The 59,711-nt window shown below is 39.8% G+C and overlaps 1 protein-coding gene across 1 annotated transcript; it reads left to right on the top strand.

Moving 5' to 3' along the window:
* The first annotated feature begins 9,205 nt into the window (after nucleotides 1-9,205).
* FBLN5 (fibulin 5) lies at nucleotides 9,206-53,690 on the top strand. Its single transcript, XM_048948817.1, has 11 exons — nucleotides 9,206-9,760; nucleotides 11,862-11,916; nucleotides 13,597-13,648; nucleotides 14,772-15,014; nucleotides 37,359-37,481; nucleotides 41,293-41,409; nucleotides 42,293-42,412; nucleotides 45,044-45,166; nucleotides 45,705-45,831; nucleotides 48,438-48,633; nucleotides 50,301-53,690. The coding sequence occupies exons 1-11, from the start codon at nucleotides 9,744-9,746 to the stop codon at nucleotides 50,460-50,462; spliced, it is 1,335 nt and encodes a 444-aa protein (XP_048804774.1). The 5' UTR covers nucleotides 9,206-9,743; the 3' UTR covers nucleotides 50,463-53,690.
* The last annotated feature ends 6,021 nt before the right edge of the window (nucleotides 53,691-59,711 follow it).

Genomic DNA, 59,711 nt, shown 5'->3' with positions numbered 1-59,711 from the left:
ATACTTCAAATCTAAGGTTTTGTAAACTAGCATGTACTTAGCTTCGTGCTCCCTAAGGTTCTGAGAACTCGACCTTTGTATGTTGCCCAGAGAGTCAGTTCAGGGACCAATGCTGCAGAATCCAGCGTTAAACTTGCCAGATGCAACTGGACTAACTGACAACGAAATAAATGTAACCTGATTTTTACAGCTAGGTACCCTGAATCCACATGGCTCTTGAACAATATTACCAATGAAATTAATTTTAGCTTGAGCAACAAAGTGGCAACTGGGTATAATTAGTATAACAGCAAAAGAAAATAGAAGTTTTGAGTAGGTAAGTCCAGTTGGATAAGAATGTTGGTTCTTAAATGGAAATATCTAGAAAAGATTACATTTGTAGATATTATTTCTCAAGAGAGTTAGTAATGGAGTGATCCTGGACGTTTTCTGGTGCTTGTAGGAAGGGGAATGAAGGATTCAGCCTTCACTTAATCGTGAGAGGAATGAACCACGTGAAATACTGGTTGTAAAACTGACTTTTATTAGAAATATTTGATTGTCTCCGATAGCAGTTTTTATAAACTTCATAAGACATTAAAGTGCTGTATCTTGAGTCAGTCTTCAGTTTTGTAATCAGAGAGTGTTCCCAGAATCACAAGCAAATCAATGAGTTGTTTCTAATTCATCCGTATATTTAAGTTTACATGCCATACCACAGAACTAATGCTAATATGTACCAGAAGTAAATATATAGTAAAGAAAGTGGCTTGAGTGGTAGATTACAGCACTGAAAAATACCAAAACTGAAGCTTTTTCTGGAAATACAATTGGAAAATATTTAGACTGTGCTTCACTTTGTATGCTGCAGTAATATGTGCCAACAAAAACGTAGGCAAACAGAGGATTGCCTTATTTTTGACAACAGGAGCAGGAATAGATGTGTTTAGCAGTTTTCAGTTAACTTAGGGGAGGCTTATTATGAAACTAAAAAAAATTTGAGCACAGGATTCTAAATAAAATGGATGAGTCATAGCTAGGCTTGCCAGATCTGCCTGGACCCAAACCTAGACTCTGAATAGTACACTGTCTGCACAGTACTCAGGACCAAGGACCTACAAAGTGCCACTTGCAGGCAAAGATCTTGTAGGTGGTGCATCTGTCTTCAGTAGGTTGTGATAGAGCAGTGATTATGGTGTGCTGCCCCAGATCTGCTCCCTAAACTGGGGAATCAAGGCACTTTAGCTGTGATGTTTGTCTGAACTCAGTCAGTGGGCCCGATCAAATGCTTAGCAGCATCCTGATGCCTACACTGCCCTGGCTGAACTGACTGAATTGAGCCTGTAACTCCTAAGAAGAGTCTTACTTATACTCTGTTGTAGTGATGTTGTCTTCGTGCTTGGCCCACAGTTATACATTTGACTACTACTAAGTGCCAAAGAGAAGATGGATTTAGTGCTGAGAAGTTCCACTTCACTAAAACTTATCTCAGACCACAGAGTTTGAATTTTGAGTGGTCTTGTGTGGAGGCAGGAATTGGGCTTGATGATCCTCGTGGATACCTTTCAACTCAGATTCTGTAATTCCAGCTGTAAGGGATAATCTCCAGGCATAGCCATCTCACCAGAAACTATGGGTGGGCTATCCAGAACCAAGTATACTCCTCTGGTGAGGAGCTTCACTGACATATACTTGTTAATGAGCAGCAGATTAGAGATCAGGCCTACTCTACTGAAATCTTTTTGTTCTAATGGAATCAGAAGCACTAACAGTTTCAAGGTTGTTATTGTAGACAGCGTGTGTTTATGCGATACCACACTGCAGTTTAATTAGAAGGTTTCTTTAGCATCATCTGACAAGGAATTTTGGAATGTCCTTTGGAAATCTCAGTAAATTATTTTGCCTCACTCTCTCACCTGTTTACTCATCAACTGTTTCAGAAAGGTCCAGGGGATTTGTGACATGTGGCTTCCTGTTACAATTGTCACAATGACTTTTGCTCAGCTTACATAGGCTTGTGTTCAATATTTCTCTTTTTAATTATAATTTAGTACCAGTATGCCTGATGGATGCTGGTGGATTTACCATTCTGTATTTTATTAAGCACTTAATGGAAGTCTGTTGAATACAGTATTTTACTTGGTATCTTTTGTTCTTGTAGGATAGGGGAGCTTTTATGAGTGTTACACTTATGGCAGACAATTCACCGATTACGTACATACAGATCTGTTACAGCACTTAATTTCTAATGTCAAGTGAGCTCTGATGAATTGTTAGTCTACATTTTGTTGATTTGTTCTACAGTCTCTTCCACTGGCACTTCAATTTATGTAAGTTCTCCAAAATATCATCTCTTTTTCTTTCTCTCTCCCTTTTTCTTTATTCCACAGTGAGAACCTCCTGAGATTTCTTTAGCAAACGCAGATAAAGAAAAATTATTTAATTTTCTTCTGTGATTTTATCTTTCTGAGTGCTATTTTTATACCTTGTTCATTTGCTGGCTTTGCAAACTCTTTGGCAATTTTCCTGCTCTTGGTGTGTCTGAAAAATAATTTATTATTAGCTTTTATGTCTCTTACAGTTTGTTTCTCAATTTATTGGCCTGCTTTTCCATGCTTTTTACATTCAACCTGTCAGTGTTTTTGTTCCTTTCTATTTTCATGCGGCACAAATCCAGCTTCTTGATTTTTGCTCTAAAACAGTGAACAAAATGGGACTGATTGCTTTATCAGGATCCAGCAGTGGGGTCTGTTAGCCATGCAAGCACCTCAGTAAAGAGAAGAGTCTGGTTCCACCAGTTTTTTGCCTGGCTTCTTAAGGTTCTTAGCCTCAGCCGCACCAGGATGGAGTGGAGCTACTCAGAAAAGCTACATTGCTTCTGCAGGGAGAAATGCCAATCCTGCTGAGTAAGTTGTGCTGTGATAACCAGCACAAGTCAAAGCAAAAGACAATGGCAAAAGAGACAATCTGTACAGTAAATTGCATCCTTTTGCAAGATTTGGTGAGTATTGCAGCACATGCACAGCAGTGCTAGTAGAGTAGAAGCATCCCCTCCTCCGTGGGATTCCTTGCAGAAATGGCACCCACAGAACTCTACATTTCTTCAGTTTCAGAGTCCTCATTGCTGCATGGTGACAAATGAGTTTGAAAACAATTAGGTGTTCCCATTTTCATAGCCAGTTTATTTCCAAATGGTCTACTTAACTCATGAAACCCCAAACCAGCAGGTAAATTATGAAATGGTGTAATCCCTGCTTTGCGAATAGGTAAATTTAAAGAAAAAAAGATACAATTTGTAGTAATGGAGTAGAAAATCACTTTTAAGAAAAAAAAAAAACCAAAAACAACAACAACAACAAAAAAAACAAAAAAAAAAAACAAAAAAAAACCCAAACACTCTCTTTTATTATACATCTGACCTAGAAGACTACTTACTACAAAACAAAATCCAAAATGACTGACGAAAGTTTTAAAATGTCTTCTTAAATCATTGGGAAAGCAATTGAGTAAGTACAAAAGTGAATCAAAACTAGACCTTTCCTCACACAGAAATGTTCTGCCAGTTCTGTGTTTGTCTAAAGCAGTGATAGATAGTTATCTAACACATAACACCATTGGATAAGGAAAGGATCCAAAAAGTGTAGGCACCTTGTTGATTGTTTTATTGGAATTAATTGCTTATAGGTACATCTATAAGTGTGAAACATGTTCAAAAGGGGAATGTTTTCCACTGCCTGAAAAGAGACAAGCTCTGGAAGAGAGGTATGATGTCAAATATTTTTCTGCTCTGGGTTCATCAGCAGGGTTCTGCCAGGTGTCCTTACCAAAATAATGCACTTGAGAACACTCAAACACCCTCTCTGGGAGATGGCATTTCCACAGGCTCGTTTGGGTTTGCTCTGAACCTGAAGTGTTTTAATGGAAAATGCAGTAAGTGCTTATTGCCATAGAGGATAATGTCTTGCTGTGAATTAAAATGAATTGCTAAGCAAACTAAAAGAAATATCAAAGAAAAAGGAGAAAGGCTGCTCAGCTACATCTGGGGGAAAAATACCAAAAATGTTAATTTCATGTGATGGAAATAATGTAGCTGAGAGAGGAGGGAGCACAGGTGAAGCTGAAGCTTTACCAGCATACACGTCCCTGCAGGCAGGGAATGCTTCCAGGACTGTGGAATGCTGAGCTGCTGTCACAAGCTGGCTGTTCTGATGTGAAGCCTGATGCTGTTGGGAACAGACGTGCACCACAGCAAACATACTGGGCATAAGTTAGGAAAGAACTTGAGAAACTGCAAAAAACAGTGCAGCCTTAAGGCATTTAAAGATAAAACAAATTGGTCCTGAATATTTCTAAGGGAGACATAGTACATATTTCCAACTGTCTGATCATAATTGGAGACTAATGGCCAATGTATCACAGGCACTTGCAAGGATTGGATGTTGGCTTGCTCATATTGCAAAACAGACTTAAGTCCCAATCCAGAGGTATTAGCAGTTTTATGTTTTTATTTATGGGAGGTCATTCTCCGCTGAAATTGGTCATAAAGAATTCATGCTTCCTTCTAAAGGGGGCTGGTAAACATCACGAGATTAAAGAGCATTGTTTTCAGCCACACTGTCCAGAGCATTTGACAGAAATGCAGTGAAGACTACAGCCTAGATAATCTACATGCCAATCTTATAAAGAACAAACTGGAATGTCTGTCTAGTTTCAGGCAAAATGTGAACTGCAGTTTCTAGAGCTGTACTCAAACATGAGATTCTAAAGAAAAAAAATGGGCATATCCCAGTGGTGAAACATAGGCCTGAGCGTTGTAACCTCACATGCCAACATGTTATGGTGAAGCTGTCAGTTCTGAAGGAGATATTCTGTCCTTGTGTACAAGGTGATACTCTATGTGCTTTTAACAGTAATATAGTTTTAAAGGCATAAATGTAGGTCATATAAAGTTCAAAAAATGAAGAATAAAAGAATGAATGTTGTAAGCTGATAGAAATCAACAGTAACACTAAGGAACCTGCTGGGGGTTGTCACATGCACCAAAATTGCTATGAAAGAGCCTGTATTTTTCCTGGAAAAGTTATCAAAAGCTTTTTGTTTGCTTGTTTGCTTTACTTTTAGCTGGGGGGGAAAAAGAAACAAAAGGTAAGCATTTTTCCAAGGAGAAAGAAAAGACTATAGCTAAGCCAGTGAACATCAAACTTGGTCTCACTAAAGGAAGTATACCTGAGGTAGTTTTGTCTTACAGCTGATGTAGTTATTAGGGCATTCATTTAAGCTGTTTGGGTTTTGTTACATACCTGCTAGGTCCTACTATTCCTTATTTCAAGGGATGAATAATATGTTTATAGAGTAATTCAGTCAGAGCCCACATTTCATGTTACTACACTGCAGAATGGAGCCAGTGGTGCCTGAGTTTTCCATTGATTACTTTTTTATTTAAAATAAATGTGCTGTTAGAAACAAGCATCAGAGCAACCAAAGATCAGCAGATATACAAGAACTTAGATAAGGCAAAACTGAAACACCAGATTATGAGGTCTGATGGAGTTGTCAGAGAATATTTGCAGCAAACATTAAAATGGCACCACACTTATTGTTTCTGGGGAGAAGTGATAGCAGCAGCAGTACTGCATCATACAGTGCTGTCAGCCATAGAGAAAGCCTGCTTCAGACAAATAACACCCCCACAGAGGAGGGAAGGAAGGGATGCTGCACTGGCTCTTTTTTCTATGGGTATCTCACATAGATGGTAACTTTACTGTATAGAGACAACTGTACCCACAGAGATGGCAGTGTATCAGGAAATGTTATGTCATCTCCTTCCTAATGACAGCAGCGTAACCTGCAGATCAGTGCAACATGATGGGATATCTCAGAGACTCTATATGTTCTAGTTAGCACCAGCCATGTTTTTAAAGTTACGTATTAAGTTAATTTTCACTGTTAATTATAGCCTGTGTTGTATTTGGCTAGGGAAGGAAAATATGGCAGGGAAATATGTTTCTGAGCTTCTAGTCTGAGCCATCTGGATCAGGTTATTATGCTATTCGTGTTATGAGACAGCATTTATTTCAGACACTGGGTGAAGCTGACCTCAGCAGATAGCATGACATAATCTATCTTTGAAAAGGAGAGGGAAGACTCCCCAAACACCAAGAGTATTCAACTGCAATTCTGTAACGAGAGGTGGAAGAAACAAGCCTGATACTTTTCATGCAGAATTAGGGCTTGAGACCAAATTTCCCACATGCTCAGTGTTATTCAGGTGGCATTAGGGGGAGATGAGTGTATTTCAGATTGCTGCCTGTCACATGTTGTATTGATACATGACAACATCAGAAACTTTCTTATTTAGTTATCTCTGGGAATGCTTTAATCAACCTCCAAAGTCAGATTGATCCCAGCCTGTGAATCTCATTGATGCCTGGCTGATGTCTAAATGCAATTGTTTCTGCAAATGCCCAGCAGTCATACTTTAAGTGTTTTACCAGTTTTTCTGGTAGGAAATTTGGTCCCAGAAGATTTTGTAAAGAAACAAATGAATGTTTTAACCATCTAACATTTGGACATAGGCCCTTAAAGTGTCAGTTATTGGCAAAGTCCTGAATTCAGGTCTGCGGGACGGTAAAAGATGTCTATGACTTGTTATTTTCAGTATGTTTAGGCTTGCACACCTATCGCCACACGTATCTGCATAATTTGTCTGCTCTCACAGTTTGACAATGTCCTTGGGAATGTTCAGAGAGGGTGAACTTCTAAAAAAAAATTCACAAGAGCTAAGAAACATTTTTGGCTGATACAGTTCTAGAGAAGTAAATGTAATAGCAGAACTTGAAAAGGAGATGAAATGTAGTAAAGGTAGAATATGACTTGCATTTGTGAAGCAGACTTTTTTGTTCAGGAATGCTGAGTGTAATTAACTCTCACTGGGTACTGTGACCTAAATACAGCTTTTGTCTTTGCATTCAGAAGCTGTTTTGTCATATTCTCCAGTGTTGTGGATCACTGTTACTGCAGTGTTCTGCATTACCTACAGGAGCATGGCACAATTCATACATTCCACTTTCTCATCCAAGTAGGGTAGAGTTAAGGGGATACCACGTAACTTGTGTGCCCTTTATGTTCATATATTGCATGATTTTCAAAATGTATGTCTTAAACATAATTAGAGCTATGGTCTCAACTCTAGCTATGTGCAAAGCAAGTTTTCAAGACCATATTCCATTACTTAACAGAACCCCATTCTGTACTGTGAATTATTCTACACCTCCTCAAGAAGACAAAGTCACTGTAATCTGAACTAGTGGATTTTGGAACATGAGGAAACAGTTGACCATTGAAATAAGTGTGCTGCTCCACCTGAAGTCTCACCACCATCCTAAACATGGTGAGGATGTCAGCAGGTGGTGTTGAAAGGTACATTGAATAGTACCCACTTTTACAGGGTGAACAAAAGCATTTTTGTGTACCAAAAATGCTTTTCTTTATGCAACTCTTCTTATCAAAGACAGATATGAGTATGGTTTAGCTACAACTCATTATTTTATGGCAGGTAGTAGCTACCAAAAGGTACTGCAAAAAAATTCACTTAGCCATAACAAATCCTTTTATTTAGGAAAAAAAAAAATAATAAAATAAAAATCACTACGTTATGAACTAACCCAAGATGTGGTTTGGTACTCTTTTCATACTCTGGATTTTATCCACTCCAGCTGCCTTATTGAGAAAAGAAAAATCAAAACATTTGTACAGTATCCCTTCTTAGGGGAGCCGCTTAGCTGATTGAATCTGGATTTACCTCCCATTTCCAGTACTGGAGCACCTCTTCCAGATGGCTGATGAATCAGAGCTCTTCAGTCTGAGCCAGGAACAGACTTGTGCTGCACCCATGCCGAGATTCTGGCATGCATTAATGATTTTGCCATGGAAAGCGAGAAAACTTCCATGGATCAACAAATGAAGTATTAAGAAGTATATGAAACAAGTTCATCCACAAGTATGGATCATCAGAGCATCTGCTTTGCTGTAGAGATGTTTCTAATAGCTTCCGTGAATCTTCATGCACTTAGAATATAACAAGCATGGTGACTTGTAGGCTTGCTAGCTCTCCAGATCATTGAGCAACTCTGGTCTATGATGGAATGACGACACTTCTGACCGTTAACTTTTGCCTACATGAAAACTCACCCAGTTTTTGCTGGTTTTCTGATCCGTCAAAAAAACATGACCAGCTTTGCCAGAATTCTTGTGTGTTTTTTTCTTAAGCCCTGGAGAAATTTATTTAAAATAAATTAATTGGTTCTTGTTGGCCTGCAAATATATTGACACCCTAGGGGAGAGTTTACATTTCCATGCAATGCGAGTGATGTAAGCGAGTCACTGAGAGACAAGCTGTCAAAAGCAGCACTGAGTTTCTGGTGCTGTAATTTGTTTGTTTGTTTGTTTTTTAATCATTTGGACAATCACAACCAGCTGGCGAGATATGGAGGTCTTGTTCCATTAGCACCAATGACTTCTGGGTGCTCAGCAGCCCTGAAGCAGCTGAATCTTTGTTTCTTACGCTGTGTATCCACACTTTCAAGCCAGTTTTAGAAAAATCTGTTCTAACTGTTTCTCCATAATAATGGAGAGATGCGACAGAGATTTGATCTTGTCAGACTTTTTAGTTCCTTGGGAATGAAAGATTTTCCCAGATGGAAGCTCTACAGAAGTTCAAAGTATTCATTTTATGTTTACGTCTGCATTTAATTTCTGTGTTTGTCTTTGGGTCTAGGATAATCTTTGCAGCATCTGCTTGCTTACCTCTCGCATCTCACAAGTGTTCTGCTTGACCTACCAAAGTTGTGCCTGGGGCAAAGTTGCAAAACACCTGAAAAGGGACTGTATTTCCTTCCTCTTCACTCATAACTAGAGATCTGCAAGATATGTCTTTCCTGAGAAATTTCATTTCGAAACTGCCCCCTTAAGCATGGGGTCAGCCTAAAAAGGACCAGTGTTTGTAGACAAACCATTTGCTTTCCTTTGAACGTTTAATTTGTTTATTCCTGTTTTCAAATAATCCCTAAGGAATATAGTTCCTGTAGCTGTGATTGTCATGAATTCAAGTTATTCACCTCCCAGAGGGTCAGAACTTTCATCGCTATGCCATTGGCACGAAGCAGCGGGTGTTACATATTCATCGTTCGAGACACCAGCTAGAGGGCCTCAAAAAGTCTGACTTTTTTGTTCTCAGAACAAGGAAAACAATCCCTTCCCTTCTCCAGTCCCCTGATAAGAGTTTCTGTCCAATAACGGTGCTCTCTGCTCTGAGGCACATTTAACTGAGAAGTTTGCAGCGGGAGAGGCTTTCCTTCAAGCTGTTAGTGTTTTATCCTGGCAGGCTCCTCGAGATTGTTGTGAGGAGTCTAGCCAGTTGGTGAGCTTTGTAATCTAAACCAGCTGTCCCAGGCTGAGGCCCCCATTTGCATTGTTTAACATACTTAGAAAATGAAGTGTTCATTTTTAACATTCCTCCTCCAATTGGTTTAATGCTGAATTACAGAAGAGAACTAAGCAAAACCAGGTGCTTTCTCTGTATTCTCTCCAGAGTCTGAGGAGGTACAGACTGCTCCTGATCTTCTCCGTTACTTGCTCTTTCATTCTTTGGACTATAAATGACTGAGGAACTGAAGTACTAGCAGAGGGTAATGTTTGGAAACACTTTCTAGTTATTCATCAGCATAAGCTCTGTTTTTTTCCACCTTTCCCCAACGGTTTTGGACATGCAAGGATTAAAAAGGTAAGTGCTATGCATGAAACTTCTGTACTTACTGAAGGGAAACCTACGTGTGGAAAATATCTGTGGCAAGGATTCGGTACGCCAATCCACTTGCTAAAGCCATTTGCACGGAGAAGGGATCTCAATGGTCAGAGGAGGGGAAAGACAAACTGTTATTAAAGCTGCACTCTCTCTCTTTTCTTCTTGATGCGTGCTTATATTCTGCACTTTAAGAATCCCAGCATCTGTAGGAGTGCTGAATTACAACAGCAAATGGGTCCCCTGGCTGCAGTGATTAATTTGAAGCTAATAAGTTACCACTGCAGAAGTTAATTACTAGTTTAAAATACTCTGCCTACCAGACAAGCTACTGTGACCAGTTGAACGTAGCACTGACAGGGTGAGCTGCATGTCTGTTAATAACTCTTGAGGGGACATGAGAGCTCAGTAACGGGCAAATTGTGATGCAGACAGAACACGTATGAGGCAATAAGGTCACTCTTCACTCCAGGAGGGAAGTATATATTATCCTGTAACAGTGTCTAGACATCTAGAAAAAATACGAATTTTGTCTGACTGACTTTAAAGTGGGTTTTGTTAATTTGCGCTGCTCTGCAATAACGCAAAGTGCAGCCCCAGGTATGCGAGGCAGCTAGGTGTGTTAGTGTTCAGCTACAACCTGTTGTACTTCCTTGCCACATGCAAAGTGAGGGCACAGTCTTTGTATTCTGTGCTACTTTAAAATGACTTCAAAAAGGCTTAAAGAATCAAAAATGAAGTGCAAGTGCAGATGGATAATGTTGTACTTTAACTGTTTTGCGTCAAGGAAAAGTCTGTGTAGAATTTGCTTTTCCTCATCACTCAGAAGCTGCCAACAGGCACAGCGTTATCTCCACAGCACTATGAACAACCATTTTAGAGTTTGTGTTTACTTTTCAGAGCTTGTGTCTGTCTCCACGCTCGAAGCAAATGTGTTCAAATGTGTCAGTCTCTGTGCATGGTTTTGTCTGAGGCATTTGTAGCTCTTGTTCGGCAGCTCACTTTGCACTGGAAATTGGAGACAGCTCTAAAAGAGAAAGTTGGCAGCTCACTGAAGTAGCAGAACTAAGATTACCTAAAATATCTTGTGATTTCTGTGCTGGTTTGTGGGAAACATATACAATTGCCATTCAAAACTAGAATCCAAGCTATGCAAGATTTAGGTTTAACTGTATTGATAAGAAACGTTATATAAGGAGGACTGAAACAAACAGTACATAGAGAAAAATCAATTCTTGCTGTCCTTTCCTGATTTTCTGTCAGTGAATAAATACATAGGGGTGCAGGTTAGCTGACTGGAGAACTTCCATGCTCCAGGTGAAGAGTCTTGTGTATAGCCACAGAGCTGTTAGTGAGGGACTCTCCTCTGTCAGTTGCAGCAAAGAGACCCAGCAAGCTCCAGTAAGTGCCGAGGTGATACAGTGGGAGATCTTCACTAAGGATAGCAGCTTCCAGTATCTGATGACCTGGCACAGTGTATGTACTTGAAGAGCAACGTATCACTGAGGACTGGGGAGAAGGACAGAATCGGACCCTAAGAAAATAGATTAATCTCAAATATAGTCTCCAGGGGATGAAGTGTGGTTTAGCGGTTAATGCAACTGGCTTGGATTCAGGACCTCCTGCATGTCATCTGCGGCCCTGCCAGTGAGTTGCACGATGAGCTTAGCCATGGCCTGTGCTCTGGTTTACCCATCTGTAAAAAGCAAATAACGTGCATGAAAAACTTTTTATTGTCAAAAGAAAGGTGCCACAGAGGGAGCAACAATGCTCTATTGAATATTATGCACTTCCTCATCAAACAGCTTCTCCATGGAAATGTCATAAAAAACAGATTAGTTAGTTGACAAGTACAGTCTGATTTTAGTCACAGTTCTATAAAATTGTAGTAAAATTACTGACTGAGATCTGCATGTGGCTCACAGTTGCATTACTCCCTCTCCAGAGACCAAATACATATTAGCAAAAAACTCTGGAATGCACTGAAATGTCACTAGAGATTAGTTTGTCTGTGTGTAATTAATTCTGTGTAATGAGCCTGGTTATCAGAAGGTTTTCAGCCTATTTTCTGTGCACATTACAGGATACTGACTGCTTTCACACTGATCATCTGCATTTCGAATCCTGGAAAAGCACAGGTGAGAGGTGTACAGAGGGATCTGTGTACTGTTATATACTGAAGCACTATATGGCATGAGATTTAACTGGCTAGCAGGTGAATAGGAAGCTCTGTGGTCTCGGGTTTAAGTGAAAAGGAAGCTGTGTGGTCTAAGGGTTTAGAGGGGAGGACTGGGAGCCAACGGGATTCTGGAGTTGAGCATGGACTGAGCTTATTGACTCATCCTTGCCAGCTCAGCAAAATATCTCTGCAGAAACCTGGACCTCACTAAAAACCTGATTCTGCTTCTGAACCGAACACTTCTGAAAAACAAAATTAAAGCCATCTCAAGAGAGCAAGGATAGCTCAGTTCTGTGGTGGGGAACACCCATGTTTGGAAAACTTATTCGTGTAAACAGGCATGTTCTGTGCATAGCAGTCTGGCAGACTCTTGTCTTAAGACTTTATTTTTGGACTATGAGCCTGAATGACTGCATCCTAGGTCTTCACTTTAATTTCTGCCGAAAGCCATCTTTGTTCAAGAGGCAGGGTTTTTGAGGGTGAGTGAAAGTAGAGCAGTCCAGTTCTTGAAATAGCAGAAACATTAGTTCTCTTTAGTTCTTTGTGTTCTTGGGCTCCAAGTGGATTTTAAATTAGGAAAAACAGTTCCCAAAGGTATGTTAAGTTTGGATTCCTAGCTGATAATCCAGATATATTCAATGTCCAGGGCTGCGTTTCTGAATAGTCTTGCCAAAAGTCTTTGAAATGTAGTTGTGAGTTTTCTTCTGTTACACAAAATATTTCCTGCACATGGCATCTTTACTGATATTGATGTGGAAAAAAAAAAAAAAAAAAAAAAGAAGAATCTTGAGTAGACTCCATCCCTGTGCCTTCTGGTTACATCACTGCTTCCTGTTCTCTGGTTGCCTCCTGCTCACCTTCCTTAGCACAGCCTATTTTACTGGAAGGATCCACTTGTGTTAAGTGTGCGGCCCACTGCTGAATTTCTGGAGGCCCAGTAAAAACAGAGGAGAGCAGGGAATGTTTTTAATGGGTTTTGACAAAAGTTGCCATTACTGTCATTGTTTTAGAAATGCTGAGGGACAATGATTAGGTGCTACAAGCGCCAGCCCTGATGGCAACCAGTAGCATAGGATAGGAAGGAATAAGGTTTCCATTAACCTTGCATGCATAGAATATGTGTTGTGTAAAGAAGTATCCTCAGAAAATTTAAAGGTTTGGTGTAAACCAAAAGTCTTACTTTTTTTAAAGTTTGTTATGTTTCATCTATGGCTTCCATACAGATCAGGTGGCTAACTTGTTGAGAAGTAAGTACTAAATTGTCCACATGTGGCGTTCTAGAATGCGTTAGGGAAGATAGCTAGTGCCATTAAACTGAGCTCCTTTGTTCTAGCAAAAACAAGACTCCAAAAGTGAAGAACAGTATGGAATGAGTAGCACACCAGATGTTGGTTATCCCAGCAGAATAACCTAACCAGTCACCACTTGTGGGAATTACCTTCTGAGTTAAGGGGCTGTCACAGGTGTTGGAGGTCTCAGGTTTACGCCTTGCTGTCTGTCCTTTCCTTATTTTGGTGTACAGAACTTTGTGGTGTAGTGCTGAACAACTGTACTAAGCATAATAATCCAAATGAGCATTTGACTCTGAAACCCTCTCATTGCACTGTCACTGAGTGTCTTCTTTTTTTTCTCATTTTAGCAACAATGCACTAATGGGTTTGACCTGGACCGTGCCTCTGGGCAATGCTTAGGTAGGACTTAAATTAAATAAATGAATTTAAATTGGGGCTCAGAAACGCTAACTTTATCAAATTAAAATTGTTCTCCTTTTGGTGTGCTTTAGCTGAAAAGTTCTCTCTGTGTGATAAGTGTGTGTGTTCGTTCATGTAGCCCAAGTAAATGTCTAACTTAGACAACTGAGATACTAATTGGCTCAGGGCTTCTCGAATACCTGTAATGCACTGAGATAAGTTGGGGAGCTCAGTCCAGTCCCCAGATGACAAGGGTTGTACACATTCCTTTTCTTTCTTCTCTAAACTCTGTACTGACTAATTTTGTTGGCAGCCTCCATCTGGAGACCACAGATGAAGTCTACCACTGCTCTGTGTTGAAACTTTAGGTCAGTCATTGAGGCAGTTGTAGGGAAACACCCACTTAGCCCTATGGCATATTTTCATCAATGAATGTGAATGGAAGCTTCCAGTCTACAGGGCAGCATTTTCTTCATGAAAACAATTAGAAGGAATAACAGCAACAGGCAGTTACTCTGTCACAGCAGCCTAGTGCATTTGTGCTCCAAGAACCAAAAAAAAAGAGCTTTGTTTTGGTAAATCAATTGGAAATTTCTAAATTTGATTCAACAATAATCTTAATAGGAACAGGGAAGAGGCCTAACTCACATCTCCAGATCGAACATCCCTAAATTTTTCTATGGGAGGGAGCCCAGGAGTTCCAAATCAGGATCCAAGTTTCACAGCTGGGCAAACCAAACCACCAGTGTTTGAAATTCTGATCTGCGTGTTGTGGTTTGGAGAGACCCACAAGCAGGAACAGGCAGTAGCATGCTGCAGCCATGTGTAAATCAGTGTTTAAGCCAAACATTTTTATAAGATAACAAAGCAGGCTTTCCTTCTCCTCCTCTGCCCTTTAATATTGAATTAAAACAATTGGAACACAGGATATGTTGATTATGTGGGATGCTTCCAGTTTTAGTATGATATAACTTCAAAGCAAGACTCCACAAAGAAAGATTAGCTCTTCTGTTTCAGAGAATCAAATTTTTAGCAAAGTCTTGAGAGAAATGTGCTAACTATTTTTTTGATGGGTCACAGTAAGAAGCAGTCATTCATTTAACATTTACAATTTTCCTTCCAGATATTGATGAATGTCGGACTATTCCTGAAGCCTGTAGAGGAGACATGGTGTGTGTCAACCAGAATGGTGGCTATTTATGTGTACCACGGACAAATCCAGTGTATCGATCACCATATCTGAATCCTTATTCAAATATTTATCCACCACCCCCAGCGCCAGGCCCTGTTCCTAACTACCCTACTGTTACAAGACCTCTGATTTGTCGATTTGGTTACCAGTTGGATGAAAACAATCAGTGTGCTGGTGAGTAGTAGTAATCTTTATTTTGTATATTTATTTACATTATAGCTTGTCTGAAAATGCAGAAACAATTGTCCTGTAACTGTCTCTTTGTTATTCTTGTAGCACTTGAGTCTGATATACTGAAATTCAGCTGTGTTATTTTAGAGGATGCAGTCTGTATCTTTCATGTAGTCATTATACAAAGCAATGTTTTAGTCTGATTATTTGATCGGATAACCCACTTTTATGAGATAATTAACCATTATGTGATGAAACATCTAATGGCAGGTGATTTGTCAGTGCATTGAAACACATTTTTTATGCTTATGAGTCTGTCTTTGAGAGAGAATGTAGTTTGCATTTGAGACATTAGACTGGGACTGATGAAACATTGATCATACGTGACCTTGTCCACATTTCTGGACTAGGTCTTCCACTTGTAGGTGGTATAAATAAGATTTGTTTCCTCCCATGCTTTGCATTCTTCACTTAGACTGTGAGCCCTTTGAAGCACATATTTTCTGTTGGTGACTGGTACAGAACTGCTGCCCCAGAAGAGCTTTAATATTGGGAATATCAAGATCTTAAAACAATTAATCAAAAACTGTGAAAATTTTCTTGTGTTGGTAGTTTTTCTTTTTTTGCATCTTTTATCTAGATTCTGATTTTACTTACTCCATCTTATCCCAGATTCAACATACCTAAGTTATACTTGTGTTACTCGAATTTAAGGAGGATTTAAAATATATCCCTTTGGTTTCTTTGCTTCTTATGATGATACGTTATGAATGAATGGGCAAAAAAATTTCTGGACTAAATCAAAGGAAATTCCACTAGCCATAATATTTGATGACAAACTTGGCTGCAAGAGATAAGGATCGAACCAATCTCTGGTGACTGCTCAGGTTTAATGCTGGAGATGTAGTTCACTGCTTATTTCTGTGTCTCAGTAATCCTAATGATAAGGTGTGTTTTTGTATTTGTGTATGTAATTAACTTCTTGCAACTAATTTGTAACAACAGATAAAACTGGCTTGTCTTTTGGGAAGACTCTCTATATTCTGGAATTTCTGTCAGGACTTTTGTTCAGATGGTGTTCCTCATTTGCTTCCCTTGTGAAGAGTGGTGCACAATGGGAGATGCTGGACTGTAGACTCAAATTCAGATTCTTTTAGGTTTATTTTTCTGTACTTGGAAAAAGTTTTGTTTTGTTTTGTTTTGCAAAGAGTTTTAAAATCCTGGGATAACTGGTGTGTTTGCAGTAAAAATAAGCATACATACTATCCAGCCATTTAAAAATTGCAACTAGTCCTTCTGATCTTGGCGAAGTGATCATCCTAAGTTATTTTGTCTATTGATTTGTAGGCTTCCAAGAGTGTTTTCATTTTGGTAACTTTGATGTAGATGAGTCAGGAAATGGGACAGTTAATAGAAAAGAAGTGCTGAAATCAAAGGGGAAATGAAACTTCTGTATTTCACTCTGGCTGGCTTGCTGCACACAAAGCCACGCAAATCAAAACAGGTGGATTTTGGAAACGTTTATAATGCAACTTCCTGCCCATAAAAGTCATATGTGTTCCTGTTCATGCTAGCAGAAATGTGAGGCTAATTCCTTCTTCAGTCAGGTCCGTTCACTTCTGTCTTTTTAACTTTCAAATATGGTAATTTAATTGTGAGGAAAAGTTTGAGGAATAGAGACATTAGTAAGTATAGACTGGAAAAGACAGACTGTCATTTGAGTATCACATTTAGCTGAAAGAAATCTTTGAAAGTCTTCATGAGGTTTGAATTTGGGCAGATGATAGATAGATCATGTTTGTTCGAGGAAGGAAAATGAAACTTAAAGAAAACGAGACCTGTCAGATTGAATGTGCCTCTGCTGAGCTGTGTTTTTAGTTTTCATTTAGAGAAATCTTGTGGATACATTCTCTGTCTTAATGCAGTATTTACTTTTGTACCCATGTGCCACTGAATGGAAAGCACAGGCACCAGGAGAAAGGTATGAAGTACTGCATGTCTCAGTGCAGAGGTGGTAGAAAGTTCTCATCCCCTCTTAGCAGGATTTTGGCACAGTCAGTGAGGGTGATGTGAAAGCCATGGAGATGAGGCACCAGGGCACCTTGAGGGGGTCCCCAGCCAGCACTGACATTTTACCCGAGTCATTCGAGGAAGTTTTAATCATTGAGTCAAGGCTATGTCTTATAATAAGCAAATTATGAGCACTGCCTATGCTACTGCTATTTTGGTTGCTCAATACTTCCTTGCTTGTCAGCATTCAGTATGCTGTTAGAGTATGAAGCACTTCAGGGGTTAATTTTGTGTTGGAAAGGTTGAACAGAGTAAACTGGAAGATATTCTACCCAGTAGCTGAACCACTATATAACTTACAGGTTTGTTATGCTGATGTTCTGGCATCTCCTTCCAGGACCTTCTTTCCAAATAAAAAATTAGTCACAGGTATTTCCATTAAAGATGATGAGGCTTTTTGCTTGTTGGCTTTAGGGGAAGCAGAACTATTCTAATGCTGTTTCTGAGAAATATCCAGTTTTTAACAGAGTACACATTTTCGTCTGGTCAGATATGGGGTTACAGGTCTGGGCCACATTTTCTATTGCTAGGCCAACAGAAATCTTTACTTTCCCTTTGAATTCCAGTCAAAACAGTTTATTAAACACAGGAACCTTCCTTGGGAGATTTGCAGCCTCAGCTTTGAAACACTGAGCTTGTTCAGGGGGCTTCCAAAGTGAAACAGGATAAAAATTTGATCTAAAAGCAGTGTAAGATTTACCAAGGTCTTTTTTTTTTCTTATTTCTTTTTTTGTGAGAAGGTCACTCTGTCCTCGCCTGGCACCTGGCCTGCCTGCCAAGGCCCCCTGTCCCTGGCTCTTTGAAGAATGTGCACCACAGGTGGTTCAAATAACATTCCCTCTCATGGAGGCTGATATATTCCAACATAGCAAAAAAGAAATACAAACATTTTTTCTCCCTTTCCATCTCTTACAGCCTCATCCTTTCTGAGCTGCACGGTCACAGACAGTGGCTGGGTGTCCTTCCACTGTTCCTTTGCCGTCCTGTTTGCTGCTATTACCAAGCACCTTTTCACTTACCTGGCACAAGTGCTTCTCAATGACACCTGTCGGTGTCTGCCCCCCATTCTCCTTTGCATGGTGCAGAATCAGCTGTAGCCATTTGTGGCAAATGGCAGAGAAATACTTTGACGATAATTTCGTTTTAAATCTTCTATGGGCTTGTTACTTTTACTGCCGGAGTTGCTGAAGGCCTTATGCCTTGTATGTATAAGCATATTGTCCTTTTAACTGTATGAAGTACGTGTAAATTTTTTCCAAAGGAGATCAGGAATTATTTACAGCCATAGGTAATGCTGAAATAAAAGACCAGATACAGGAAAAAGCAATGAACATCTAATGCAAGAGCACTGCTTGAACTATTTATTTTCCAATGCTACTTCTCTATAAATACTGAATGTTTAGTCTTTATGATGATTTTTTGTTCGTGGCACTTGATCTCCTAACTGTTGGCAAGATTACACTGGAGTGAGGGCCCATGTTTGTGCATTATGCATTCATAAGCCCAGAGTTCTTTCCAGTTTCCCTTTACTCCACCTCACTGTTTTCCCGATTTACAATAATCTTTAAAACACGCCTCAAACACAGATTCCTCTGGGCATTGTGGAAAGAATTGTAATGGTTTGACTCTGAGTTTTGCTTTTACTCCTCTTGATAACATCAACAATGTGAGGAGATCTTGTAGGTGGGAAGGTGTCTTAGTGATAGTTGAATCCAGGAATTAGAGCACACAGACTGCAAAAATATGGAAGTACATGTTTGGGAAGATATAAGTGTAAGGCAAGATGAGTATGACCTAGAGATGGAATGAAGAGAAGACAGTGGAAGAGGTAATTAAAAAAATAAAATAGGGGGAAAAATACATCATCTTCATTTTTGAAACAAACACTAAAAAGAAGCAGGAAAACAAAACAAAACAAAAAAAAACAACAGGGACATTGAAAGATGCTATTTCCAATCATAAGTCAGAATTGTTCTTGAAGGCCTCTCTGTGCAGTAGTCATTGCTTCACATTTCCTTATTTCTCAGAATGCCAGAATCTCCTACATTCCCCAGCTACAGATCCCTGGTCCTAAGTTCATGGTATGAAACTACTTCCTTCAAAAAATCACCTTTGCACAGATGGATTTTACATCATTATCATTTATATTATTGCAAGCATACTTAAAACCCACATCCAAGCCTGCAATCATACTGACCTGACCTGCGCACAACCTCATTAGGAACAGCCTATGCCTAGATGTGTTTTCAAGTAAAATCACGGAACCAGATGTGTGTATCTGGGGGAGAGGAGGGAAATGAAGATACAAGAAAGTGAAATGAGGTGCTCAGGTCTTGCAGCAGGACAACGGCTGTGCTGGGACTAGAGCCCAGAATTCTTTATCCAATGCCTTAGCCATGAAGCCAGGTTGTCTCCTAATAGTAACATATCTACAGTGACCTCTATGGTGTTAGAAACAGAAGGGAAAGGAGGGAAATGCAGCAAGAAGATGGTGCCCTGGAAGGAGTTGTGTAAAGGAAATACAAATGGAATCAACTCCTGCTATTGCCTTCTTTAACCCTAATTGGTCCAGCTAATTAGTCTTGCTATTTCAGAGGCCAGTTCCTGATCACTGTGCATTATGCCTGTTAGGCAGCACTGCCATCATGTCCAAATTAACTAGAAACAGAAGGATTGCATGAGAATAGATTCTGCAAGAGGTTCATGGCAGCCTCCTGAAAAGTTACGTAATTGATTACATTTCCTGATTAAATTAAGGGCCATGATGTTTAGCCTTTATTCCTAAATGTTTTTTTTCTGACAGCTATTGTATGGAGGAATACAAATAAGAACCTCATACTACCACTGCAATAGAAAAGTTGCCTCTAAAAATCACAAGAAGCTGTAGTTGATGGCTAAGACTTGGGCTAGAGGATTTGGTTCTTGACAAACATGCTGTATATGTTGGGGCTGGGTGATTCGTGTTTAAATTGAAATAATGTTTTTTCAGGGTTGTGAATAATTTCACAATGGATGATAGCTGCTGTGGTAGATTCCTGACAACTATCTTTAAAAAAAAAAACAAATGGAAACAGGCAAAAAAAGGCCTTGTTTAATAATCCTGCAACAGTTAAGCTCAAAGTGAGGCATGTGGAACTTCCTTCTCTAGTGTGTTAGACTGGTTGGCTATCACTGGGCATTTCTGTTTGTGTTTATATTGCATAGATCAGAGTAGAGGTGAAGTGCCAGAGTTTTTCACTACCTTCCATTTACTTCAAGAATATCTGTGCTGCAAAATTTGCAGTGGCAATTTGACCCTGCTGATTTTCAGCCACCATCTACTTATACTGTGCTCATTTCATGTTCTAACAAAACTCAAGATGGCTGTCCCTTGATTATCTAACACAATGATGAGACAAGACAGGTAAAGTGAAGATGTTGAAAATACAAACTATGTGCTTTAACACAGGGGACCATATGCCAGGGGACTGATTGAAAAAGGATCATTAACACTGCACAGTACAGATATACTTCTAGTGGATAAATCCACAATGTGCAGCTCTAGACAAACACAGTTATTCTTCTGAGTACAGACTCAGTGCTTCTGGTATGGTGGTCTGATTGATTCACAAGCCCAACAGTCTTTCTGAAGGTAACTGTGAGTTACCCATAGAATCATGTAATCTTTTGAGCTGGAAGGATCCCTTAAAGGTTATCTAGTTCTCCCTGCAAGTGAACAGCTCTAACAGGTTGCTCAGAGCCCCATCCAGCCTGATCTTGAGTATTTCCATGGTTGGGTCTGCCATAAGATGTTAATGGATGGAAAGGTACATCTGAAACCGCTCAGAGCTCCTTCCTCTCTTAAGAAACCAATGAACCAGTGTAGAGGATGGGCTGGGGCTGAGAAAAGGCAAGAGTCAGCTACTTCCTTCTTAGGAGGGTCACTCCTACATGAACTTGCACCGATAAGCATATCTTACCCAGCAGAATTTAAAAGGGGAATACGCGTGCAAATGCTGCTTTTCACTGAAGTGTGACCATTTGTGGTGGAGGGGTTCACTTGATAGAGAAGGTTGCTGTATGTGCCTGTAGGTTAAACTGAGCCATCTGTGGCTTGGATTATTTCCTTCATTCCTGGCTAAGTACAGTGTGGGAAGAGTATGGTCTAGTGGTTAAAGCACTGGCAAATAGTTCATTTATTTGTGAAGCTTCTAGTACTTACACAGAGTTGAGTAAAATTGAACCAAGAAACATATAAGCCAAGAAAGCTGGCATATTAAGAAAATGGCATTTCTACAATTGTATTGGAGTGAAAAATAGGATGTTCCTGGGTATGGCAAAGCCTAATAGTAGGTGTAAGGCCATCACTCTGCATTTCAGTGCCTTTCAGGCATCGCTGATAGGCTGTATTACTTGCAGTGCTGTGGAGAAGGGAAAATGAAATAAACATGTCTACATTATAGCCACAACTGAACTTGACTGAACTGTAATCATACTGGTTTAATTGCTTGATAGTCAGCAGCCCAAGTTCAGGAAGGTTGGCATCTCTGTAGACTGTCTGCTCTATTTCATGATATGCTCCTGCTTTCTCTTTTCCTTGGAGGTGCATGATATCTTTGGTGACAAGGCAGCAAGAACACAGGAATCTCATCTCACTTGCACTGAAGACTGCAGAGGGAAAGAGAATCCAAGAGATTTAACTTATTCACAGGGTTGCAGCTGGATTAATGGCTTTGCTTAAGCTTGGTCTCTGAACTGAGGGGTTATTGGTCAACTGGGCTTTAAGCCAGATAATACACAGACTTCAGCTGTCAGCAAGAGCTCATTGGCAAGATGTTGCATGTGATTCATTTCAGAGGAGCAGTACTTGTGCCCAGCCTGCCATGTCCTCAGGCATGTGCTGGCCAGCACAGGGCTCCAATCCCATGTGGTTCCTTAGACTCAGTACTGAAAGAGGGTTGATATGTGGGGTCTTGTGGCTGCCTTGCCATTATTTTGTCTTAACTTCCAGAGATTCCAGCAGTGCCAGATCAGTTACAGCCACAATGTACCGATTAGCTCTGTCTGCTTTGGAGCACATTGAGAGTTTTCTTTTGTGGGATAGCTGTCATGCCAAACTGGCCCACAATTACAGGACTTAAAAGAAAATGAGTCACTTAACAGTGCTGGAAGATCGACAGACTTCACAAGTACCCTTCCTCAGTCTGTTGGCTTTGTGGCTTGCACTCCTCTTGCTTAGCTGTAGTGTCTATTTTGGCTGTGGGTGATGGTCCATGCATAACATTCTGCTGGGAGCCTCAGGGTTGTGTGAGTGCTTCCTTCTTTACATCCCTGGGGAATGATGTGCAGCGTTCAGTGCTGAATGATAGAATTGAGTGACTTTCCTTAACAGGAAGGCTTATTTATTTTCAGTGCTGTTAATAGCACGAGTGCTCTGCTTGGGCCCACGTTAATCTCTGCATGTATTTGCAGCACCCACAGTACCTAGAGATGGCAGTGTTCTCAATGACTTAAAAGTCACCGTTTGTCTTGGCCTCTCGCTTATATTTTTTGGGTGAGCTTTGTTTCTTTATTCTCAGTTCCAACCTGAAATTGGCCATGGCTGTATGTCACAATCAAGATGTTAAGCCAAAATATATAGAAAATATGAATTGGCTCCTTTACCAGTATAAATCAGCCACATGGGCAGTACGTTTTGCCAGACGGTATAGGCAGAGGTAATTTGCTGGCACTGTTCCCTTGTCTTGTCCTGTGGACGCTGGACCCATGGCAGAGGTGCCATGCAGAAATATAAGTGCATGCTGGACAGTGTGTGGAGTTTAGCATGTTCTGACCACTTCATCTGCCAATTGACTGGCTTCCCATTTTAGTACTTCAATGAAATAAGAGGATTTCTCAAAGAAAATAAAGCTACCAGGAGATGAATGGGAGTTACACATCACTGGTCCAGTTCAGCCCATTGAGGATGACAAAATCCACTGAAGTCCATCTTCAGTTCTAACACCAGCACAACCCTCTCTGCTTTTAGTTCATCTCAGCCATGAGTTATGTTTACAGGTGCCCAGTGGCATAAGGCTGTGCTGCAGTATGAGGATGAAGATGCTCCAGTTGGTAGGTTGGTAGTATAGGTCATGAGAGAGCTGGAAGGAACACTTGGGTTCTCAAAGCTTTTCTAGGGCCCTTGCTCTCACCGACCCCCATTCTTAGTGGAAGTTTAACATGTAAACATCCTTTGGTTTGTCCTGCAGCCCTTTGCCACTGGCTGCTAGTACAACCTCTCATTTTTTTACTCAATATTGCTTTCATTTTTAACCATTTGTCTGAGGAATTCAGTATCTGAGTATCCAGCTGGAAACTCAGGCAGAAGCATTCAGCACTTTCTGAAAATCAGGGTGCATACTATGTCTTCATTTGGGTGCCTAGCAGTGCAGTATGTACAAAAGCATAATGCTTTCTGAAAAATTTCCTTAGTTTTTCTGTGGCTCATCTCTACATCACTAACATGCCACTACACTGAGAATAAATCTGCTAATCTCTGTGAGGTGTTCAGAAGCTGGAAGTGCAAGAGATTCTTCAGCTAAACAGAGAGAGCCTAGGAGGAGGGGGCGAGGGGAGCCTCACAAAAATGCAGTGTCAAAAAGAACCCATACTCTACTGCACAAATGAAACCTTAGCTGTTGAGCCAGCAAAGTGCTGGTTGGATCAAAGGCATTAACTGGTTTTGTGGTATAAGCTTTACATACCTGTAGGTGACAAGAGAACAGGAAGACTGAATACACAAGAGTTCAGAAAAGCTACAGTTGTGGTCAGGAAATTAAGGGACTGGAAACCGAGCAGTGGATGAAAAGATAATCTAACTCATGGCTCTCTGGTGGAAGAGGAAAAGTAGAAAGCAATAATACTGAGAGCAGTTAACGTTGAGCAGTTTCTCGGTGTTACTAAGACTTCTCATCTCAGAACACAGAGGGAGTAGTTCTTTGAAACATTTCTGCTGAGAACTACCCTATCTATTGACATTAAGTGTAAATACTTTGCTACCAGATAAATGTAGATAAGTTTATGGACATCTCAATATAGAGCAGTTGAGGAGCACTAAAGATGGTCATTTTGATTTAGATCGTTAAGTGTATTATAAAGCTGAGGGTAAGGTGGACCTGCAAATGTTAGAGAAACAGTTGTTTATGGTGGGCGGTACAAAAGTGCTTATTCCTAGGTAAGGTATAATTTGCTAAAGTGAGGGAAAATTATTTTTAGACTGAACATAGTAAAATCCCTTAGGACAGTGTGATGTGTCAGGTTGCACAGACGTACAGTATGTTATGGTGGTAGAGTAGTACTAAATGTATCAGGAAAAAGATTTAAATACTGCCTGGAAAAAAAAAAAGTCAGCGAGAAAAGAGTCTTGAACATTTGAGGGTGGGACAGATATTAATGGATAAATTTATGTTGTATTTTTGACATATTTCCAGCTTCCAGTGTGTATGGAGGAGCAGAAGAAAACTCTTAGCTTTATCTAGCACTGTAAAATTCATTAACATGGGTAACAGCCTCCACCCATTAAAAAGCAGTTATTGTCACTGTGGTGAAGGAATGCAAAACTGCGATAGCTTAGATGAGCAGTGTAGGGCTCTCCTTCCGAAGGAGGGATCTTGGAGCAGTGCAAGGTCTGTTTGCCAGACTGCCACTCCTTACTCCTGGAGCAGGAGCCAGGCCAGGGAGAGGAGGTGCCGTCCAAAAGCTGAAGCATGCTGCTGGTTTCCTGCTATTGCAACCCCTTTGGGGAATCCCAAACCAGGCATAGACTGGAGCAGTTTTGGATCTCTCATTTATTTCAAAGGCAGAGCACAGCATCATATACTACACTTGCTGCCAGCAAATCACTAAGTATTGTATTTGGAGTTTAATCCAGAAGCAGATTGAAATTATTTTAACCAAAAGCAGAGCTGACTCTGTGATGGGACAGCCCATACTGATAGCTAACTGTTGGTTTCATGCAGTCTTGTCTAATGATTGTAGCTTTAGGAAGAGGTATTCTTCCCCATGAAGAAGTTCTATTTGAAGCTGTAGTACAAAGCTGTTTTATATTATGCAGTCAGTGAAGATGCATTTTGGGGCAAAATTCTAAGTGAAATAAGTATGTTCTGAAGCTGATGAGAATGTCTGTCATTACAAGATATAAAATACCATCACACACTACTCCACTAAAATCTCAAGCTCACCTCTAGACGCTTGGGACATAAAACTGTTTCAGAAATGCAAGATCCATTGCGAGATCATTCCTTCTGACTCAGAGAAGACCTTGAAATGCTGAATTAAGTGCAGTCTGCTGTATATGATTAGAAATGATAAGAAATACTGCAAATAGTAAAACTCTAATTGCACAAGCAACTTCTAGACATGGTCTGTGCTGAAGGTTGGGCCCTCTAAAACATGCCTTTTAGCAATAAGTGGCTAATAAAGGGAAAGTATTACGATAAAGGAAAAAATACGATTTAGCTTTTTGCTGGAGCAGGTCCACATGATGGGAAACTCAGAGTAAGAGGAGAAATTTGCTCCAGGAATAACCACAGACTTTAAATGTTCCAGCTGGTTGAGAACATTGACTTTTTTGTTTATTTATTTACTTCATTTAAAAAAAAATATATGAAAAGAACATGTTTTTTCAGGCCAGGCCACTTGGAATTGAACCATTTTGGCTTGAGAAAGTCCAGTGTGAACACGCATCTTTCTGAGCTTTCATGGGGTCTGTGAGAGCTGATGGGACATCCTGTGATATCTGTGATATGATCAGCCACACGTTCGGCCCTTAGGGCTAGTTGGACATTTCTGAATTCTGGGCAAAGAGGTTGGACTAGCCTTTGAGCATTGGGGACAAAAGCATTCAGATCTGTGTGAGTACATCCAATGAAATAGTTCATTTGGTGGGAGACCACCTTAACAGTTTCCAGTAGTTTAAGCAGAGGTTCACAAAATATTGCCAAAGTGAACCACACTGATAACAAGGTTTACAACTAATCTGGGTACAAGCGTTATGACATCAAAGTTAAATATATGTATATTAAGATCAAATCAGAAGTTCACTAGAATTTGCTGGAAGCAAAAACTTGTGGAAAATTAACTTTGACTTCAGTTGATAGTAGAATTTGGGTTTTTAGAGATAAAGCTTTGGTCGTGGTAAAAATAAAAAAGAATGTAGCACTGCATCCTGGCTAAATTAAGATGCTTATGTGAAGCTGTGAGTCTTCTCGGGGTTCTGGGGTGGGTTTGCTTTGAGAAGGTAAGGCTGGAAAGGGGATATTGCTTCTTGCTATTTTCTATTGTCTAATGCGAGGTGTGGAGAAAGCCAGATTTATCTCAAAAGTGCATGTGAACATGAATGGGCAAAATTTGCAATACAGGAGATTCTTTTGATATGTAAGGGGAAGCATCATCACTGTGCAGATGGTCAGTCACTGGAAGAGAGGCTCATAAAGCTTGTGGCTAAAGGCTGTATCCTTGGGGAAACTGAAAACTTAGCTGGAGAAGGCCCTGAGCAGCCTGATTGAACTGCTCCTGAATTAAAAGGAAACTTGGGCCAGATGGCTTCTTTAGGTCACCCTGATAAGTCTTATGCAATTCTGTGACTTCAGTGCCTGAAGTGCAGGAGCCTATGCCTGATATTGGATGTAGCCTTTAGTTTATCTGTGCCTCAAACTCTCTTTGAGTTTTAGCATTGATTTAGAAGAGACTTTGAGCTCTTGCACTGATCTTAAACTGACGTAAGGTCTTTGAATGGAAGATGGTAGAGTGAAGTACAAGGAATAATCAGAAGAGAAGGGCTTTATCTCAGCAAAGTGAATCCTTCATTTCACTGAGTGCAAATTCAGTCAAGGCCATCCAGATCAACACATTGGATTTGTGGCAAAATCATTAGAGAGGAAGAGTATCTGCCCATACCTTCTTCAATTTATTGACTGATGAATCCTAATAGCTGGGCACATCTGCTTTGAGCCCTTTTCCTGAGATTGCACAGATGTCGAAAATTTCTGTACTAGTTTATGTTTTGAAAGTAATTGAATGAAATTAAAAACAGAGGAAGGGAAAAAGCTCTTTCAGATGAAACATCCTTTTCTAGGGAGCCATGAACAGAGAGTAAGGAAGGCAGGAGAACTGCCAGTAGACATCCACATCACACACTAACTAGAGGAAACCAAACCTCCCATATCCACACAATTTTCACTTATCTGGGAAGAATTGCAACCCAGTTGGACAGCAGCAAATTTGGAACATTGCAAGGAAGAATTCCAAGCAAATGTGGCTCAATCACTATAAAACAGCCAAATCTAAGTTAAAGCCAGTTACTTGAGCAGGGATTATAGGCATTTTCCAATGATCACCACTACAGAAATAAATAAATAGATTACTTGCTATGTATACACTCAAAGGGAATGTTGCCCAACATGCATAGCTCTTTGCTATTAACAGTAATGAGAACACAGCTGTCTGAGCTTGAAAGCCAGTATTTGCATAGGATAATTCTCAAGGATTTTTATTCTCCACTGGCTTTTGTCCACTACCCAATCTTTGCTTACAAAAGAGCCCAAAAGGCCTTAACATTTATACAAGAATTACCTCGGCTTTGCAATACTTTTGAGATTGTTATAAAGCATGCTGTCACATGGACAGATTTGAAATTCGGATGAAATATGTAAAACAAATTTCTCTCCTGATAAGCTGCTCAACTTCCTTAGTGCCAATCACAACACTTTTTTCGTAGTCAATCATGCTTTCTCCTAGAGCAACTGGCAAGGACTGCTGCTGTGGGCCAAGATGTGAAGCTTTCCCATCCTAAGTCGTTCACAGGTTCAAACTGCCTGCACAGCTCATGTCTGAGTTTGGGCAGACAGCTGTGTGACTTGAGTCAGGTAGTCAGGTATAATCAATCAGCTCTGCAGAGCTCCTATAGCCAAGACAAAACCTCTCCGCTGTCCATGGGCACGTTCTGTTAGTACTCATGGTATGGCCAGGTTTTTTTCCATGATTTGGTCAGCTAGGTTCAGGGGGGCAAAGTCTTTGATTTCTCAAGAAAGACAAAATACAGTCTTTGGTGTGTGTGCTTTTAACTCAAATAGGTTAGGTGACATGAGACGATCTACAGCAATGTCACTTTCATCGAGTCCCCTTGTGTTGCCAAGCCAAACTGCTTTGAATCCAGTCCATTCCCAGATGAGATGATGGTGATGAATGCTGAAGTTTTGTGTGAGCTCAATTAGAGATCAATTTCTTATCACTACTCGTGTTCCCCATAATGGAGATCCCTTGCATTTTCAGGTCTGCAATATTTAACTTTCACAGCTGCCTGCACAGCATGCTTGAGTGGTGGTTAAAGCTTTTGCCATGTTGTATGTCAGAAGAAGATGCATTTTGATGGAAAAAAACACAATCCTTTCACTAAAAGATTCTGCCTGCCCCATAGGTGGAGATTTGCATCTCTGTGTTTTCATTGTGACTTTAATTTCTGACTCCATTTGGATCCATTTCTCCTGCTATATTATAAGTAGGGCTGTTCTCTTTACTGGTTATTGTGGTATGCTCACAGTCTCAGACCTCTTCAGCCTGCCAAAACATTTGGAAAAGGAGCTCTTAATGACTCAGTTAAAATGTACATTCAAGAAGTTCACTTATTAGAGGAAATGTAAACTGACCACCAATTGGCTAAACCAGCTGGCTGGACTATTTGTGCTAGTGATTTCTCAGAGCTCCCTGGGGAGTGTAAGCAGGAATAGCAGTTCTCTTCTTTTAGTTCTCTCATGCTCTGTTCTCTAACAGAAAAGTCTTTAAAAGAATTTGTTGGAAGAAGCCAATAGCATTTTACAGATATGTTTAAAAGCTTTATAAATAGTTTTAAACTCCTGTACTTCTAGTATATTCCTTCTGACATGGTCTTTTAAAACTATCTGAAAGAACTGCAGAAAAAATATACAATTTAGCCATAGGAAAAAATTACTTCTTCAGTGTTAATGGTTTTACTTCTGTGAAATTTTGCAAGTCTTCTCTAGAGGTACTTCTATGAGATTATTTCAAGCAATGCAGCAAAAGGATGACTGCAAGGACCTTTTGCTAGAAGTACACCTTCGTGTCTCAGTCGCCTGTGTATTTGCTGGCTGGGATTGCACTCCTCTTTCTCTTCCATTGCAATACAAAGTGTCACTTACATAACCTCCCAGCAGCTGGGATTATTCTCAGTAAATGCTCTCACCACCATATGAGCAGATCTCATTGTAGCAGATGATCGTAAGAAATAGGTCATTCTGAGAAAGGGACAATACAACAGTAACATTCTATTTGTACAGCTGAAAAAGATGTTTGCTGCCAATGAAGATGAAACCACTGATGTGAGCAGCAGCAGCTTGGTACCTCTTAGTTCAGCAGGTGCAGTGTAGCCACTGGAATTGGAATGCTAGCAATTCTTGACCCTGCTTCTATAGGATACTCAGGTCACTCTGGTTCTGCTGTACCACAGCTACTTGGAATAGCAATAAGTGCAACATGAAAATAACTGAGATTCCCAAATAACATGCATTGACCATGGATTTCATTAGTTGGGCAGAATGTTGATTGGGAAATCATGGTTTCGGAGAGCACAGTTATACCTCAATCCATGGGCTTCTGATGCTTAAGCAAAGCTCTCGACTGAAAGTACTAGTTTTGCTTATTTCCAATTCCAAAATTAACATGCAGACTGTACTTTCATGCAGAGGTTTTCGTGGGAGGAATCCATGCAACCAGCTGTGATCTTAGAAATTCCTGATAGTGAGGAGCTATGGTCGTGCAAGATGATGCTGAGACTGAATCATGCAATGCACTTTTCTAAGCAAAAGAGAAAGATGGTGCCACCCTTCTGTCCCCATTGCTATATACTTTATATCAATTGCTCTCCTACAAACTTCAGCCACAAAGGCAGGACTGGAACTGTGCTCAGAGAGCAAAGTCCTTTCACAGTTAAGCTGATGTTTATTATCTTTGAGCAATGTTAAAAGTGTGCTAGCTACGGAAATGCTCCAATAGCTGGCAGGAGATCTAGAACCTGTGACACATGTTGAGCAATTTTCATACCAGGCAGGAGTACACATTTGTGGCTCACATTAGTATCCCCTTCCAGACTGACCATCTATGTGAAAAAAGCACTTTAATCCTTCTTTATAAGTCAAACAATAACAGTAATGCATGTGGGATGCAAATAGAAAACTAATTCAACAATCTGCGTCCAGTCCTCAGACACTGAAATATGCAATTAAACAGGTGTTTAGGGAGTTGATCTTGGATCGTGTCCAAACTCAGCAGGGTCAGTTGTCCTTGGAAAAAGCCCCTGACCCCACACAGCAGCAGTTTGAATTTGGCTCTGGTTTACACTTTAGGAATGTGGCATTGTTATTTCTTCCCTTTTCTTATCAAATATAATTATCTGGAGAAAAAAAAAAAACTTTTGAGAAAACATGTGATTTCACCGAGTAAAAATCTACTACTGAGGAAATTATTTCTCAGTGTCCAAATAAGGAGTGGGGGAGAAGTTGGGGAAAGTTCTGTTTTCCAAGTAATTTTGGATCTGAAACCCACATTACTGAGCTCGGATGTTTAGTCCTGGCCTGTAATTACCCCTACAAAACATAGACATCCAATCTTTGTATTATTTTAAAAAGGAGCCCTGAGGGTTATAAATGACTGAATGAGCTTCAGTTTTTCAGCAGACAGAGATTCTGGAATGAGCTCAAGATTTGAGTCTCTGCAAGAAATTTGTATCTCAAGAGTAATGTGAATTCCTGGGGTTGTGTTGGTGTTGGTACATTGGCAGGACTAAAATAAAAATGGAATAAAATAAGGAAGTACGGACCCCAGAACAACAATATCTCCTGGTAGAAGGTGAAGAAAAGCTTCCATCAGAACGTTCTCTGCAAGACCTTGCTCTTACAATTGTTCAGCCTTACTGCATCGAGCCCTTTGGTGCTAATTGCTCTCAAATAATTGTGATGGTAAAAACTTGTTCACAATGGTTGGTCAAAAGGATGAAGCACAGCGATAGCTACTACTGTGACCCACAGAAATTTGTGCCTTATTATCAGAATTCATTACTTAAGAAAGGAAGTCATGCATGCTAAATATGTTCCAAATAGAACAAAATGTAACAGTCCATCTGTTAAACAGTGCACATTGCCAAAAGTATATCGTCTTGGAAATCTTCTGTCCACATTGGCTTGCCTCTTGGATACAGTGTCCAAGCGAAGTTTCTATCCTAATCGCCAAAGTCTCCAATAATGTAGTTCTAGCTCAATTGTAAGTCCATGTCTTTTTGTGATAGTGCTCTGCTAGGGGCATTAGCACCTTTCCAGCCAGCACAGAAAGGGGCAGTCACAAAGAGAGTGCATCAGTTATGGCACCGTGAGCATGGACTTCACCTGTGGAGAGATAAGTGTACTTACTGCCCACTGCTTTCAGCACAGGTGGATGCATAAGGTGTTCCTGGCTCCTGCAGTGAGAAGTGCAAATCATTTTCTGGAACAGGCTGCTCAGGGAGGTGGTAGATTCACCATTCCTGAAAGTGTTCGAGAAAAAGGTAGATGTGGCACTGAATGGTATGGTTCAGTGGGCATGGTGGTGATGGGTTGACAGCTGGACTAGATGATCTTAGTGGTCTTTTCCAATCCTAAATGTTCTATAATTCTTGGGATGAGGCTTCTTCAGTAAACTGTAAGCTTTCCAGTCAGGTCTGTTTTCTCTGTTGTATAGCATGTAACCACATGCTCAAAAATTCCAAAATAAAATTCATCAGTATATTTTTCCTTTATTCCTTTTGAAAGCATTGGTTTGTCAATAAAGTCTTTTCCTGCAGGACTTTGATGTTGTTGTGTCTGAACTGATCAGCTAATTTTTAGGGTGTTGTTTTGGCTGGAAACATATCTTTAGGACTTTATTGTCTGCTGTACTCTTTAACACTTAAAGTCCTGTTTATGCACGAAATTCTGTTTTTCTGAGTACAAGAAAGGCAAACAGCATCCTTGCCTACAATTTTTGAACCTAGTTTTCTAGAGAGCCAGTGTCCTAAGCACCTCTCTGTCTAAGCTCCTTCTCTTCTTTCCTCCTGGCTTTCTCCCCTGGCTTTCCACATCCTAAACCTACTCAGCTTGCCAAACAATCTCCTAGTTCCTGCATATCCATTTCCACTAAGCAGCAGTTTAGTCATCTGTGGGCTCTTTGATTCAACAGGTTACCTGGGGTGATAACTTGCATTCTTTCTCTTGCCCTTGTTTCATGCTTTATAATGATGTAATTGTTCTATGTGCTCTGAAAGAAAGGTGATTAATGCGCTCAGCATCTGGAGGTTGATGACTTAGCATCTTTTGACATAAGAAAGTTATCAACAGTTTCTGAGTTTTCAGTATCTTTTTCTACAGTTTCTACAAACACTAGACATGCAGTGCCTCTCACTAAAAATTAAATTTATTAATAAAATTGCAAATGAAAATTTTGATGAAAAATTGAACATGGATAATTTTAAAATGAGCAATAATGAAGTTATTTTTCTCTTCTGCAAAGGAAAAGTAACTTGGAAGAACTTTACAAATTTCTAGTCTCTTTTTCAGTAATTGTGACCATACAACCTTAGACATAAATTGATGTTGCAAGTGCATGATTTTTTTCTATTTCACATTTGGGAGAAGAAATACTGTTCATGTATAAGGCCCTAAAGTAATGGAACATCTACATATGTTCTGCTAAGTTTTTCAAATGGTTATTGAGTAGTAATGCTAAAGTTTGTGCCTTACATCTATTTTGAATTTGTCTTCTAAATGTGTAAGCATTTCATCTCATTATCTTTTGCTAGCTTTAGTGACCATCTAAAAACTTTGCTTCCATGCAGAATTTTATAAATCAGTGTCAAATATACCATGAATCTTTTTAAAATAGATGAATAAATAGAGTCTTGCTGTGAGACAGGCTTTTGTGACTTGGAAGTGCTCTTTGGAGATTTCCTGATCTCTTTGCAATATCACTATTTGAGCTGCTGACACCACAAATGTATTTCAGTAATTATTTTACTAATGCAATATACAGTGGTAAGAACAATTTCCTGTGTCTACTCAACATTCTTATGCTTATGTTTGTATTTGCAGTGCTGTGTCAGGAAAAGTTCATGTTCAAATTATTATCTTTAATGACTCTGGAGTTATTTTCATTACTAACATTTTTTATTCTTGATATAAGCTTGCATTTGTCTGCCTTGAAATGAACTTTCGAATGTACCCATTTGACCATATCTAGCAAATTATCTTTACTGCTCCTTTTTTTAGTTCTTAACTCCACCAACTTGTGATCCTCTGCGTTTTATCCTAAATGTGGAAAAAATTCAACCAAAACTAAATCCTGAATATCTCATAGACACTCACATTATGATTCTACCCTTAAGATTCTCTCTTGAGTTTTCTAGTCTTCTAGTTTTAGCCTATTCCATATGGCCAGCGTTGAATATGCCTGGTTTTAATTCAGTAAGCTGATGTATTGTTTTACTTTTTATGCTGTGATTTCTTGTATTGTTACTGAGTCAGTATAAAAGGTCACTGTGCGCTAGCCTCCCTGGTGAAATGTGGTAGTATCTTGCAGTTTGATAGCTAGGTTTTCTTTCCAACTGCCCTGTTTTCCATATGCATGGCTTTGAACTTATTTTTATAGTTATTTATTTCCAGACAATGAGATTAAAGATTTCTTTCATTGTTCTATTATATGGCTAAATTCACAAGAATCTGAAGATTACCACTAGCTTTTACAGATTATAAAACATAAAGCTAGTAATTTGCATGCTGAACACAATTAGTTCATGTATTTATTTTGACACTGTAAATGATATCTATCCAGTCATTAGGCATCTTGCAATCCATTAAAAATACAATCTGTACCAATAAAAACAAAGCATCAACATATCACATTCCACAAAAAAAAAAAAACAGCCAGTCAACCAGAAATGTAAAAAACACTCTCTCCACCCTTCCAATCCCTAAAGGAAACCCCAATGCCCCAGCCATCTCACCTCTGTCCAAATGTCAAGTAAACAAAACATCACGTGCCAGGGTTGCTAGACCAAATCACCACCAACATAAATTCTTCAGGAGGACATTCTGAGCTAAGAGACAGGGATGGATATTGGTGAGTGATGGAATATTTGGGCTCAGGCTCTTGCAGCAAGAGCCTTTTGACAAGTGTGTGTAGAAATTCCTCCCACCTATTCTCTCATTCAGTCAGTAAACCAAAGATTTTTAAAACTCATGGGTTTGAGTCATGGTGCTCAGTGTTTGTTCTACATGGTATGTTGTAGAGGAAGATATCTGTGGTCTGGACAGGTTGTGTGGTTGCTCTCAATATTCATTTGGGAAGTAACAATGCAAACTGTTCCCACTTCAGGTCAAATTTTAATTTCAGACTGGACTTCTGCCCTGTAACTAGCTGTGGAGCAGTAATACCAATGCAACAACTAGAAGGTCAGATGAGAGAATATTGTTAACTGCTAATTTGATAGTATACGACAGCATAACCAAGAGCCAAGACAGGGCCAGAATTGGCCAAGCATGGCTAGTTTTCTCTCCAGTTGATACAACTTCTTTTTCCCTTCCTGTTAAATGTCTAATTTTGATTTTATTCTCATTGTTTTTCACACTGTAAATGGCCTGAGCAAGACACAAAGTCCCAGCTTGAGTATTCTCCAAGAGGATACCTAATGGGTAATGAATTGTTGCACTGATATTCTTCTCACAGTGCAAATATCAGCTTTAACTTTGTGAGCCGATGTAATGTAAATAGCTCCCAAAACTATTGACCTGGTTGCATTAGCTGGGCCTGTCAGAGTTTAATGGGACATCACTGTAAGGAGCAATCTTAGAGAAAGACAGAGATGCATAATGTAGAACCATTGTATGCATTCAGGAAGAGGCAAAAAGATTTCAGTAAGATACTAGCAATGCTGTTTATACCTATTGCATACAATTTCATTGATGAAGTCAGTGAAGTATTTCCTCATAATGAGAAGAAACAAGGTATTTTTAAGGGAAAACTTCAGGCTGATCAGGTTTTCCTGAGGCAGCAGGAACTCCACAGGTATCCTCTGTTGTAAAAATTTTGCATTCAAATGGAAATGCATCTCCAAGACCACCGTGGAAGGTGAAGACTGAGACTAAGCAAGGAGTCAAATCACAGAGACAAAAGCTAGTTGAAGGTCGAAAGGGATCTGTGGAGGTCATCTGATCTGGCATGCTCAAGCATGGCCACCTAGAGCTTCTTGCACAGAAACATGTCCAGAAGGCTCTGATTATTTCTGAGGAGGGAGAAATCTGTCTGATAGCAATGAAAAGAAGAGTGATGCCTTACTTCTCATGAGTGACTATTGCTCATGAAACCACTACAAAGATGGCTTTAGGAACAAAACTGATTGCACAGCCACCCATTGCTTTTTCTGCAAGCAAAACACACCACAGCCAAGTAGAGGAACTGCAGTCTTCAATACATGGCATTAAGACCATGAGCCTCATTTTGTCTCCGCTGGGTTTCACCTATTAGTAACACTAGAAACAGTGAACATGAAAAAATAAAATTTCTTCTTATTTTGAAGTTCAGGAGAGGCTAGAAGCAGCAAGGTTGGCTAGATCCCAAGGGCCCACTCTTTAAACAACAAGTAAGCATAACAAATAGAAAGTTTTTTCATTTAGAAAACATTAATGTGATTCTTACGAAATTTATGGTTAGATAATATCTGTGTTCAAATAGTACCAATTACGTGTGATATGCTGTATGAAGGGAGGATCCAGAACTTAAGCCCAATCTTAGAAGCAATAGATGAACTGCATAACATATTTATGTATCCTTATAGTCTAGACTTCTTATCTTACTGCTTTCCTACTTCCCCCACCATTTTGCAAGCCTTTCCTCTAGCCAATAAAGACGTGGGAACAGATTTCTGACATAGTTAATTATCCCTAACTGTGCCACTCTTGTTATCTTAATAGCTTTAACTCACCGTAAATTGCTGATACAGATTTTTTGAAGATAAGAACTCCAGACTCTTTGCATTTGTGTAGTGTGTAGGTATTTATTTATATATCAGAACATGTTAGATATGTTGCTGTGGTAGACTGGATCAGTTATTTCATGTTTGCTAGGATTTTACACCTCACTGAGTTATAGTTCCTGCCCTCTTCTGCCTGATCCAGCCCAGTGCATTGTGAGATATTCTCAATCATGACCCAACAAAAGTCTGGGTTAATGAGAGTCAGGGAGTGATAAAGGGAGTAACATTGCTCAGATGACATTGGACTTCAGCGAAGGCCAGTGCATGGTATGCCGGAATAAAAATTAGTTTAGGTATCAGTAAATAAAACATAGAAATCTGAGTTGGCTGAAAAAATGACACAATTTATCTTGTGATATTTCTACTTCTGACATCTAGAGACAAACACAATGCCAGAAATATCAGGGAAAAGACTGAGCAAGGAAGAATTCAAATTGAACTTATGACTCTGAAAGGCATTTTTAATCTGTTAGGTTCCAGTGTCCTGGCTTATATAAATGTAGGAATGTTATTCACCTCCTCTGAAAAAAAAAAAAAAGAAAAAAGAAAAAAGAGAAAGGCCCACAACAAAGCACCCTAAGGGGTTGTAATAAAAAGCCAAATACATTAAAAACAATGGGGATGGTAAAATAAATAAATAAATAAATAAAAATCTATTTTCAGGAAATTGATTCTAGAGAAGTATACATTTTTTTTCTCAGGTAAAGGTTGATATTGCTTGAACCTTCTGACTGAAAATTTGCAGTGAGATATTATGTGTTGGTAAAGGTAGGAAGCAAGATTCTGTATGCATTTGATCCTCACGATGGTTGTGTTTGTGTGTCTCTCGAGCCTCTGCTCAGCTCTTGCTGTGCAGTTGAGTTACATATCCCTTGCAGCAGCCACTGCCCAGGGCTGAACAGTGTCCCAAAGCATGGAAATCCCAGTGCAGTGACAAAAAAAGAGTGGAAGTAATGAAAAGCATGCCCTTCCCAAGGCTCTCTGTGACACAGTGGGTCATCTGCAGAAGGGAAAGGTTTGATGAGCACACTTAGTTCTCGTTGCCATCTGACATTTACTTTTATGAATTTACTTCAGGTTACAGTCATTCTCTCTGGTTTACTGCACATTGTCTCCTTGCACAGACCTGTGTACACACTACAACTCCCTGCACAGTTTGACAAACCATTTGTTCCCATTTAACTATTAATTGTTGTATTTCTGTGTTGCAGATATTGATGAATGTGCTTCCGATTCTCACCAGTGTAATCCCACCCAGATCTGCATCAATACTGAGGGGGGGTATACCTGTTCCTGCACTGAAGGCTACTGGCTGCTAGAAGGCCAGTGTTTAGGTAAGGACCTCTTGCCTTATGAGATTTGCATATCTGTTTTATATCTGTACCTGTGAATGGTTGAACTCATTTCACTGAGTGTCAAATATGGAGTTAAGGCTATGGCTGTGCAGAAACTAATATCTTTCATCTTTGCAAGTGCCAACAGTATGCTTGGCAGAGGGATTCCCTGGTGGAACAAAATGTAGATGTAAGTGCCATACGACAGCTGCTATGTTACACATGGGATTTTTACATTCCCTTTTGTAATAGTCATGTAAGAGGATGTGTACAAAAAGGCTTCTTCCCAAACAGACATGTCCTTTTCACGCAGTTATAGTCCAGACCAGAAGGGATAACTATTCAGTACCAAGAAACAAGCTCATAAATCCATTCAGCCAACTTGCACCAACGGGTGCAGTTTCTGCAGCTTTCAGGCAGTTTTTTTTTTTAATTTTATTATTTTTCTTGCAGCAATGTCCTTTCATCCTTTTTAGCTCAGCCTTGCTGAAAAAAACATCCTTTAACAAACAGCACAGGAAAGATTTCCAGTCTCCCCAGACCTGCATGTTGTCTGACATGCCTGTGGGATGATAAAGGAGATGCTTATGTTAGGTACAGCTCTCTAAGGGAGATAGGACAAAAAACCTTTTTTAACATTTGTTCTATAACTTTTTCCCCTGGGCGTGGGCTGTTTGCCTGCCAGCTATCCAGAGCTGGACCATTCTGTCACAACACCTCAGCTGGAAGAAGAATGGGATTTCCCTGCCCATTCAGTCCTGGAGCTTCTCCAGATGTTTTCTGAATTTCTTCTCCCAAGTACCAGTTCTAGTGCAGGACTGTCATCTAACTACTAACTACTGCACGCTGCTGCTGCCTAACGCTGCAGGCATGGGGAGGCTGATGGGACAGAGCTTATCTCAGCTAAATGGGGGTCTGCATGGCTGCGGCACGGAATCAGTGGCATGTAATGAAGGGAAATGAAGTCTCCACGCCTCCTGCTCCTTAATCTCTGGTAATTCCTGTTGGGGGGAAAAAAAAAAAAAAAAAGTGGAAAATAATAGAATCATAGAATGCATGCTAAGTGCATTATTAAATAAATAAAATAGGCTGACTATAATGTCAGAAAGGAGCCATTCTATTCTGCCAGGTCAGAGGAAACTATAACCAGCCCATACAGGGAGCATCTGTATTCTCTTGCATACACAAAGGAAATGGAGGTGAGGAGCAGCCTGAATATGTGGATGCATGGAGCTAACCTTGAGTTGGGGCTTGCACAGGTATTTGTGATGGGGACGAGGTGAGAGAGGGCAGGGAGGGGGATTTTGCTTTATGTCATCTGTTGTGTTACCAATTTACTTCTCCGAGTTACAGCCCAAACTTAAGGATTGTGTGCATCATTCAGGACTTGGACATGGATCTAAAGCACTTTGCTGCTTGATGGATATACCAGAGAGCTGAAGTGACTGCTTTGCTGAACTGATTTGAGAATCTGCTTATGCCATTTAAAATAAGCAATAATGTTCTACTGTTGCCCACTTTATGCATGCATGGGTGGATTATTTCAGGGTAGTGCAAAGAGCTAGAAGCAAGTTTTGTTCAGAATCTTTTTTTTTTAACTTCCAAAAAGCCTGTTTTCCATACTTTCCATTGGGCTTGAAGAGGTAATTTTTTTCTGTCATTAGGCAGTTAAAGACCGTTCATTTAATGCAATCAGAGGACTGGTTTGAGTTTTTAGAGACAGGTCCTTAGGGAATACTCTTAGTATACCACACTTACAAAAAGCTACACTGCTGTCTATTGTAATAATCCCAGTAATATTTACACAGCAAGAGACAGTACAGTAAATTCCACAAGAACCACCTACAAGAAGAAACTCTGTAAAAGTTCTTCCTTCAAAAATTGCAATGCTCTCGAGATAACAGTTCCACAAAATCCAGTGCTTGTATTTAAAGTAATGCAATGTGTCAGTGAAATGAGGTATTAATTTACTTAAAATCAATGTTACTTTTGCAGAGTTTGGGCCAAGCCTAGTGCTGTTGTACATACCAGAGCTGACCCTGGCCTTTGAGTTATCCTGCTATTTGAAATGTGGTGGGAAATTAAAGGTAGTAAGGGTAAAACCAAGTGTCAATGTCCTTGTTATTTTACACAGTGAGAGTATTTCCAAAGCTTTGATATTTTCAGCATGCCTTCACAAGACTTGGCAAAACTGTGCTATTGAAGCCAACAATGTAAAGCTGAATTACAGGATGTAGCTACTTATCCATCAGATTCAAAATGTTGTTGTTTTTATAGTATTACCAAATCATGTAAAAGTTCAAGTCATTCAAGAATTCATTTTCCCAAAACAGTCTTAACATATTGCACCAAAACAGGAAGCATTTAGCTAACAAATAATGAGCTGCTGGAATTCATCTAGATGTAACTGTATGCATGAGAACCATAGGGGAAATACTGTCATTTTGATTTTCTTGTGCATTGGAATGCACGATAAGGGTCACTCTACCAAAACCTGTGCCTTTCCTCACAGAACTTTACTCACCAAACTTTATTTACAGCAGACTGGCTGCAGATTTTACACTTGTTTGGTCTTCCTAGCTTAGCATTTCATTGATGAAATGCTCTCATTTCCTACTCTCTTTAGAGCCTTAGGAATGGACATTCAAAACTGTGTCTTCTTGTGTGAGTCTTTCAGATGGCAGGATCATCACTTTTCCAAATTATCCACAGCCTTTTACACAGTTACAGTTTTTCCATACACGGTTCTATTTTCAAACTGGGAAAAAATTAATGTGCTCTTTCAATAAAACAATCTCCCATGGTCATACTTACAGAAAGCATTTATAAAGAGAGGGTCTTCCAGCACCTGCTTTGTCCTCTGCTGTCATTATAATGGCCCTAGAGATTAGCAATGATGGGTGTTGAATGAGAGGTAAGACTTGCTCTAATCTTATTTTAATCAACCATAAGAAGAATCTGAACAGGAATTCGATGTTTAGACCATCACTGGAAGGCTGCAAAGCTGCAAAGCTTTGAGAGCAGCCACTAAAAAAATCTCCATAAATCAAAAGCCAAAAACTAAAGGGAATGTAAAGCCTTGAAAGTGACAGCTACTACTGTTCCTAGGCCAGGAACAAAATTCTTCTAGCACTTCCAGCATACATAATTTACAGCATTTTCTTCGACTTTTAACAGTTGACTGCATGTATTTTTAATGCTTTATTTAAGCCCAAGTTACTATTTCATTTTGGTAGCAAATTTATTGTTTGCATTTTTGATCTTGTAATTTATCTTTTAAAGATTTACATAAAATGCAAATGTGACTATTGAAAAACAATTCTTCTGAGAACATCCAGTCTGGAATAAAAAAAGGAGCACTTAGTAAGATATACTTGTTGTTTTTTTTTTTGTGAGTAGCTTTGGTATGCATGGAAATAAAACATTCTTCTCCCTTGATTCTGGTAAAGCTTTGCTGCGGGGCTGTGTTTGTGTTGATGGGTGGTACCAGGTGTCAGGTGGACTTCCAGGTAATGCCTAAAGGGGCCTTCTGACAACATAGCATTGAGCTCAACATTACAGCAATGGCAGTCATTTCATAGCTTCTGCTGTCAGATGTAAGACGTGGAGAAAAATGCAGTGCTCCATTCTTTTGAGCAAAAATACATTTTATCTGTAATTCGGTCTGATCGTCTGAAAGTCTGGCTGTTAGGTCTGTAACCGCCGCACTGTTATTTCTCTGTTGTTGGTGCCATTGATTCAGGGTGTTTGATGCTTTGTATTTGCATGTAGAAACACCAACCACTCTGCTTTTTCTCTTTCCCATTCATAGATATAGATGAGTGCCGTTACGGCTACTGCCAGCAGCTGTGTGCCAACGTGCCTGGTTCCTATTCCTGTACGTGCAACCCAGGCTTTACCCTTAACGATGATGGAAGATCGTGCCAAGGTACCATGCATTCTTAACCATGATTGAAATCTTTGCTCCCAACCAGCAACGCTGTTAAAATGTGCTTAGTGCTTAGTATGCAAGTAACTGCCACAGCATTGCTTTGAAAATGTTGATAGATTTCTCTGAGATATTTCTGTAGCTCCCTTGTGAACATTTGTTTGCCATCACAGCACACAGGAGGGGTACAGATGCAACCTGAGCAGTATATCAGTAGGAATATGCAAACAGGCCCAACCCCCCTAGATTTTTTACTGAAATTACCAAGAACTGAAGCACTTTTACCTAAGACAGGAAACCTGCCAGATAAGCAAATTACATCCGAGTCACCCAAGCTTCAGATGAGGGTCCTGAGCATGAGAACAGCTTTTTCTGTGATGTGCTACCTGAATCACAGTCAACACAACCTCTCCATAAGATGATATATGACAATGATAAAAGAACTTTCCAGAAATTGTTAATGTCCTAAATGAATAAAAAATGGTTTTCTCACAGCCAGAGTTCCCATAAGGATCAGTCCTCATTGTGTTATTCCCCTAAGGTTATCCTACTGCATTTTGTATCGGGTCGGTTATAACAGAATCTTTTCCATGATTTTAATGTTGTAAGATAAACAGACATGCATTTATAATAAATATTTCACCCTATCTTTCATGTTATTTTTTTGAAGACACTGCCAAAATGTTTGAATTCCACGTGTGTTGCTTCCAACACGTTCTTTCTGACATCATCTGGTATCTCAATAAATAACACTGACGTTGTTATGTTTTTCAGAACAAATTATTTTTACTATACATGTAATCCATTTGAAATGCCTTACAGTAATGAATTGAAAATAGAGTTTGGAGAGAAGTTACTGATTCAGGGTATTATCTTCCTGCAGATGTGAATGAATGTACGGGAGAAAACCCTTGCTCTCAGACTTGTGTCAATACCTATGGCTCTTTTCTCTGCCGCTGTGAACCTGGCTACGAACTGGAAGCTGACGGAGTTAACTGCAGTGGTAACTGTCTTCAGTTATTTATTGTTTTGGTTTCTTTAGTTCTATTATGCTTTCTTTTTCCAGCGTACTGTTTTGTGTATGCTTTTGTAGAAATCTTCTGCTTTGGTGTACGATTAGCAGCAGGATAACTGCAATTAATGTGATCTTCCTTCCAGTTTCAGTATGCAGCAAATACCAAGAAAAGCGCAGTGGAGGAGGGCTGCAGAAGGTTTTAAAGAACTAAGCTAAAAATTAAAAAGCTCTAAGATAACAGCAGAACATAAGGTTTCCAATGCTGAATGGGAATCTTACTAAAGCAAGTAAACTAGGGACAGTCCTAGAACATTTTTCCACAATAAAGAAATACTCATTCATAAAGCACTTTTCCATTTGTCTGTTGAATGCACGTACCCTTTTTGTTCTTATGATCTCACACTTCTGCCTAAACCTTCCCTATTTTCCTCTGCATGGCTCTGTCTGCACTTGAAAAATAATGTGCCATTTCTTAGCAGTTATTGCTGATCTTTCAGCTCATAGCAGATGAAACTGCTTATGTCATTCTACCTTTTCCTCTCTTGTTTTTGTTTTTATCTTATTGCTTTATTTTAATTGAAGATGAAATGTATTTCTGTGCTTAATGTTCCCACAGCTTGATAAAATTAGAGAATCCAGCCAATATTTTTTGGAAGAAAAAACACTGGAAAATACTTGTTTTTTAATTTACAGTAAACAGATGTAACATACTGTTTCTGAGAGAGAAATGGAGAGTGATATGCAGTATGTGTGTCAGTTAGAGTTCCCAAAGCTATTCTTTCATGCACATCTCCTTGTTCTGAGGGAAGGTACAAAGACCTAGGTCTCTAAAGGGTCATGCTATATATATTTATATATTTTATATTTATATATACACATATACTATATATATATATAATATTATATTATATATATTTAGAGCTGAAGCACCTAACTTTTCTGCTTTCTAGTGAAAATTTTTCTTCTAAGTTAGACTCCCATGCCCTTCTCCATGCTCCTGAGCTATCTGGGAGTCTAAACCTAACCCTAACCTAGTGCCACATAAACATTGCCAGAACAGAATAGCAGCAGTAAAGGCTGTGCTTGAACTTCATTCATGGCTGAGAATTAAGCCAGCAAAAAGGATTTTCCACCACACAGATTTAGAGCAGAAAACCTTCCTTTGACCCTTCTATACCAGAAAACACTTGTCACAAGCATGTCACATTCCTCTGGATGAGCTTCCTTCACCTCACAAGGAATTACTAGATATCACTGGGGCTCACTAAGCAAACAGTCCCAGTGAGAATAGTTGGCAGCACTGCAGAAGGATTTAGAAATAGCAAAGGTGTCTGCCCTGGGTCACTCATAAGCAAAAAGATATGGCCTTTGTGCCTTTACCTCCAGCATTTGACAGCAGCTGAGCACAGGTTCTATGAATCTGATGGTGCTGGAAGGCTTGGCTAGGAGGCCTAGAGGGCTGGGCAATATCTCAGTCTCTTTATGGAGGTAGCCCCTGGTCCATGTTTTGTCAGGAAGGTGATTTTTTCGGAGAACTTGCTGAAGCAGGTGACACAACAACAGAAGTGTGCAGGTCTAGAGTTCCCTTAATCTCTTTTGATTATGTGGTTGTAGACATAAAGCTATTTTAGCATATTTGGACTTCAAACACTCTCCAATACATCTGTACAAAACACCAGAAGTGGATAAATGGACCGAATCCAATTGAAAAGAAAGGGAAATTCAGTCTGAAGAGTGAAAGTGATTTGCTTGGGAGAGTCAATGTTAGAGCTGGGAATTCGAACTTGGGAGTTCCTGGCTGGGACTCTGGTCTTTGTTTCTCTCTTCCTCTGCACAGAAAAAGAAGGAAATGATTAACAGCAGCCTCCCTCATTCTAGCGCCTTTGTATGTGTTTTCCTCTCAGTCAGCCATGCCTCCATTGCAGCTCTGATGTTCATCTTTCTCATTTGAACACGGTTCCACGGCGTATGATTTCTGGTCAGTTCATGAGTAAAGGGGGAAAAGAGATCATACACTGCTTTTAATCAGAGATTGGACAGACTGCTTAGCTTCCTTGGTATCTGGGAGATCACTGAGCCTTCCAGTAAGTCTGACCCAAGCTGGGATGAGCTGTGAAGTCTTGCTAGAACGCGTTACAAGTAACTGGCTAGAGGCTAGGTTACATAAAACAGCCAGGGCTGGGGCTGGCTACAGGATTTCTACTGGGACCCATATGGCTCTGAGAAAGAGAAGTATGCTCTCCAGAAAAAAAAAGAAAAAAAAAGAAGAAAAAAGGAGAAGAAAAATACCATCAAGTCTGTCCTTACAAATTACAGTTGCAGCTTTGTAGTTGGAGCACCTCTATCTCTGATGTAAAACAGAACTAAAAGTATGGCCAACTGGTGACAGGTATTCAAAAAAATAAATCAGAGTCGTGCATCTTGTTGAGCAGCAGCTTTGGTTTAGTTTAGCTAAGATCTTGTTTACCAGCATTTTGCCAGGCTGCCTCAGAGCTCTAGGTAGTTGGAGGATGCCAACCTCCAGCTGGGATGATAGGCACGCCTGGATGGCCACCTGCTTGTGGGACTATGCTTTTAACTGTGAAGCCAAAGGTTCTAAACTTTGTTTTACCACTGCAGACATGGATGAATGCAGCTTCTCAGAGTTCCTCTGCCAGCACGAATGTGTGAATGGGCCTGGTTCTTACTACTGTGTCTGTCCTTCGGGCTATAATCTGCTTGATGATAGCAGAAGCTGCCAAGGTAAGAGCATTCCAGCACTGATTAAAACCCAGAGGGACTAGAAAACAAGGCCAGTGTCTGGAAAGAGGTTTTCAAGGACTCCATTTCTTAGTCTTGGCATTGCATAGTGACATGCTCATAGGGGCCAATTATGTGGTTCTGGTGAGAATGTCATCACATGAACAGCCCCACTGAGGTCAATTGGTGCAATGGTCTGAGGAAGGCTTTACTGATTAAGAAACAGCTACACAGTGAAGCCCTCAAATGCTCTCCCCTCTGCTGCGTGTCTCTCTTTAGTTTTCACTTTCTCTAAGGTCAGAGAGCTTGAGCAGCAGTTTCTTTTTCACTGCTGCAGCATTTTGCATAGGGGAGCACTCCAACAGGGAGAAATGAGTGGGGTAAAAACTAATATTAGAAGGGGACCAGTTATCAAAAGCTACTTCTCATGGTGCAAGAGTGAATTTTTGGTCAATACCATACAGTGGACATTGGACAGTAACAGCTGCGTCTTAAGCATACGCCTCTATTTTAGCTTTTCTCTTGTTTTGTTGTGTTTTAGATATCAATGAATGTGAAATTAGGAACTTCACCTGCACTCTACAGCAAACGTGTTTCAATATCCCAGGAGAATATAAATGTTTAGACCCAGTAAGATGCGAGGAACCTTATATCCAGATTAATGAGAAGTGAGTAATACCCACAGCCACAAAAGCAAATTCTAACTGTGTAAAGCATATCTTTACAATAATAAGCTGCTTTTTGCAACACAGCCATGAAATGTGTCTGGAGAGTTTACTGTTAGAGAGCTTTATACAAATAATAAATTGCAATTCCTTACCAGGTCACCAGGTGGGATATGATATGATACTCAGATGTGTGGGAAGTTAGACTGGAAAAACACTTATCAGTGAGTAGAGGAAACAGCAAGGTTTGTAATGTAATAAAGACACTTCAATTATGTTACTGACTTCATATATGCTTAAATGCTGTTTGTTAATGTGAGTATTTCCTGTAAACACTAACTAGCTCATGTCCAGGAAGTGCTTTAAAAACATTAGATGCTCATTATAGCAGAACACAAGTAGTTTCCTACTGCTCGAAGGTTAGATGTGCGGAAAAACAGCAGTCCACAGATTGATTTGCACAGTCTGAAATTAGCACTGTTCGTGTCTAAACTCAGAATCCTCTGAGCAAATGTATTTTGCAGGAGAGGGTGGTGGAGCCCACATTTCTAAATAGTGCTCAGTTCTTTTACATTTTTGTATATACTTGCCTGGAGCTTAGAATGTTTCAGCCACAGCTAGATCTCTATATGGTGCAAGTCACAGAATTTCATCCATGTTTGTGCTCAATCCAGTTTCTTAAGATTACTTGGTAGCATATGTATTTTGTAGAAAAGCAAGAGATGAAGAATTCACTGCTTCCCATGACAATGCATTTGTGTTTTTACATTGCTTTCTGAACTAGGGCAGCTGAAGAGTGGACAAGTTCTGTTCTGTCAATTCTGGGGCTATGTACCTTCAGAAGTGGTGAAATCTTAAACTAGATCTTGAAATGTCTAAAGCCTTTGTATCTAAATGTCTAAATTCTTCAGAGCCCAACTGTGGGGTACTTACAAATAAGCTTGCACCAAAGTTCTTGATTCTCCAAGCTTTGTATTTGGTGGCTTTGGCTCTATCTAGATGTGACTGCATTTAATTTGTGGCATATGTCTGGAAGTGGTCAGTATAGAAGCCAAGCAAATTCATTGCGTCTGTGTTCTCTGTGGAAGGAATGGGCTGTTCATAATGCCAGGAACCTTTTTATGGAGAATTTGCCAGAGGAACTGTCTGAAGCTGGTGTCAATGATGGAGGTTATAGAAAAAAAAATAGACAAAAAAGCCTTATTTTCCATCCAGTAAATTCCCCAACATGGCTTTTATAAAGGGATATCCTGCATTTTATCGAAGCTCTCTGAAGAAATTAGCAGCTTGTGGCTAAGGGACATGGGTTGATGTGGTCTGCTTAGGTTTCCAAAGGTTTCTGAAAAGAACCCTACACTTCATGCTTCTATGGAAATTAAGCAGCCATAAGTAAGAAATACCTGGCACAGATAAATAAGAGGTTGAAAGATAAGAGGAGAATTTCAGAAGGAGCCTCTAATTGTGCTAAGTTCAAAATCAGTGTAGATGAATGTAAAGTATAAAAACAACCCCAATTTTCAGGTGAAATAAAATAAATAGCGATGACCTGATCATAATCCCTTCCATGTTAGGTTTGAGGATTGTTCCACATGGTTCCATGACCTGTAGCACTGAGTAGCGGTCAGAAGAACAATCTGAAATTGAAGTGCAGAATATCCTTAAAGCATGTGCAGCTGTGTTCCTGTATCTTCAAGATGATCACTAGTGTCATCACCTCCTCACAGGAGCAGTGTGATATGACTGGACAAAGATTTATGAAGGGTGACAAGGAGCATCAAAAGCAGGGAACAGCTTCCTTATGAGAAGCATCAAGGTTAGGATTCTCCAGCCTTGGAGAAAGTCAAATATGAAGCCACAAGCTGCACATGGAGGATGAGCAGGAATTGAGCCTGCTTTCAAGAGCTGAGAGGATCAAAGTCAGTAAGGAGCAGTGCGGAGAGGAAAGTGGGCATGCAGGCGGGGGCTGTGGAGCTATTGGCCACAAGGTGTCATGGATGTGTAAGGGGAAATTGAACACGACAATGGGTAAGAAATACATTGCAGGAAGGCAAATACACGGAAGACATCTTTGTTTCAAGAGTTTTCTGACATTGCAGATGATTGGAGGCTGTTGGTAGAAATGTCATATGCTTGACTTGCTATTCTGCTCGTCTTCAGAGCTTTGTGATTGATCTGTGACCTTTGGTTTCAATCCAGGAAATCTCACTATTTGTTTTTATTAAATAGTGATACAGTATTTACGTCACGCTGTTATTGAAATTATCCAATAATTACTAGTATAAATTACTATCAGAACAAACAAACACAAGGCATTCTACACCAAAGAAAGTATTGATATCTAAGTGACCTAACGAGATAGGTACTGCCAAGATATTTTGGCAAAAGCTGGAGGACAAGAAAAAGAAAGCAGGGATGAAGGCAAACTGGAGTAGCAGTGCAGAGAACACTATCAGAGAAAAAATTCATTACAAGTGAAATTGATTATTTTAGCTAGTTGGCAACTTGATTCATTGGTTGATCGACTGATTATTTGCAGCTGTATTAGCATGTTAAGAATGAAGTGTGGCAGGGATTTGTAACCATTGATGACAATCCTATCTCTCTGTTAGCCGCTGTATGTGTCCAGCTGAAAACCCCGGCTGCAGAGATCAACCATTCACCATCCTGTACAGAGTCATGGATGTTCTGTCTGGGCGTTCAGTGCCTTCTGACATCTTTCAGATGCAAGCAACAACTCGATACCCTGGAGCCTATTACATCTTCCAAATCAAATCAGGGAATGAGGGCAGGGAATTCTACATGCGGGTAAGTCTGGCACTGGCTGGGAAAAAATGTGGAGTATCTTCTTAGTAGCTGCATTTCTTCCTGACATCAGAACTATTTTTACACTCAGACTTGCAGAGCAACAAACTGGTTTGTGGGAGCTGCAGTTGCTTTTTAGTAGCTTACTCAAAGCAAATGCTCTCATTTTATGAGCCATCAGATTCACAAAAGTCCATGGTTGTAGCCCTGTCAAAGAGCAGCTGTTTCCTGTGTCCAGGATAAAGTGTTGTGCCAAAACTTCTTAAAATTTTATAGACTACCGGTATTTGTCAATTAGAGAGTCAACACTATTCACTTGTTTTTTCATACTCTCCCTTGGTAACTGAAAAAAGTAACACACAGAGGCAATGGGAATCACCTGCACAGGGTGAGGCACAACCACCAAAGACGATGATGTTCAGTGTGTTTATTTTTAACCCCAGTCAAAACCTGGCTTTGATATTCACAATAAATGGTGTTCAGCAGCTACCGATGGCTCCTGCGCCTCACAGAAAATGGTAGCGTGACAGATTTCAATAGATCCTCAAAAACAAGTTCTTCTTGACAGCCTTTTAATGTTAAATAGCATCCAAAAAAAGAGAAAACTTTCCAAAATTCTGACGTGATAACTGGTCCAGGAGTGATTATGGACATCCCATGAGCTCTTTCCTGTTGCAAAGTCATTTCTGATCCCACTGACCATTTCCTCTAGCCTGGGTCAAACTGGCAGTTGCTAAGGCTGCATTGATGAGCACCATTGCTCAAGTCTGCTTTCTCCTTGAATTCATTTATCGCATAACCATCCATTTGTCACCTAAAGTACTCTGCTGGCACAAGCTGCCCTTTTCCTTCCCTGGCAGCACATTCCCATGCGGGTGTATAGCCAGCAGGTGGTGCCTGTCCCTTGCTCTGCACCCAGCAGGAGTGGGCAGAGCTGAGGGCACAGTGCTCAGGATGCTGCTGGCTCACCAGGCAGCTATTCCTCACCACTTATTGGGCCTGACTTATCAGAGGTAGTGTAAACACGCTTTTCCATAGCAAAACAGGTCACACTTTATGTACATCAGCAATTGCTGGGAAACAAACTGCATTTAGTTTTAACCTCAGAAACTGTTTTTTAAATATTCATAATCCGCTGTTCCAGACAGACATTTCAAAGCTCTGCTTCCACTTACTACAAGACAAATGTTCTAACATGCCTTCACATATTTAAAGCTCTCTTCAGAGGGTGAGGTTTTGCAATGTTAACATATGCAATTATACAGCAAGCCCTGTTTCCATTCACGTAGGAACATCTGTTCTTGAAGCTCCAGTAACATAACCCCTTCCTGGAGTTTGCTGCTTCAAAGTAATAGTGGTTTTTACATCAAACTAAATAATATATGACCCCCTCAAGAAACAAGTGACATCTTTTGTGCATGCTCTAAATCTTTTTCATCTTTTTCTATTCAGATGATAGCAAATTTCTTTGCACAATAGCTTCCTTTATGTGCAGGGCTCTCAAAGGCTTTAAAAAAGTGTAGAAGTCAATGGATCACACAAAAGAGTGAGATGGAGCCAAACACTGACATGAGCTGAAAGCCCATGCACATCATGTGGTCTCACCTGAGATGGCAGTTTTCAAAACTGTTTCTGAAAATCTCACCTGCTTCCTCTTGTTCTGTGCACAGCAAACAGGACCGATCAGTGCTACGCTGGTGATGACCCGTCCTGTGAAAGGGCCCCGCACTGTTCAGTTGGACTTGGAAATGATCACTGTCAACACCGTCATCAACTTCAGAGGAAGCTCCGTCATCCGGCTGAGGATATTTGTATCACAGTACTCATTCTAAACCTTGCGTTGGTGCCCTGTAAACATTAAAACAAAAGACACGGTTCCTCTTCTGCAGAACTCTCTCCTCAGAAGCCAGTACGTATAGCAGCTCAAAACCAAGTCAGTATTTCCACAGACCCAGTGACAGATGCCTGTCTGAGGAGGGAGGCCTCTTCATGCACACCCCCACCAGGATGCAGACCTCTGAAGGTGTATCGGCAGCAGATCCCATATGATTCTCTATGTGGTCATATATTTTAAGGACTCTTTTTTCCACTGTAAACATTTCTAGGGTATGAGTCTATGTTTCAAAGACTGTGAACCTTTGTAGCTCCAAGGCTGCTTAGCAAAAAGCACCAAAGAAACTGCAGAAAAAGCTGGCTTTTGCAATCTTGCATATTTTTTTCATTATAAATGGAAAGCTGACAAACAAGTGAAAACCAAGCAAACAAACAAAAAAAGACACCTATTGAAACAAGGGATCTCAGAAGTGCTACTTTACATTTACAATTAACTTTGAAATTATCAGTCAAGCACTTTGTTTCAATTCACTCTGCATTTGTCTTACTTTCACCTGCTTTTCTTTGATTCTGTTTTGTACTTAAAATTCATTGTAAATTCATTCCAAAATACTTGTACTATGTAATTTTCTACTTTCTAACAACATGTCACATCTTTGGGTTCCTTCCTGTATTAAATCGTTCTGTATAACAGAGCTCATAGAAATCCATCACTGGATGGCATGTTTTACACTGATTAGAGCATTATGCTTATTTAGAGCCAGGCTCTTTGACACAGGTCTCCACTGCCAGAATTGTGTCCAGGGACTTAAGAGCAGGTGAGAATCAGAACTTTTCACTGTTTTTCAGTGTAATAGTTGCAAACAGTTTGTAATGGTTGTAAGTTAGCAATACTAACTTTACAGCTAAGGCTGCAAGTAACCTCTTGTTCAACAACCACTCAGTTCAGATATGTCCAAATTCCTTCAGGAAAAGAAATAATAACTATTCTGTTTGCACAGAATCTCTCTCCTACATTCCTAAAATTAGGGAAAACAATCTGAAAAGGAGTTGGAATAGTGATGTCATTCATGCCTTTGACACAAAGCAGACCCACCTATGCCAGTACCCAGACACCAAATGACAGGATCCCACAGTTTCCATAGGTAATGTCTTCTCAGGTATAACTGCTGTAATCAATAGAAAGTTTTTCCTAAAGTCTAATCTGAGTCTCCCCTGTTGTAATGTAAGTCTATTGCTTTTTAGCACACTTCCAGTAGAAATAGAGAACAGTTTATCTTCCCCTTTGCAACAGTCTTTAACATGTCTGAAGATTGTTGTCACGTCTCCCCTCAGACTGTTCCTCTGTAGTCTAAACAAACCCAATTCTTTTGGTCTTTCCTCATACATCACATTTTCTGGACCTTTGATCATTCCTATTGCTCTCATCTGGATTCTCTCCAGTTGGTTCACATCTTTCTCAAAGTGCATTGCCCAAAACTGTGAAAAGTATTCCAGCTGAAGCCTCACAGTGCTAGACTAAATATATATATATATTTAGGTGTTTGAAAATAAAATTAATTGTATAGTTTGGAGGTATTATCCTCATGTTGTTAAAGTCACTGGCAGTTCAGTGTTTTATTTACTAAGGATGAGGCTTCATATGCTTTGTTCTACATTTCTCTGAAGTAAGTACTTGCTATTTCCCCCTGACTTTTTCCTAATTGTCTTATTTGCTCTTGAGCATTGCTAGCACAAAACATAAACTTTGCTGAGTCCTTTTGAGGATTGGAATTGTTTAATGCTACTTGGGAAAGGAGTTTATGAAGATTATAGCATGAATAGACTGGAGCAGAGTAGGTCTTCATTCTTATATGGAGGGCTTCATTAAAGCCAAGTATTAGATGGGAGAACACAGACTCAGAAAAGTTATCACAACTCAGCCTGTGTGACACTTTTGCGTCAGCTGACTCTTGCTCTCGATGAGCTCTACAAGTTAGTCTGGGGTTGTTTTTTCTCTAGTTGTAGAAGTGACTGCTCTTTTTACTGGTACTTAGCTTGAGAAAGTCCTGATGCAATGGTTTACAGCACCTAAAGGCTGAGTTGAGTGTGCTTCAGCAGCTTCCACTTCTTAATAAAGTTTTCTCATTGATGCTGCACCACACTAGGTTCCCATGGCTCAGAGCTCTGCATGCAGGCTGTCTTTTACTATAAAAACAGACCAGCTCAAGATTGACTCCAGGCTTTAGGGGGCTAAGCAGAGGGCAGGAAGCCAATGAGTTTTGTGAATAGCCAACTGAAGGGTACAAATATAGAGGAACCCCGCAGGGACAGAGAAGTATCAGGAATGTGCTTTCTGAGTGTATTGAGGCTCACCGGATGCCAGCCTTGAAGGGGAAAACAGAAATGATCAAGGAGGAATGCTAGTTTATAACCACCGCTTAGTTTATAACTCATGGGTCCCAGGTTATGGAATGCAGACATAGGAAAGAAGGCTCTGGTAGCCCAACACACAGATATGGAGCAGGCAGTATCGTAAATGAAACTCAATGTTTTAAGTTCTTCCAGAACATAAAAGCCCTTCCTCACCCTCTTTGTGCTTCCATGTTATCACTTCTTCATGCCCAGTGGAGTCATCTCTCCTCCTGCTGTCACGTCACCTCCTGGAGAGGAAGTGCACTCTGTAAGATATCAGACAGTTCCTCACTTCTGGGCTGTTCTCCCATGGTTCCCACATACCAACCTGATTTAACCCTAATTAAGAAATATTAAAAAAATAACAGAGGAATTCCATTACTAAACAGTTTGTTAAAAGGGTAAGGCTCGAACGCCTGGTTTTAGCAACAAATATTCATAAAACAATATTACACTTTCTATGTAAACATTTTGTGCCTTAAAAAAAAGCGTAAAGTCTGGAAACAAAGGAATTCAGCCACTTCTCAATCGCCATAACATCTTTCATCACTCACTATCACTCCAGCCAACTTTAACTTTGCCAAAATATATGCCAATCTCAAAATAATAACTTACTCGCACTTTGTAACATCTAAACTCTCCATTTCCTATTCAAAGGTCTGTTTCCAATAGATTGTTACAGGCTCGTGTATTACAGCAATTCATGCCAAATAAAAAAAAAAAAAAAAAGGAATATGCACGTCGGGGTTTTACAGGATCTAGTGTTGTAGAGCTGGATGGGTCCTACCTGATATATTCGTCTTGGAAATATTTTTAGGGAAGTGGATTTTTTTTTTAACACAGACAACAAAATGTTATTTCACTTAAGAGTTTGCTGGATCCCACAGAATCACTTTTCAACTTGTGCTTTTCTGACTGCAATAGCTTTGGTGGGAATAGCTAAGCTATGAGCGGCTGCACATCTATCATCACCAAGGTACTGCGCTGTTCATGCAGAACCAACAACTTTCTCCTTTTCAAGTGGGGAGCCTGTGCCCATATTTTCTTTATCTTGTCTCATCCCCTATAAGTCAGCTTTCATTGTCTCAGAAACATGGCTTTAAGTTATCACAACACATGCATTCACTTCTCTCTACCTAGAACAAGCGGAATCGATACATTTTGTGGTCACTCAAGTGATCCAGTCTGGCTCATTCTCAGAGTTTGCTACTGGATCTTTTCTGTAGCTGTTTTAGAACCTAATGAAAATTTCATAGTGCAAAGGTGTTTCAAAAATAAAAAAGAAATAAAAGTATGGCCTAACATTATTTAAGCCTGAAAGGTACCATTGTTGAAATAAATCTGGATGGAAAAACCCTCAGCTGGTGTTAATTTGCATGACTGCTGCTATTCAATGGAAAGATAATAAGTATACCAAGAATCTTCCCTGTGTGTATATAAAGCACTGTGATGTATTTGTATACAAAGGAAAATTTATGGAAACTAAAACTATAGTAATGTGGCTTTGCATTTGGAAGCTAAAGAGTTATAAAATGACACAATACAAGCAAATTGTGTATCCTCCTCTGAAACGAGTGTTTACAAGTGACTTAAACTTATCACATTCTGTTGCTTTATGTCTTCGAAACATTTCTGACTAGCTCAACCCAAAAGCATGTGCCAAGCATGAAAACTGAAGCTGATAGTTACAATGAGATTTCTTTAGAAAGTCTGCCCAGACAGGCAACGTGTGCTCAAAAGTTTGTGTAATAGAGAGTGCAATGGTGCAGAGGTATTTGTGTGGGGCTGTCTCAGATCCTGCAGACGTCCTTTTCCTCACCTGTCTCACTGTAGGGTGCATCTGATGTGTCTAAGTCTGCAATTAGAAGTGGAAACCTCACGAACTGCAGATTTGTTCAGACCTCTGAGATCCCTGTAGTAGTTTCCATTGGCCAAACTGATCCCCGTGTAACTCAAGTAATATCCATGAAATCACACACAAAGGCGGATACGCTTTTACACTGGTAAGCAAATAATGAGTAGCAAAGGAATCCTTAGAAAACACTTCAGCAACCAAAATCTCCACAAATATTCAATATCTTTCAACTCCCTACTGGTTCTCCAGTCTCCTTTGTGTATTTGTCCTGGACAAGTGATCTCATTATGGTCATGCACTGCAAATGCATGCTGAGGGAGCTCCACGTTTTCTGTAGCATTACCCAACATTTTTCATTCTGCTTTTTTGGATATGAGTTGTAGGCTTTGTGTTTCTTTTATGTTCTAACTGACCTCTGTTATTTGTCTCACAGCCAAGACAGACTGTCTATTTCCCTGCCCATTTGCTCTTCTCCCAGCAAGTTCTTCATGCTTTGCTGGAAATGCAGCTGGCCCATTTGCTGCTTTTGCACCCTTCTCTCCACAATATCATTAGGCAACCTTTCAGCAAAGTGAATAGTTGAAAGAATTGCCCAGCCTGCTGTCAGAACCTCGTTTCACAAAAAGGATTTGAGAAAAAAATAGCCACTCCACAATTTTGAAGGTATCAGAAGCTCTCTTAAGTCCTGATGAGTCATATTTCCTGAAATTGGGTCTGTGTCATACGGTCTTGAGAATCACAAAGGTTTTTAAGAATATATATAAGGACATGCTTGTGGGATACATCTTTAGACTCTTCACACTTCAGATGAGGTTCTCTCAGTTTCCAAACATTAATTGTCCCAATTATAGGACAATGTGATTGTGACTGTGCTGAAGTCAGCGATTGCTACCCCAACATCAGGTCTGGATTTAGCTCAGTTTTAAGTCTTGAATCTCAGTGTCAGTGGTATATATGTAAACAGATATGTATTATTTTGACAGTAGACTTGAAAGATTGTTTCCAGTAAATAAACAGTAGTATGACTGCACTCTCTTTCTCTGTGGGAAATATCTTTGGGTACTTCAATATTTTCCGAGACAGCCCTTGCTACTTCAGGATTTTCTCTGATATTTCAGGCCATTCACTGATGTCTTTCCATGAATGATTTCTTGCCCCTGGTGTTCAAAGGCCAAATCAGGCACTTGACACATTTTTGAACTATCAAACTCCATTGAAGCCTTTACAGAGTCGCAGCTCACACCTTCTTCGTGGAACTTGTTCCTACAGTTATCTCTGTAATCCGTGAGGGATCATGCTGACTTCCTCAAGACTCTGTATGCACATGTGTTTTTCAAGACTGGAACATTGGTCTGGAGATTGTTCATCATAAAATTGCCACAAATGTTCTGCATTTGACATGTGAAACCATGGCTACAAAGGTTAGTTTTGACAAAATCCTCAAAACACATGGTGGTGGGTGTTTCTCCTGTCTGCCTATGTATAATACAAACACAGTTCAAAAGTCCAGTACTAGAGTTCTCCAGTATGCTGCAGGAACCATTGTTCCTAATAATTATTTCAGCCAATGAACTAATTTGTAGATAATGCACAAACAGGGAGGTAGAAGGCCTGCCAAGATTACACTGATTTGTTATTTGAATCAATATCCCCAAGAAAACGTGAATCTAGTTTATCATTTAAAAACATTTCTTTGTACTTTGACATCTGATGTCACCCAGATAGGGAAACGGGGACAGAAATACTGTCTCCTTCCTAAAGAAATGCAGTTGCTCTGCAGAGATCCAGGGACCCCTGCAGCAACCAGAAAGACTTGCTAGCTCTAGTCTGCACCCAGGTCAGTGAATGAGGCACAAAATTCATAGAGACTAGTTCTCAGAATCACAGTGTTCTGTCACGCTCTGCTGGAGGAGAGAATTCTTCATTGACTTTTTAATGATGCCAAACAGAGATTTACTAATTATGTTGTAGGAGAAATGCTGAGTCATGGCCTGAACTAGTGATTGAGCACCTGGTGGGAAGGCAGAGCCAACCCAGGGGAGCTCAGGCGCATGCAGTGCAGCTGAGTGACCAGAAGGGGTGGATCCTGGCTCCACCCTTTCCCAGACCTCATTAAAGTGTTGGTGGTGGAAGCAAGGCTTTTTCATTTAGAGATCCCTGCCTACCTGAGGCCTTCTGAAGGTAGGCAGCTTCTTTTCTTACATTTCTCTGCTCCTGTGTTTGAGCAAATCCTCACTTGCTGCAGCCTGAGGTCTTGCTGTTCTACTGTCATTGCTGCACTTTCCATCTCATTGCAGATGTATATATGATTTTTCATTGTGTTTATACATGTATGAAAATTTTTAAATTATATTCCCAAGCTCTTGCCTATAACATGCACTCTACTTGCAACAGGCTCTAGTGCATCCTCCTGGCATTCCTCGGGGTTGGGCTCTCTTGGAATTGCCCACTCTTATTCTGTGTGTTATAGCACTCATTCCCATAGCTTTTTTTTTTTTTTTTTTTTTTTTTTAAATAAGAGAATTATTGAGTGATAAAATTGCAACTCAACTAGAAAGTCAATAAAAAAGAGCTTCGATTTTAATTGTTCTTCACTGTTTTGATTATCATGTCATTGCTGTGGACAAAAATAATAAGTCAGAAACTCAAAATACTGAAAAGGAGATTCTAGTTAGACAGGTAAGGGCTGAAATAGTCTATAAACAGTTCTAGAATGGAGACATTCTATGTGAAGTTTGAAAAAGAAAGGGTTAACTACTTGAAATCTGGAATCCTTGTCTTCTACCACTCTAGCAGGATTAAGTATAGATCAGCCTACTACTGTGCAGACTAAATGACAGGCTGATGGATGGACTAAGGAAGCAGTAGTCATGACCAGAGGCAAGGGAAGGATGAACTTTATGTAGAAGTACTAAGGAAAGGTCTCAGTGTTCAGGGTCTCTGAGACAAGTCTCTCTTCTGGTGTATGTGAAGCATTTTAGCTTCACTCAGGCCTTTGAAAGACAGAAAATGTAGCGTAGCATAACATAAAGAACATAAAGCATCACCTTATACTACCAGTTTCTTCCACAACAGGTACATGTGCAGGGAGAAGGATTCACTACCCATCTTGATGAATGTTTCACAGAACTCCTGCTTAAACAATCATTTCCCTCACCCCTATTTGCAGTCTGTTGAGATTAATAAACATGTTATACTTTGTAATCACAGTTATTTTCAAAAGAGGAATGCTATAATTTAAAATGAATGATTTCTTTGTCCCCCATCTTGCCACTTTAACCAACAGTCATTGCTTCACTTGCAGCAGAAAATGAACTTTAAATCTTGTATTGAACAATTTGTATTGAATATACCAGTAAAGATTATGATGAAAGCTTTTAAAATAATTTTTTAAAAATTGCTAACAAAAAAATTATAATTGAATTCTAGTTTATTTTGTTCCTTTTCTGGTTTGAAGTTAATTGTTTATTATCATTGAAAGCATTCTTGCCAGGATCACATATGCCTCTGCAAAGCAAATTGAATAAGGATCAATTATATTATTAAATCTATTGGTCATAAATGCTATAATATTACATAGCATAGTTTTATGTTTTATTTAGCATAGCATAATTACATACTTGCAGAGAAAACTTTAATGCAGAACACAATTAATTTGTAAAACATTAAATTTCTTTCAAATATTTAATGTTGTAATCTTGCCCATACCTGGAGGTACATGCATGTCTTTAGGCTTCATTTCCCATTGGGCTTATTCATGATAAGGCTCAACATCAGATAGATTTTGCTTTAAGTCTACTCTATTTGTACATGGAGCTTGAGGTATCCTAGGCACTGTATTCTTCCCTTGGAACTGCACACTGGAGCAGGGGGGCTCCCTTGGCAGGCTCCCCAGGCACCAGCCAGCCGTGCCTTATCTAGCACATGTTTGGAGGCCACGTCAAGGCTGTGCACTGCAGCCCTGGAGGTGTTTCTGGAGAATTCCAGGAGATGAGCTCTCCACCCAGCCCAACAAAATGCCAACCTCTCTTCCTGGTTGCCCTGGGTTCTGGAGGCACAATCCAGTTGACTGGAAGGCAGGGATCTGCCTTTGGGCAGAATTTCACTGAGCTCTGCAGAATAAGTTGGTCTCCTTAACAAGCAGCATTAATATAAGGCAATTTGGACTGAGCTAGTTTCCTTATTCATAAATTATTAACAAGTAGCTAATTCTCATTCCCACCTGCAGTACATAGCTTGTGATTTTAGTACAAGAAATTTTTTTCCACCCACACAATACTCAATGATCCATGCATAATGGACATTTGGTGTTTGTTGGTTGGTATTTCAATCGAATGTTCTTTTTCATCAAATTGCAAGGGCAGCCTGAACCAGGTTTGCTATGTGGGAAGTGAAAGAATTTACGTCACACAGTTGATCTCTCTCATTCCCATCACACAGCTGACTGCAGAGATGAGGTAGGTAACATGATATTCACAGAACCTGGGATGATTTACAAGCCACACAGAAAGCTGATAAAGATCTTTTTAGCTATTTTGAACTCAAATGAACAGCTGTGGCTCATTTACAGTTACACAAGGACACTTCAGTTAACCTCAATTGTACTGCAAACATATTAATAAAAAATATGTTGAGAAGAACACTTACATGCAAAGTGAAAGAGGAGCAGCTGAGTGCAAGAACTCTGGGTTGAAGAATTTCTGCTAAAGAGCCACCAAGACTCTAGAATAGTTCAAGTAAAATGAGAAAGCAGGTCTGTGATCCATGACCAAGGATTTCTGGATCTTCAGTCCTCATTGGTGTGCCTTGGTAGAAGTGGGTTGACCAGTCATGCTGTGAAACTGGCAGGTCTTCCACTCACTTTGATAGAAAAGGAACGCTGCAAAACCAAGTTACCCAGTTTCAGCTGTTGGTATTCAGCTCTAGTGATCTCATTTGAGTTCTCCAGATTTGAGCTTCTGCATCCTTCTCTCTAGCTATTTAAAGTCTGTTTTTCAGG

This window comes from Lagopus muta, chromosome 6, assembly GCF_023343835.1.
Source record: "Lagopus muta isolate bLagMut1 chromosome 6, bLagMut1 primary, whole genome shotgun sequence".
In the NCBI taxonomy this organism is placed as follows: Eukaryota; Metazoa; Chordata; class Aves; order Galliformes; family Phasianidae; genus Lagopus; species Lagopus muta.
The sequence above is the reverse complement of the archived record's forward strand: the minus strand, read 5'-3'. Positions and strand labels throughout refer to the sequence as shown.

Excerpts from the sequence above, each read along its gene's own strand:
- FBLN5 (XM_048948817.1), top strand. Across the intron at positions 13,649-14,771 it reads TGCCTCTGGGCAATGCTTAG|ATATTGATGAATGTCGGACT; the intron begins GTAGGACTTAAA and ends TTTTCCTTCCAG. Across the intron at positions 37,482-41,292 it reads GCTAGAAGGCCAGTGTTTAG|ATATAGATGAGTGCCGTTAC; the intron begins GTAAGGACCTCT and ends TCCCATTCATAG.